At 44.1% G+C, this 72,089-nt stretch overlaps 1 protein-coding gene across 1 annotated transcript; it reads right to left on the reverse strand.

Moving 5' to 3' along the window:
* Positions 1–47,522: 47,522 nt before the first annotated feature.
* LOC139280001 (achaete-scute homolog 1-like) lies at positions 47,523–49,087 on the reverse strand. Its single transcript, XM_070899409.1, has 2 exons — positions 48,289–49,087; positions 47,523–48,058 (listed from the first exon to the last, which is right to left on the reverse strand). Exon 1 carries the CDS (start codon positions 48,899–48,901, stop codon positions 48,293–48,295), a length of 609 nt encoding a protein of 202 aa, XP_070755510.1. The 5' UTR covers positions 48,902–49,087; the 3' UTR covers positions 47,523–48,058; positions 48,289–48,292.
* Positions 49,088–72,089: the final 23,002 nt, after the last annotated feature.

A 72,089-nucleotide genomic window follows, 5' to 3' on the forward strand; every position in this document is an offset into this window, starting at 1 on the left:
GATGTTCTGAAAGGCTATATAAATGCCCCTCTTTCTTTTTCTGGGCACAAATGGTGTGCTATGGGAAATGTATTGCGCAAAGCTATGCCGAGATGAGTTTTTGCGTTTAGCTTTAGCTATGAATGTCAGACAAACTCTGCTTATGTAGGTGGCTGCCTCTGGGAGATTTTGAGCAGTGCTGCAGCTACTTACAGGGTTGCAGCAGTCATTTAAAAGGAGAACACAGCCGGTGCCAAAAAGCATATTGTGGAAAAAAACAGTTCCTTTACTATTTCTGAAGTGTCAAAAGAACTGACAGATTTGCTGATGAGACTTGTGAGGTTGTTGCTGCAGGAAGCACTGTCTTGTTTGGCCCTACAGGACACCCATCTCAGAGGTGGGCAGTCGGACTCCAAGTTATCTTTAGTGTCCGCAGGACTTGAGCTTATAAGAAGATGGAAGACTTGAAGAAAACAGCCACAGTGAGCCTATCTAGAAGTTTCTATACCAAGTAGATGCCCGAAGAATGCAAACCACAGAGTTTTTCCTTTCAACCTATTAAAAGTTTACTGCTGCCCGAACGATCTGACAACTTAATGCTTCTTTATCTTTTTAGATGAACCAAAGCAGTGTCAAGGTCATCTCAGTAATTAGTACAGGGAGGTACAGGGCCTTCTCAATCCTAAGGGCTCCCACTGAGGCCCAGCAGCTAGCCAACTCACTTACTCTTTCCATTCGGGAATGAGTTAAATTAAGTAGTCACAGACGAGGATTTAAAAGGCATGCATGATATTCAAACATTAAAGAGAAACTGTGAATTCAAAGTCGGGAAATAAATTGGTGGCATTTTTGGTTGCGACACAGGTTAGCAAGGCCATAAAAAAGCAAACCAAGCACTAGGGTTTATTTCTCGAGGTATAGAATTGAAAAGTAGGGAAGTTATAATAAACCTGTATCAAACCTTGGTTAGACCACATTTGGAGGACTGCGTACAGTTCTGGTTGCCATATTATAAAAAAAGGATATAGGGCTAGAATCTCCACTTTTGTGCTTATCGCCCAAAAATGGGCGTTATATGTGGCGTGGACATTAAAAAAGGGTTTTCAGATCGCCGGCTTCGTGCCCATTCTCAAAACAACTAGTTGCCATTTTTGAAAATGGGCGTTACTGCGAGCGATATCAAATGGGCGGCAGCGTTAAATTTTTTTGACCTTCTGCAGTCCTTAGCAGCGGCATGGCAACGCTCGATTCCCACGATTCGTGAGGTCAAGGGTCATCATGACATGCGCAGAAGGGGAGACAGAGAGAGAGGGAGCTCGGAGGTACCGAAAGTTTGTGTGGCTGTGGTGTGTGCTTGTCTGATGGTTGTGGGAGGCATGAGGGAGATTCACCAGTAGCAAAAAGCCTACGAATCTCCAAGGACATAGTTGGCATTGAGTTTTTGTCCAACAAATAAAATATAATATGGAAGGGACGGAGTAGGTCCTGGAGCTGGTAGCCAGGAACACTGGTGGCACAGGGCTCCCAGTGGTCCCGGAGAATGGCACTGCACCCCAAGGTGATACACCCCCATTGACAACCACACATGAGAGCCAGCAGCAACATCTTGCTTCTGACTCGGGACCGTCCTCTCCCATATCCTTCCAAACAGCGCTTCGGCCGTCACCCCCCACCCCTGCCAATGAAGCATCACCTGAGGATCTCCTTGGCCAGGCAGATTGGAGTCAGGAGGGGAAGGGGTAGAGGTGGGGAGGAGAAGCGGGATGGCGTGGGGGGGGGGGGGGGAGGGTTGGTTTGTACAGAAATACTGATAATGATACATAGAAACATAGAAATATAGAAAATAGGTGCAGGAGTAGGCCACTCAGCCCTTCGAGCCTGCACCACCATTCAATAAGATCATGGCTAATCATTTACCTCAGTACCCCTTTCCTGCTTTTGCCCCATACCCCTTGATCCCGTTAGCCAGAAGGGCCATATCTAACTCCCTCTTGAATATATCCAACGAACTGGCATCAACAACTCTCTGCGGCAGAGAAGTCCACAGGTTAACAACTCTCTGAGTGAAGAAGTTTCTCCTCATCTCGATCCTAAATGGCTTACTCCTTATCGTTAGACTGTGTCCCCTGGTTCGAGACTTTCCCAACATCGGGAACATTCTTCCTGCATCTAACCTGTCCCGTCCTGTCAGAATTTTATATGTTTCTATGAGATCCCCTCTCATCTTTCTAAACTCCAGTGAATACAGACCCAGTCGATCCAGTCTCTCCTCATATATCCGTCCTGCCATCCTGAGAATCAGTCTGGTGAACCTTCGCTGCACAACCTCAATAGCAAGAACGTTCTTCCTCAGATTAGGAGACCAAAACTGCACACAATATTTCAGGTGAGGTCTTACTGTACAACTGCAGTAAGACCTCCCTGCTCCTATACTCAAATCCCCTAGCTATGAAGGCTAACATGCCATTTGCCTTCTTCACCACCTGCTGTACCTGCATGCCAACTTTCAATGACTTATGTACCATGACACCCAGAACTCGTTGCACCTCCCCTTTTCCTGATCTGCCACCATTCAGATACTATTCTGCCTTTGTGTTTTTGCCACCAAAGTGGATAACCTCACATTTATCCACATTATACTGCATCTGCCATGCATTTGCCCACTCACCTAACCTGTCCAAGTCACTCTGCAGCCTCTTTGCATTCTCCTCACAGCTCACACCGCCACCCAGCTTAGTGTCATCTGCAAACTTGGAGATATTACACTCAATTCCTTCATCTAAATCATTGATGTATAGTGTAAAGAGCTGGGGTCCCAGCACTGAGCCCTGCGGCACCCCACTAGTCACTGTCTGCCATTCTGAAAAGGACCCGTTTATCCCAACTCTCTGCTTCCTGTCTGCCAACCAGTTCTCTATCCACGTCAATATATTACCCCCAATAACATGTGCTTTAATTTTGCACACCAATCACTTGTGTGGGACCTTGTCAAAAGCCTTTTGAAAGTCCAAATACACCACATCCACTGGTTCTCCCTTTTCCAGTCTACTAGTTACTTCCTCAAAAAATTCTAGAAGATTTGTCAAGCATGATTTCCCTTTCACATATCCATGCTGACTTGGACCGATCCTGTCACTGCTTTCCAAATGCGCTGCTATTTCATCTTTAAGAATTGATTCCAACATTTTTCCCACGACTGATGTCAGGCTAACCAGTCTATAATTCCCCGTTTTCTCTCTCCCTCCTTTCTTAAAAAGTGGTGTTACATTAGCTACCCTCCAGTCCATAGGAACTGATCCAGAGTCGATAGACTGCTGGAAAATGATCACCAATGCATCCACTATTTCTAGGGCCACTTCCTTAAATACATTGGGATGCAGACTATCAGGCCCTGAGGATTTATCGGCCTTCAATCCCATCAATTTCGTCAACACAATTTCCTGCCTAATAAGGACATCCTTCAGTTCCTCCTCCTCACTGGACCTTCGGTCCCCGAGTATTTCCGGAAGGTTATTTGTGTCTTCCTTCGTGAAGACAGAAACAATTTGTTCAATTGATCTGCCATTCCTTTGTTCCCCATTATAAATTCACCTGATTCTGACTGCAAGGGACCTACGTTTGTTTTCACTAATCTTTTTCTCTTCACATATCTATAGAAGCTTTTACAGTCACTTTTTATGTTCCCTGCATGCTTTCTCTCATACTTTATTTTCCCCCTCCTAATTAAACCCTTTGTCCTCCTCTGCTGAATTCTAAATTTCTCCCAGTCCTCAGGTTTGCTGCTTTTTCTGGCCAATTTATATGCCTCTTCCTTGGATTTAACACTATCCTTAATTTCCCTAGTTAGCCACGGTTGAGCCACCATCCCTGTTTTATTTTTACTCCAGACTGGGATATACAATTGTTGAAGTTCATCCATGTGATCTTTAAATGTCTGCCATTGCCTATCCTTGCCAACAACCCTTTAAGTATCATTCGCCAGTCTATTCTAGCCAATTCGCATCTCATACCATTGTAGTTACTTTTCCCTAAGTTCAGGATGCTTGTCTCTGAATTAATTGTGTCACCCTCCATCTTAATAAAGAATTCTATCATATTATGGTTACTCTTCCCCAAGGGGCTTCGCACAACAAGATTGCTAATTAGTCCTTTTTCATTACACATCACCCAGTCTAGGATGGCCAGCCCTCTCGTTAGTTCCTCGACCATCCTTAATACACTCCAGGAACTCCTCCTCCACCATATTGCTACCAGTTTTATTAGCCCAATCTATATGTAAATTAAAGTCGCCCATGATAATTGCTGTACCTTTATTGCATGCATCCCTAATTTCTTGTTTGATGCTGTCCCCAACCTCACTACCACTGTTTGGTGGTATCAACACAACTCCCACTAGCGTTTTCTGCTCTTTGGTATTCCGCAGCTCTACCCATACAGATTCCACATCATCCAAGCTAATGTCCTTCCTTACTATTGTGTTAATTTTCTCTTTAACTAGCAACGCTACCCCACCTCCTTTTCCTTTCTGTCTATCCTTCCTGAATGTTGAACATCCCTGGATGTCAAGTTACCCTTGGTCACCCTGGAGCCATATCTCCATAATGCCAATTATATCATATTCATTAATAGCTGCCTTTGCAATTAATTCGCCCACCTTATTATGAATACTCCTCGCATTGAGGCACAGAGCCTTCAGGCTTGTCTTTTTAACACACTTTGCCCCTTTAGAATTTTGCTGTAATGTGGCCCTTTTTGATTTTTGTTTGGGTTTCTCTGCCCTCCATTTTACTATTCTTCTTTCTATCTTTTGCTTCTGCCCCCATTCTACTTCCATCTGTATCCCTGCATAGGTTCCTATCCCCCTGCCATATTAGTTTAACCCCTCCCCAACAGCACCAGCAAACAGTCCCCCTAGCACATTGGTTCTAGTCCTGCCCAGGTGCAGACCTTCCGGTTTGTACTGGTCCCACCTCCCCCAGAACCGGTTCCAATGTCCCAGGAAGTTGAATCCCTCCCTCTTGCACCATTCCTCAAGGCACGTATTCATCTTAGCTATCCTGCAATTCCTACTCTGACTAGTACGTGGCAGTGGTAGCAATCCTGAGATTACTATCTTTGAGTTCCTACTTTATAATTTAACTTCTAGCTCCCTAAATTCAGCTTGTCGGACCTCATCCCATTTTTTTACTTATATCGTTGGTACCTATATGCACCACAACAACTGGCTGTTCACCCTCCTCCTCCAAAATGTCCTGCAGCCGCTCCGAGACATCCTTGACCCTTGCACCAGGGAGGCAACATACCATCCTGGAGTCTCGATTGTGGCCTCAGAAACATCTATCTATTCCCCTTACAAGAGAATCCCTGACCACTATAGCTCTCCGACTCTTTTTCCTGCCCTCCTGTGTAGCAGAGCCATCCATGGTGCCATGAACTTGGCTGCTGCTGCCCTCCCCTGGTGAATCATCCCCACCCCCAACAGCACCCAATGCGGTGTATCTGTTTTGGACGGGGATGACCCCTGCACTACCTTCCTTCCACTGCTCTGCCTGATGCCCCATTCCATATCTACCTGAGTGACCTTTACTTGCGGTGTGACCAACTCACTAAATGTGCTACTTACGACATCCTCAGCATCGCAGATGCTCCAGAGTGAATCCATGAGCAGCTCCAGTGCCGCAATGCGGTCTGTCAGGTGCTGCAGCTGGATGCACTTCCTGCACATGTGTCGTCAGGGACACTGGAAGCGTCGCTGGCTTGCCACATAGCACAGGAGGAGCATGACATGGGTCTGGGCTCTCCTGCCCTGACTTAACCCTTAAAGAATTTAATTTGGCAACAATGGCAAAGGTTTCTTACTGATAAAGGAAAAGAAAAGGAAGAAAAACAATCACCAGCCAATCACTTACCCCCTTGGCTGTGACATCACCCTTCAATTTCTTTTTACTTCTTTTTTGCCTTCTCTCCCTGCTGCAGCTGCACCGGCTGGCTCCTCGACGATTTGGGTCTTTAATAGGCCTTGCAGACTCCCACTGCTCGGACTGCCTCTCTTCGACAACGTTGGGCCTTTTGTAGGCCTCCCCCGGACTCCAACTGCTCAGACTGTTGCTCCTCGATGACGTTGGGCCTTTTATAGGCCTCCCCCGGACTCCCGCTGCTCGGATTTTAGACTAATGTTTGGTTTAAATGTTTTTTAGTTAACAAAACCTTGTAGCACATTGGCTCAGATAGCTGCCCCATTACACGCTGGTGATTCCTTTACATCAAAGGATATAATCACACTTAACAATTAACTTAAACTTTAACTGTCACCAAGGTGATGCCCACCATTGATGTATGACCTGCAGACCCAGCAGTGTGTCAGCCTTGCAAATAACACCAACATTCTTTCAGGCAAAGCGATCGTTGATGAGCTCCTGACGTAAGGCTCTTGCAGCTATCATGCCACCATGGTCCCTTTTATGCAGTCTACAGGGTCGCGGGAGCATGGCTTCAGCATCAGCCTGATTGTCTGGGCCGATGTCAGCATCTGCCTCCTTGTCCTCCTCTTCCTCTCTCTAGTGAGGTGGACTGTCAGACTCATCAGGCAATTCTTGTCCCCTCCTGATAGCCAAGTTGTGCAGCATGGAGCACACCACCATGAATTTAGCTACTTGCTCAGGGTGGTATCGGAGCTCGCCTCCTGAGAGGTCCAGTCATCTAAAATGCTGCTTCAGCACTCCAATAGTGTTGTCCACGATATTGCAAGCTGTTCTGTGGCTCTCGTTGCAGCGCCCCTGGGATTCGGTGTGGGTGTCACGCAGGGAAGGCCACATCCTTTGTCACCAAGCATCCAGCATTGACCTTGTGGCTCTTTGTTAAAAAAGTCAGATACAATGCTCTCACGCAGGATGTGAGCATCATGGATGCTACACAGAAATTGAGCATTCGCTGCCAATATAATTTGCTGGTGGTCGACAACTAGCTGGACATTCAGGGAGTGGCATCCCTTGTGGTTCCTGAAAACCTCAGCATCTTGAAAAGGTGCCCGTATCACAATGTGCGTACAGTCTATTGCTCCCTGCACTTTGGGGAAGTTTTCAATTCTGGAGAATCCTAGAGCCCTCTCAGTCTGAGCCTCCCTGGTCATAGGGAAGCTGATCAAGTCCCTCCTGCATGCGTACAAGGCTTCAGTGACCTGTCTAATGCAGTGATGTGTGGCATGCTAGAAAGTCCGCAAATGTCTCCAGCTGTGGCCTGAAAAGAACCCGAGGCGTAGACCGACAGTGCCGCGGTGACTTTGACCTCAACGGACAGTACAGTACTGATGCTGCTGGCAACTGCAGATCTGCCCTTATCAGCTGGAATATCTCAGTGATAACCTCTTTGTGGAAGCGCAGTCTCCGAAGGCAAGTGGTGTCGGGCAAGTCGAGGTAAGAATGTTTCTCCTTGTACTTGCGGTGGGTGTAATGTCTGGTCCTCCTCATCTGTCTGTCACGTCTTACATGGGACACAAAATGCAGTGGAGTGTTCCTTCGGCGATGTTGAGTTTGCTGCATGTAATTGGTCACCAAGAGAGGGTGAGAAAGTGTTGTGTATAGAAGAACTCCACAAGGCTGAGTACTGTGAGCTAAACTTAGTTTGACCTTAGTCTTCTTTATTACAACTCCGAAACAACATGGTAGCCAACCTTTTATACTGGCCCTGTACATGTGTGCAGGTGTCCATTAGGACTCCAACAGTCACGCCCTCTGGTGGCAAGTATTACACTGTTAGATACATAACATCACTCCCCCCGCAAAGTCTTCGGTACAAGTTATTTACAAGTTGAGGCGATCCGGAGCCCTTCGCTCCCTGGTTGATCGTCTAAGTTCTAACCCTGGCGTGTGTGAGTTGGCCGGACCATTGCTGCACTGCAGCGCGGCTGGTCTGACGGGACTGTCAGGAACGCTGGGTTCATCCTCGTGATTGACAGCGAGGTCAATTGCTGGTTGGGTGTGTGTTGGTGGATCGTCGATGGTGATGTCCTCTTCAAGTCGTTCCAGGTTGTCAGTAAATCGCAATTTGGTCTGATCTAAATGTTTTCTGCACGTTTAGCCATTTAACAGTTTGATTATAAACACCCTATTCCCTTCCTTGGCTAAAACAGTGCCAGCAACCCACTTGGGACCATGACCATAATTCAGGACAAACACAGGGTCATTAACATCAATGTCACGTAAAACAGCCGCGTGATCGTGGTACATGTTCTGCCGGTGTCGCCGGGTTTCCACGTGATCATTAAGATCCGGGTGGACTAAGTAGAGCCTAGTTTTGAGGGCTCTCTTCATTAACAATTCTTCCAGGGGAACCACGGTGAGCGAGTGGGGTTGCGTCCGGTAACTGAGCAGAGTGCGAGACAAGCGGGTCTGCAGGGAGCCGTCCGTCACGCATTTCATGCTCTGCTTGATCGTTTGGACTGCCCGCTTTGCTTGACGGTTAGACACGGGCTTAAACGGAGCAGACCTGACATGCTTGATGCCATTGCAGGTCATAAACTCATTGAATTCCGAGCTGGTGAAACACGGTCCATTGTCGCTGACAAGGACGTCGGGCAAGCCATGGGTGGTGAACATGGCCCGGAGGCTTCAATGGTGGCTGTGGACGTGCTGGATGACATGATTACGCATTTAATCCATTTGGAGTAAACGTCCACAACTACTAAAAACATCTTTCCTCGAAAGGGGCCGGCAAAATCTACGTGGATCCTGAACCACGGTTGGAAGGCCATGACCATAGACTCAGTGGAGCTTCCCTTGATGCATTGCTCAGTTGCGAGCAAGTATTGCACTGATGCATGCATGACTCCAAGCCCGAGTCAATGCCGGGCCATCAAACATGTGACCTGGCAATTGCCTTCATCATGACAATGCCTGGGTGGGCACTGTGTGGGTCGCGTATAAACGTTTCCCTGCCTTTTTTTGGCAAAACCACGCGATTACCCCATAAGTGACATTCCGACCGGATGGACATTTCATCTTTGCGTCGGTGAAACAGCTTAATTTCATCTTGCATTTCCCCAGGAATGGCTGACCAGTTCCCATTTATGACGCAACTCTTTACTAATGATAGCACAGGATCCTGGCTGATCCAGGTCCTGATCTGTGACGGGTGATCCCTCGCTCTCAAAAGCATCCATGACCAGTAGCAAGTCTGCGGGCTACGCCATTTCAACCCCAGTAGTGGGCAATAGTAGCCGGCTGAGAGCCTCGGCAGTTTTCAGTGCCTGGTCTGTGGCGGATAACATAGTCATAAGTGGATAATGTTGGTGCCTTTTGGATGCGGGACGAAGCATTGGTATTTATACCTTTGCTCTCTAGAAACAGCGAAATGAGCGGCTTGTGATCAGCTTTAAGCTCAAACCGAAGTCCAAATAGGTATTGGTGCATTTTCTTAACCCCATATACACATGCTAATGCCTCTTTCTCAACCATACTTTAGGCTCTCTCAGCTTTAGACAGACTTCGAGACGCATATGCAACTGGTTGCAGATTGCCCGATACATTGGCTTGCTCTAACACACAGCCGAACCCATACGATGAGGCGTCACAAGCTAGCACTAAGCGTTTACATGGGTCATAGTGTATAAGTAACTTATTTGAACATAGAAGGTTCCTGGCCTTCTCAAAGGCTGTGTCTTGAGATTTGCCCCAAACCCAGTCGTCACCTTTACATAGCAACATGTGCAAAGGCTCTAACAATGTGCTCAACCTGGGTAGAAAGTTATCGAAATAGTTGAGGAGTCCCAGGAATGAATGCAGCTCCGTCACATTCTGTGGTCTGGGTGCATTCTTGATGGCATCTGTCTTTGAGTCCAGGGCCTGATGCTGTCTGCTGCAATCATTCTCCCCAAAAATTCAACTTCTGGCATTTCAGCCTGAGTCCCACCCTGTCTAGGTGACTTAGAACCTCTTCCAGGTTGTGTAGATGTTTGATGGTGTCACGACCAGTAATCAATATGTCGTCTTGAAGCATAACGACGCAATGAACAAATTTCAGCAAACTCTCCATGTTTCTCTGGAAAATGGCTGCAACCGAGCGAATCCCGAAAGGGCACCTGTGGTATATAAACAGCCCTTTGTGTGTGTTGATGCATGTCAGTCTTTTCGAAGATTCAGCCAGCTCCTGTGTCATGTAGGCAGAGGTTAGGTCCAACTTGGTGAACTACTTCCCCCCCGCTAACGTTGCGAACAGGTCATCCGCCTTGGGCAGCGGGTACTGGTCCTGTAGTGAGACTCGGTTAATCGTTACCTTGTAGTCTCTGCAGATTCTGACCGTGCCATCACTTTTCAACACCGGAACAATTGGACTGGCCCATTCGTTGAACTCGACTGGCGATATGATTCCTTCGTGTTAGAGTCTGTCCAGTTCGATCTCGACTTTCTCCCTCATCATATACGGAACTGCCCGAGCCTTGTAATGGATGGGCCATGCATCGGGACCTAGATAGATCTGTACCATGGCACCTGTGAAGTTGCCGATGTCTGGTTCGATTAGTGAGGGAAACTTGCTCAGCACTTGAGCACACGAGATGTCATCCACTGAAGATAGTGCTTTGATGTTGTTCCAATTCCATCTAATCTTTTCTAGCCAGCTTCTGCCGAACAGCATTGTGCCATTGCCTGGAACAATCCACAATGATAGGTCATGCACAGCTCCATCATACGATACCTTCACTACCGCATTTCCAATGATTGATATGAGCTCTTTGGTGTAGGCTCGCAGCTTTGTATTAATCGGGCTCAGTTTGGGCCTTTGTGCTTTATTGCCCCACAGTTTCTCAACAGCCTTCTGGCTCATTATTGAGTGACTCACACCCATATCCAACTCCATGGATACTGGAACTACATTTAATTTGACTTTCAGCATTATAGGAGGGCTCTTGTGGTGAAGGTATGTACCCCATACACTTCTTCCTTGGGTTGAGTTGCCTGTGCTGTGTGATCCACGCCGGATCAATCATCCTCTGCCACGTGGTGTGTCGCAGTACGTTTGCACATTTGCCGGAGGTGCCCCATCGTTGCGCAGCCTTTGCACACGTAGTGCTTGAATAGACATTGATAAGCCCGATGATTACCCCCGCAGCGCCAACACGGTGCTAATGGATTCACATTCACCCCCGATGACGGACTCTGAGTCATCACAGGTCTTGCAGCCACAGACGTATAGGCCCTGTCATATGCAGTTCGGCCTGCTAACAACATCATTTTATGCACAGCACTTACCGGTGAGCTTCGATGTTGAGAAGATATCTGTTTGATGTTATCGTCCATGGCCATGCGTGCCTGGGTGATCGCGATGGCCCTGCTCAGGTCTAGGGTTTCGGCAGCCAGCAGCTTTCGAAGAATGCTCTTGTGGCTGATGCCCAGCATGAAAAAGTCCCGCATTTGCCCCAAACAGCTCCAAACTCACAATGCCCCGCGAGGCGTCTCAGTTCGGCGACATAATCTGCCACATCCTGGCCCCCGGAGCAATGGTGCGTGTAAAAACGATATCTGGCCATGAGGATACTCTCCTTCGGCTTGAGGTGGTCCCAAACCAGTGTGAACAGCTCTGTATATTGCTTCTCCATTGGTTTTGTCGGTGCGAGCATATTCTTGATGAGACCGCATATTTTAGGCCGACAGACGGTGAGGAGATCCGCCCTGCACTTGGCCGCATTAGTGTCTCCTTCCAGCTTGTTGACCACAAAGTGCTGGTCGATCTGTTCGACGAAGGTTTCCCAATCATCACACTCTACGAATCTCTCTAATATTCCATGGCAGCCATGGTTGCGAGAAGGTTCGTATTCTGTTACTCGTCGTGTATACAATTGTTGTGTATAGAAGAACTCCACGAGGTTGAGTACTGTGAGCTAAACTTAGTGTGACCTTGGTCTTCTTTATTACAACTCCAGAGTGCCTAAACAACATGGCAGCCAACCTTTTATACTGGCCATGTACTTGTGTGCAGGTGACCATTAAGACTCCAACAGTCGCACCCTCTCGTGGCAAATATTACATAGTTACATTCATAACAGAAAGGACAGGTCCCATTGCAGTAGCTCTCTGTTTTCCACCGATTGGTCACAAACATTGAATGCCCCGCTGAAGACACCACTTCAATTCCAGTAGCTCACAGTATGGTCAAGATGTTTTTACAGATGTTCACATCAACTCCAATGACCTGCAGAGTACATCCAAACTCCGCCGAGGTTGAAGCACAGCAGCCTTTTAAAGGATGCGACATGTGATGTAGAACATGCTGTCCATAACACTGTGATTCGTTAGTTCCACTTTTCCTGGGCGTTTTTTTGGGCGAGCGATATTGTGGGTGATATGTGTGCGAGGTGGTGAAATTGACGCAGGGCGAACTCATGGCCACTAGCTTCGGTAAATATGCTCTTTATGACAAAAAAAAGTGGGCGGGCAGCATTAAATCAGTGCGGAACTTAATGCTGGGCGATATTATGGCCGTTGAATTCGCCCATTCTGCTGATTCCGCCCCAAAAAAGTGAGTGGGCGGTAATATTTTTCCTGGCGTTAAGCACATGGGGAAAGTAACGCTCGGCGATAAGTTTCCGAAAAATGTCTGTCAGTTTCTATTTTGTGCCAAAATGGGCTATATACGGGCATTATATGTCATTTCAGTGGTAAAATGGGAATTAAGTGGGCGTTAAGATGCAAAAAAAGTAGAGGTTCTAGCCCTCAGAGACACTGGAGAGGGTGCAGAGACGATTTACAAGGATGATACCAGAAATGCGAGGGTATACATATCCAGAAAGGAAGAACAGGCTAGGTCTCTTTTCTCTTGAAAAAAAGAAGGCTGAGGGGTGACCTAATAGATGTCTTTAAAATTATGAAAGGTTTTGATAGAGTGGATACAGAGAATGTTTCACTTGTGGGGAAGAGCATAACTAGAGGCCATCAATATAAGATAGTCACCAAGAAACCCAATAGGGAATTCAGAATTCAGAAAAAACTTCTTTACCCAAAGAGTGGGGAGAATGTGGAACTTGCTACCACAGGGAATGGCTGAAGCAAATGATATTAATGGGAGACTAGACAAGCATATGAGGGAGAAGGGAATAGAGGGGATGCGGATAGATTTAAATGAGGAAAGCCAGAGGCTCAAGTGCAGCATAAATGCCGGCATGGACTGGTTGGGCCGAATGGCCTGTTTCTGCGCCGTATATCCCATGTAAACTTTATTTTACCTTTGTCCAGAGAATTTTGTACTGATGCAGAGTAAGGTAGAAGCTCACTAAAGGAGGGGCTATAATGATAATTGAGGTAGTCTAGAGGACCATGTTCATTACCCTGTTTTGGGCCGCTTAATTATGTAAATATTTACAGGAGGGTTCCTCTTCAATAAGTACATGACAAAGTGAGCTTCCTGACTACACAAGTATTTTTTTTTAAACTATCTTTTTGGTCAGTGCATGTTTCCTGCTCTGGCTTTTGTTTAAGGATAGCCTCCACTTCTAACATTTTTGTATTGCAGAGATGTACATTATGCAGCAACAATGATGATCTTGGTCCCTGAGAGGTCTATATTGTAAACTACTGGCTGATCCATTGATGCATCAGAGGACTGCTTCAAGATAGCAATGGTATGCTCTAGAATGAGTTTGGTACTTGAATGGGCCCTGTTATTGCTTCTGCCCACTGTTAGCATAAGGACATTACCCAGGGCCTATCAGGAGCCATCCTTGTAATATACCTTTGCCTAAAATAAGTCTGGCACAGAACAATATATCTGCTGCCTGTGTAGTAGGCATTGATCTGATACGATATTTCAGGTCACTGACCCTACTGATGATGCAAAAGAACCCTTTTCTTTTCATTTAGATTCTTGAATTAAATTGAGGAGCCTGGATGATTATGAAGGTGCCATACATGACCTCCTGTGCTTTGGGAAATATTGCATTGTGGCCAAATTTGTAACTCTGTCATGCTGCAGTTACTTTCAATATGAAGAAATAACAGTATTGGCTTTGCCAAACAATTCGCCCTTATTGTGTTTGATATAAGTGTAGATGTCAAGTTAGGAGACATTGCAAATGACTCCTGTGGTAGCCTAGTCCGGTTACATAAATGGGGAGGAGCCTGGTCAACTCGATTGCCAGTGGCAGTTCATATGGTGGAAGTTGGCTACAAGTCTGTTTGCAGTAGATGGTGCAGTTCTGCATCTGTGCTCTTCCCCTGCATACCAGCAGGTACAAATGCAGCAGATCTTCTTGTATGCCTCTTTTCATCTCCTCCTTCCTCTGATATGAATGCTGTGATGGGAATCTTTGAAAGCAATTTCCATATCTTGTCCTGAAATTACCATTGAAAAAAAATGACAACTTAACTGTCTTGCCAAGAAGTAATGTTGATAGCCTTTAACAGCCAATTGAGATTGCTGTCATCAGTACTGGGACACGGAAGATTCAGAGTTTCATCACAAAGCCCTCATTAACACAAAATATGAATGTTTTTTTCTTCTGCACTAAACAGACTAGCTCTCTCTCTCTCTCCGAGTATTTGTCATCATTTTACAATACAACTGTTTCATAGAATCATAGAAATTTACAGCACGAAAGGAGGCCATTTCAGCCCATCGTGCCCGTGCTGGTCAACAAGCCTAATCCCACTTTCCAGCTCTAGGTCCATAGCCCTGCAGGCTCCAGCACTTCAAGTGCACATCCAAGTACTTTTAAAAAGTGAGTTCCAGACTCCCACAACCCTCTGGGTGAAGAAATTTCCCCACAAATCCTCTCTAAACCTTCTACTAATTACTTTAAATTTATGCTCCCTGGTTGTTGACCCCTCTGCTAAGGGAAATAGGCCCTTTCTATCCACTCTATCTAGGCCCCTCAATTTTATACACCTCAATGAGGTCTCCCCTCAGCCTCCTCTGTTCCAAGGAAAACAAACCCAGCCTATACAATCTGTCCTCATAGCTAAGATTCTCTAATCCTGGCAACATCCTCATAAATCTCCTCTGTACCCTCTCCAGTGCAATCACGTCCTTCCTGCAATGCAGTGACCAGTGCTTTATACAGTTCAAGCATAACCCCCCCTGCTCTTGTATTCTGTGCCTCGGCTAAGCATTCCGTATGCCTTCTTAACCACCTTATCTATCTGGCCTGCTACCTTCAGGGATCTGTAGACATGCACTCCAAGGCCCCTTTGTTCCTCTACATTTCTCAGTTTCCTACCATTTAATGTTTATTCCCTTTCCTTGTTAGCCCTCCCCAAATGCATTACTTCACATTTCTCCAGATTAAATTCCATTTGCCACTGTTCTGCCCACCTGACCAGTTGATTGATATCTTCCTACAGTCTATAGCTTTTTTCTTCATTATCAACCACACAGATGATTTTAGTATCATCTGCAAACTTCTTAATCATACCCCCTATAATTACGTCTCACCATCATAGGCAGTCCCTCGGAATCGAGGAGAACTTGTTTCCACTCTTAACATTATTTCTCAGGTGGCTGAACAGTCCAATACGAGAACCACAGACTCTGTCACAAGTGGGGCAGATAGTCGTTGAGGGAAGGGGTGGATGGAACTGGTTTGCCACACGCTCTTTCCATTGCCTTTACTTGTTTTCTGCATGCTCTCGGCGATGAGACTCGAGGCGCTTAGCGCCCTCCCGGATGCACTTCTTCCATTTAGGGCGGTCCTAGCCAGGTGTCAGTGGGGATGTTGCACTTGGGAGGCTTTGAGGGTGTCCTTGTTATGTTTCCTCTGGCCACCTTTGGCTCATTTGCTGTGAAGGAGTTCCAAGTTCCAAGGGCACTTGCTTTGGGAGTCTTGAGTCAGGCATGCGAACAATGTGGCCTGCCCAGCGGAGCTGATCAAGTGTAGTCAGTGCTTGAATGCTGGGGATATTGGCCTGGCCAAGAATGCTGATGTTGGTGCGTCTGTCCTCCCAGGGGATTTGTAGGGTCTTCCAGAGATATCGTTGGTGGTATTTCTCCAGCAACTTGAGGTGCCTGCTCTACATAGTCCATGTCTCTGAGCCATACAGGAGGGTGGGTATTACTACAGCCCTGTAGACCATGAGCTTGGTCATTGATGTATACCACAAAAAGCAAGGGACCTAGTACTGAGCCCTGCGGAACCCCACTGGAAACAGCCTTCCAGTCACAAAAACACCCATCAACCATTACCCTCTGCTTCCTGCCTTTGAGCCAATTTTGGATCCAACTTGCCTTGTTATTACCTCAAAAAATTAGTCAGTCAGACACAGCCTTCCCTTAACATCATCATCATAGGCAGTTCCTCAAAACGAGGATGACTTGCTTCCACGCCAAAAAAGGATGAGTTCACAGGTGTTTCAATGAAGGACCTAATATCCCAGGTCCTGAACTACATCGTGAAGGGTGGAAGATGCCTGTGCATGGATTTTTTTAACATGTGGTGGCCGTTGCACACCAGCCACCACATGGGCTTGACAGAGCTAGGTCTTGGTCCAGTTATCCAAGGGTTATCCAAGATGACTGGAGACCTGTGCTGCTGCACAGACCTAGTGCACACACATATCACAGTGTGGGCTGGCCCGTGCTGCCCCTAGGCCCTTGCCTCTTCTGGCCCCGGACTCACGCCTCTCCTTGGCTCCAATCATGTCCCTCCACATTCTCTCGCCACACCTTTGCCCCGGCCTTGCTACTCCTCCTGTATCTGCCCAATCACTGACCTGGACCTTGATGACGTCACTCTTCGCTGCTGTTACCCTCCTGTATCAGCTCGCACCTGCGTAAGAACACTAACGGCAGGTTGGGGCCATAAAAGGAGCGGCGAGCGGCCTCGGGAGCAGCGTGGAGGCATACTACTTCCCTTAACCAATCTGTGCTGACTATCCTTGATTAATCCGCGTCTTTCTAAATTAAGATTTATCCTGTCCTTCAGAATTTTTGCCGATAATTTTCCCACCACCAAGGTTAAGCTGACTGGCCTGTAATTACTCAGTCTATCCCTTTCTCCCTTCTTAAACAAAGGTATCACATTAGCAATCCTCCAGTCCTCTGGCACTATACCTGGATTGGAAAATGATGGGCAAAGTCTCTGCTATTTCCTCTTTTGCTTCACTTAACAGCCTGGGATACATTTCATCCGGGCCTGGGGACTTATCCACTTTCAAAGATGCTAAGCCCCTTAATACCTCCTCTCTACTATGTTAATTTCATCTAAGACTTCACACTCCTCTTCTGCGATAGCAGTGTCAGCATCGCCCCTCTCCTTTGTGAAAGTTTGCTACTGTCCAGTTTTCATTCAATTCAAAATATTTAGATATACCTTGAGTGTTATTTAATAATCCAAACAGCCACCCACAGTTACATTTGTGGGATATTATGCTGGAAATTCTACCCAGATTCATCTTCACTGAGCACTCCCATCATTGAACCTCATCCCCTATCATCGGGAGTGTGTGTTTACCAGCCCAATATTTAGGTATTAACAATAGCAAGAGCCAAGAATTGAGCAGAGAACCCTTGCCACTCACTACATCTTACAGCCATGTTTCATGTGATTCTCCTCATCTTTAGTAGGTGAGTTGAATATATATTCATTGAGACAAAGGCTCAGGCTACAAATCAAACAATTTATTTAATATAGAACAAATGAACAGTAGAACAAGTAAAAGTATTCATTGTAAAACAGCATATGTTACAGTAATTACAAACTATACTATTCTCAGTAAAATGCACTTTGGATGTTCATTTCATGTGGAGTCATTCATTTTGTGCAGTCTCTGCTAGTCTCCGACTGATTGAATTTAACTTAAAAAACAACTACATAAATATAGCTCCAAATGTTTTGACTATACTGAAACAAAGCTTCATTTAAAAAAATGCGTTTTCCTTAACTACATGAAATGGTCAGTCCTTCTTTGCCAATTATATAGCATGTTTAGAATTGAATGGGATAGCTTGATTCATTGATCTAATCCTAGTACTTAGAGTACCTGCAATGGCTTTTAATTAACGTGTTGTCATCCAACTATCAAAGCTGCTGTGCACCAGAATGACATGAATGAGTCTGCATTCAGTTGATATTAGCATATTAAACTCTGCTTTGTTTAACAGAAATCGAAACTCAAAAAAGCATATTAATTCACTTCAGCCCACCTGTGTTTTTCAGAAACAGCCAACAGAAACTAAGATTAACCCTATGTCTACTGTGACAAATAATAAAAAAACAAAAACTAGCAGATAAAAGAGTTCATTTTAATTATAACACCTATTACAGGTAGGAAGATCAGGAAAACAGGATATTTTTTAAACAGTGAGAAACATGGTGGTGGTCAGCAGGATTTAGGTGTCTTTGTACATGAGTCACAGAAAGTTAGTATGCAGGTACAGCAAGCCATTAGGAAGGCAAATGGTATGTTGACCTTCAGAATCATGGGGCCAAAATTGACCCCTTTCTAAAAGGCATGTGGCCACCTGAAAGCAGCAGCCACGGGTCAGTGTGGACTGGCTGCCGAGTCTCCGTGGAGGGCCGCCATTTTTTTAAATTGCCCTTCCTCAGGTTTGGAGCAGTATACGGGACCGCTCCGCCCGTTTCCTGCCGCGGTGTACACACCGACCCCTTACCAACCGGTGGGTACCTCTTCCCAAAATTGCCCCTCGGGAAATGGCCTCTTTCCCAGAATTGCCCCGCGGGATCAGCAGCGCCATTGGTTGGTGCCACTGACAGCTTTTGCTGTCGGTACACTCTCTGTGGCTTGGCAGCATGGCCACCCTTAAAGGCTAGATGGCTCTGCCAGCGACGCCATATTATTTTCTTTTGTCGGCCGACTGCCAGGTTGGGCCGACAATTATGGCCGCGGGTTCGGATGGGCTACCAACAGGCAGCCTGGCACCCCCTCTTAGCCCGGCTGAAACCCCCCCCCCCCTGGTGGCCCAGTGTTTGCCACTGAAGTGGTTGCAGAGTTCATAATGGCCCTCCCCTTTAACTGAAGGGGAGAGATGTTGTGACGCACCAACGCGATGACATGGTGGTTACTCTGATCCAACCTCACTTCCGCCCCAATGTTGAGACCAATTCTGCCATGCTCGGAAAAATCCGCCAACACCTGAATTTCTCCAGATTGTCCGCCCCATGCATTGGGGCAGACGGGACCATTCGAAAAGGGTAGATGCGACTCGTTTGGAATGGTGGGCAATTTCAGCCCCATAGAATCATAGAATGGTTACAGCACGGAAGAAGGCTATTCGGTCCGTTGAGCCCGTGCCAACTCTCAGCTAGTCCCACTCCCCTGCCCCTTCCCCTAAGTTGAGTTATTGCAAGAGTGTTGGAGTACAAGAGTAAGGAAGCCGTGCTGAAATTGTATAGGGCTTTAATGAGTCCACACTTGGAGTACTATGTACATTTTTGGTCTCCATACCAAAGGAAAGATACAAAGGTTCACTAGATTGATTACTGGGGATGAGAGGCTTGTCCTATGAGGAGAGATTGAGTAGAATGGGCCTATACATTCTGGAGTTTAAAATAATGAGAGGTGATTTCATTGAAACATAAGATTCTGAGGGAGATTGACAGAGTAAATGCTGTGAGGTTGTTTCCCCTGACTGGAGAATCTAGAACGAAGGGGCATAGTCTCAGGATAAGGGGTCGGCCATTTAAGAGTAAGATAAGCAGATATATCTTCACTCCGAGGGTTGTGAATCTTTGGAATTCTCTGCCCCAGAGGGCTGTGGATGCTCAGTCGTTGAGTACATTCAAGGCTGAGATCAATAGATTTTTGGACTCGAGGAAAATCAAGGGATGGGGTGGGAAAGTGGAGTTGAGGTCACAGATCGCCTATGATCTTATTGAATGGTGGAACAGGCTCACGATGAAAAAGGATAGGGAGCAATCTAGAGTAAAAATAGTTAATTCGAGGAAGAAGAATTTCAGTGGGATGAGAACGGATCTGGCCTGGTTAAATTAGAATCAAAGATTGGCAGGCAAAACTGTAATGGAACAATGGGCTGCCTTTAAAGAGGAGATAGTTCGGGCACAGTCAACGTACATTCGGGGAAAAGGTAAGGCAACCCAGAGCTCTCGGGATGACAAAACACATAGAGAATGAGATGAAGCAGAAAAAGACAGTTGTCTGGTCGAGAATACATCTGAGAGTCAGGCTAAATATAGAAAGTTCAGAAGAGAAGTGAAAAAGAAAATAAGAGGGGAAAAGAGAGGGTATGAGAATACAATGGCGGCCAACATAAGAGGTAATCCAAAAGTCTTCTGTAGGCATATAAATAGTAAACGGGTAGTAAGAGGAGGGGTGGGGCTGATTAGGAACCAACAAGGAGACCTACGCATGGAGGCAGAGGTAATGGCTGAGGTACTTTGCGTCAGTCTTCACCAAGGAAGAAGATGCTGCCATAGACATAGTGAAGGAGGAGGTAGAGGAGCTACTGGAAGGGATAAAAATTGATAAAGATGAGATACTAGAAAGGCTGGTTGTACTTAAAGTAGATAAGGTACTGGCTATAATCTTTCAATCCTCCTTAGATATGGGGGGGTGGTGCCAGAGGACTTGCAAATAGCAAATATTACACCTTTGTTCAAAAAAGGCTGTAAAGATAAACCTGGCAACCACAGGCCAGTCAGTTTAACCTCGGTAGTGGGGAAGCTTTTAGAAACAATAATCAGGGACAAAATTAACAGTCACCTGAACAAGTGTGGATTAATTAAGGAAAGCCAGCATGGATTTGTTGAAGGCAAATCGTGTTTAACCAATTGATCAAATGTTTCGATGAGGTAACAGAGAGCATTGATGAGGGCAATGCGGTTGACGTGGTGTACATGGATTTTGAAGCCTATGAAATAAAAGGGACAATGGCAGCATGGATACAAAATTGGCTAAGTGACAGGAAAGAGAGAGTAGTGGTGAACGGTTGTTTCTCGGACTGTATACAGTGGTGTTTCTGAGGGACCGGTGCTTGGAACACTGCTTTTCTTGATATATATTAATGATTTGGATGTGACTGTACAGGGCACAATTTCAAAATTTTCAGATCAAACAAAACGTGGAAATATAGTGAACAGTGAGAAGGATAGTGATGGACTTCAAGAGGACATAGACAAGCTGATAGTATGGGCAGACACGTGGCAGATGAAATTTAACACAGAAAAATGCAAAGTGATACATTTTGGAACTAAGAATGAGGAGAGGAAATATAAACTAAAGGGTACAATCCTAAAGGGGGGGTGTATGAACAGAGAAACCTGGGGATATATGTGCATAAATCGTTGCAGGTGGCAGGGCTGGTTGAGAAAGCTGTTGAAAAGGCTCATTGGGTCCTGGGCTTCATGAATAGAAGTATAAGGGCCGATTTTCATCAAGGCCTCTGCCCACTCAAGTGCCGCCCAAAGTGCCGCTGATGGCCGCCGAGATACCGGATGTTACTTTCGGCGGGATATTCATCCCCGAGATCCCCTTGAGGGTCAGCGGGCAGCAAATGGAGGATGAACGCCGCCAATCTGGGCGGCAGCGGGCGGGAGTTCTCATTCTCGGTGGCAAAGGCGCTTGCCGCCCAAGTGCCACTAAGGATGGAGTTGGGCCCACGGAGGGTCGAAGAGCTGGAAAAAAAACAACAGCAAAAAATAAAAAAACTATCGGGAGACCTCCAGGGGACCCCATGCAGGTAAGTCGCTGTGGAAAAATGTTTTAAAAATGTTCACTTACTTTTTTTTCCGGTTCTTCATACTTACCGTCTGGGACAGACCAGCCTCCACGCAGCAGTCCACCCCTGTTCTGTCGCCAAGTCCCACCGACCCCCGCCCGCAGGAATCTGGGAGCTTGGCGGGCGGGAGGTCAGTTGCGCCACTCGGCCATCCGCTGACGTCAGTAGCCGGTGGCTCTCCCCTCCCACCCACTCCAAACCACCCCGAAAGTGGCACTGGGCAGATCAAGAAGAACAATGTTGGCGGCAGTCGGTGGCAGTCGGTGGCAGTGGGTGGCAGTCAGCGGCCCCATAGAGTACAAAAGCATGGAAAATTATGATGAACCTGTATAAAACACTAGTTCGGCCTCACATGGAATATTGTGTCCAATTCTGGGCGCCTCGGACTTCAGAAAGGATTTAGAAAAGATTTACAAGAATGATTCCAGGGATGAGGGACTTCAGTTACATGGATAGACTGGAGAAGCTGGGGTTGTTCTCCTTTAGAGCAGAGAAGGTTGAGAGGAGGTTTGATAGAGGTGTTCAAAATCATGAGGTGTCTGAACAGAGTAGATAGAGAGAAACTGTTCCCATTGGCAGAAGGATCAAGAACCAGAGGACACAGATTTAAGATGATTGGCAAAAAGAACCAAAGGCGGCAGAAGAAAAAACATTTTTATGCAGCGAGTGGCTAGGATCTGGAATGCACTGCCTGAAAGGATGGTGGAGGCAGACTCAATTACGGCTTTCAAGAGGGAGATAGATAAGTACCTGAAAGAAAAACATTTACAAGGCTACAGGGAAAGGGCGGGGAGCGGGATGAGCTGAGGTGCTCTGAGCGGGTTCAACGGGCCGAATGGCTGTCTTCTGTGTTGGAACCATTCTATGATTCTATGAAGGGTCATATGACCTACTTTTTCTCTTATTTCCGATGTTCTTATGTTACAAAACAGCATATTCTGCAATTCAATATTTTTATTCGTTTATGGGACATGGGCATCGCTGGCAAGGCCAGCATTTATTGACCATCCTTAATTGCCCTTGAGAAGGTGGTGATCAGTGAACATCCCACTTCTGAATTTACGATTGAGGGAAGGTCATTGATGAAGTAGTTGAAGATAGTTGGGCCAAGGACACTGCCCTGAGGAACTCCAGCAGTGATGTCCTGGGGCTGTGATGATTGACCTTCAACCACCACAACCAACTTCCTTTGTGCTAGGTATGGCTCCAGCCAGTGGAGAGTTTTCCCCTGATACCCATTGACTACAGTTTTACTAGGGCTCCTTGACGCCACGCTCGGTCAAATGCTTCCTTGATGTCGAGGGCAGTCTCTCTCACCTCATCTCTGCAATTCAGCTCTTTTGTCCATGTTTGGACCAAGGCTACAATGAGATCTGGAGCTGAGTGGTCCTTGTGGAGCCTAAACTGAGTATCGGTGAGCAGGTTATTGGTAAGTGCCAATTGATAGCTGTTTTGACGACACCTTCCATTACTTTGCTGATGATTGCGAGTAGACTGATGGGGCAGTAATTGGACAGATTGGATTTGTCCTGATTTTTGTGGACAGGGCTTACCCAGGCAGTTTTCCACAGTGTCAATAGATGCCAGTGTTGTAGCTGTACTAGAACAGCTTGGCTAGAGGCACGGCTAGATCTGGAGCACGTCTTCAGCACGACAGCTGGGATGGTGTCGCAGCCCATAGCCTTTGCTGTATCCGGTGCACTCAGCTGTTTCTTGATATCGCGTTGAATGATTCGAATTGGCTGAAGACTGGCTTCTATAATGGTGGGGACCTCAGGAGGAGGCCAATAGGATCATCCTCTCGGCACTTCTGGCTGAAGATGGTTGCAAATGCTTCAGCCTTGTCTTTTGCACTCATGTGCTGGGTTCCACCATCATTGAGGATGGGGATATTCATGGAGCCTCATCCTTCCGTTAGTTGTTTAATGGTCCACCACCATTCATGACTGGATATGGTAGGACTGCAGAGCTTTAATCTGATCCATTGGTTGTGGGATCGTCTAGCGTAAGCTGTGGCTCAGTGGGTAGCACACTCACCTCTGAGTCAAGAAGGTTGTGGGATTGCTTAGCTCAGCCTGTAGCATGCTACTTCCGCTGTTTAATATGTATGTAGACCTGTGTTGCAGCTTTCCCAGGTTGGCACCTCATTTTTTGGGACGTCTGGTGCCGCTCCTGTCATGATCTTCTACATTCCTCATTGAACCAGGATTGGTCCCCTGGCTTGAAGGTAATGGTAGAGTGAGGGATATTCCAAGCCATGAGGTTCTTCGGGCCTTCTACCAAGTGGTGTTCAAGATGGAGGAGTACTGATTCATCAGCTGAGAGAGGGCAGTAGATAATAAGGTTTCCTTGCCCATGGTTGAATTGAAACCATGAGACTTCATGGGGTCCGGAGACAATGTTGTGGACTCCCAAGGCCACTCCCTCCCGACTGTATCACTGTGCCGCCATCTCTCGTGGGTCTGTCCTGCCGGTGGGACAGGACATACCCAGGGATGGTGATCGAGGAGTTTGGGACATTGGATGAAAGGTAAGATTCTATGAGTATGATTATGTCAGGCTGTTGCTTGGCAAGTCTATGAGAGTGCTCTCCCAATTTTGGCCCAATTCCCAAGATGTTCGTGAGGAAGACTTTGCAAGGTCAACTGGGCTGAAAGTGCCATTGTCATATCCATAGCCAGTGCTAAGGTCAAGGCTGGATGGTCCGTCCGATTTTAATCTTATTATTGTTTTTCGTAGCGGTTGTGTACAACTGAGTGGCTTGCTGGGCCATTTCAGAGGGCAGTTAACAGTCAACCTCATTGTTGTGGGTCTGTAGTCACGGACCACCCAGCATTGACCTCAGCACTGGCTACGGATACGACAATGGCACATCCAGCCCAGTTGACTCTGCAAAATCCTCCTCATGAACATTTGTAGTCTGTAGGCCAGACCTGGTAAGGACGGCAGATTTCCTTCCCTAAAGGACATTAATGAACCAGATGGGTTTTTACAACAGGCTGATAGTTTCATGGTCACCATTACTGATATAGCTTTTTTATTCTAGATTTATTTAATTCAGTGAGTTTAAATTCCACAGTTGCCGTGGTGGGATTTGAACTTGAGCAAGGCCACAGGAAATATAACCATTGTATATTCTTCCAAAAGCAAAATACTGCAGAGGCTAGAATCTAAAATAAAAATAGAAAATGCTGGAAATTTCAGTGGGTCAGGCAGCATCTGTGGAGAGCAACAAAGTTAACGTTTCAGGTCGATGGCCCTTCATCAGAATTCAACAATTCTAATAAAAATAAATATTCCCATGTCAAAGTTGATTAAAAGTCCCTTTGATTAAGCATTTAAATAAATTTTATTTTTTTGAAAAATAACATTTTATTCCTGCCCAAAATTTACATGAACTAATTTTAGATGTTTTTGTGTGTTTTAATCATGTTTAAAATTTTACTTTAGCATTTATTTTAACCCTTACACTGGTAAAATCAGGCTTTACACCTGCTTTTACCAGGCGTAAAGGTTTCGTGGGCATTCGCTGGGCAGTATTTGGGCAAATAGCTCAAATCTGCACCAGCTAAGTGTTTTGGGGGCATATGCAGATGATCTGTTAAGGAGAAACTTGACAGATCACAAGTTCCAGGTTTTCAAGCGTGTGCAGCGCATTTGGGAACCCGGAACTTGCGGGGCCATTCTGAGAGCTTACGACGCTGTATGCCATCGTCAGCCCAGCAAAATCTGAGCCATAAGCTTTTTTAAAGCTTTAGAATTACATAATGCACAACGTGAATAAACATATCTATAAAATTGTTCTCGTGTCTTGAGTACTTCCATTAAGGTTGTTACATGAAGACCTTGGCCTCGCTGAAAAGCCTGGGCTTGCGGTTGATATTTTCTTCAGAGCTATCACTCTGTGCCTGCAATCCCCTAGATGTCTCAGTCTGCAGCATGTGCAGTTTTTCCCAGTATGCATCAGTATGATTCTTTCACTGCAACTAGCAACATCTCCTCATACTAATACAGAATTTGTGAGTAATCTACCAAGTAATTAAGCCTGAATTTGGCATCCCGCACAGCAGTGTACCAATGACCTAAACATAAACAAACTCATCCAAACTTGCATGTTTTTTAGCCAACATATATACTAAATTGAACAATTAACAAAAGCACTTTTTTGTTGGAAAAACCAGTGATAGCCAGTATGACTGGAACCTACACAATTGGATACAATGGCCTGGAAATTGCAGTGAGAGGCTTACTGCCCGTGTACACCTCCGAATCCTAAGAAAACTCCGAGGCTACAAGAGATGGCAAGGTAGACGGAGTAGCCATGAATATGGGTTGGGGAGTTTTCATGGAGGGAGAGATTAAGGGAGGATAGGAGGCGAGTGAACTCAGAGGAGATAATTTATTTTTAGACCCTTTAAAGTATGTAAATTTATTTTTCAAAAATTTACAAATGAGCCGATGAAGCATTTCACTGTGATTTATGTCAACATGACAATACAGTTTTAAAAACTTGCCAAACATTATTTTTTCAGATGATGCTTTTTAATTCTATTAAACATTTAATAAATTGATTAAGGGGGAGTACCATATGTAAATAATACTCCTACCAAAACAAGGGTTATTTTGATGACATTATTTACTTGGAAGCCTCACCATTAATTGTACCAGTGAAAGGATAAAGAACCAATTGTAAGTTTAGGATCTTAAGAATTTAACTTGAAAGTGATCTGTATCATTTGAATTAGGAAAATGAATTGATTTTTTTCATAAGAGATTACCTGAAATAACATAGCAACAGGTGGTTATTATGATCTATATGGTTTGTGTACTTGAAATCACAACACGTTTCTACCTATCATTCCTTGTGTGGGTAATGACCTTGCGTCTTTGCAACTGCTGAGCTTACCAGAAGTAAGTCTTTGATGTTATTTTGATCCTCTTCCAGCTTGCTTTAGGTCATTAGCAACAAATGTCATTACACTGAAATACATCTGTTCCAACAGGTCAAAGGGTAGGGTGTGACATGATTTTTTTCTTCAGCCAAAGCATTAAAGAGAGCTGAAGTTAAACTAATGCAAATTATAAGTCATAAAATTGAACTTTGGCAATTGGTTACCATATATTTCTTCAACTTTAAATTTATTATGATTGGAGCCTGCCAACACCTGTCTCATGGAATGGCATAAGCCACAATGCCTTAGTGTGATTTCATTTCAATAGCTGAACATTCGTTCACGAGGAAGGCTCACCACCTTTTAAAGAGTAACTGGGGATGGGCAATAACTGCTGGCCATACTGGCTACGCCCACATCCGAAGAATGATTTTTTTTTAAGTCTCATTTTCTGTTTTAGACCAGAAAATGTAAATCAATTGCCAATAAGGTATAAACAACGTAAAATTTTCCTAGCAGCGCGCACTGATTCATTCTCAATAAACCTCATGCAACAATGCCCAAAAAATTAAGGCCTCGATCTGCTGCTTGGCCATGAAGTATAGCATTATGTGACTTCTGTCTGCCACAAAGATACATCGCAGGTCCTGACCTTTTAATCACTCTGATATTCATTTATAATATAATTATTTGATTCATTACATATTTTAATCAGTTACAAACTAAATCTGTTTGATTTATTAGGTAGAGGTGAGATACAGCACTGAAAACATTGGCCCGGATTTTACAGGGCCTTTGACGGGCCATGAGCGTACGTTGTCGGAAGTGAGTTGGGCAAATAGCCCAACTCTCCGCCCGCGGAGGCCCTTTACTTTCGCATACATGCTATCAGTCAACAGCATTCTTGACAGATCGCAAGTTCCGGGTTTAGGCGCATGCGTTTCGCAGAACTTCCGCGCCCATAGTGGCCACGTATTCAGGGCCATTGTTTGCTTACATAAAATGAATGTCAAAAAACATGTCAAAATGGCTGCAGTCCATGCACAGCTTTTCAAGTGAAATCACACTAAGGCATTGTGGTTTGTGCCATTCCATGAGACCGTGTTGGCAGTTTCTCCTTATGAGTTCAGTCAACATCGGCGGTAAAGCACTTTGGGAAATCTTGAAGCTACAAGAAGATGCTTTACAATTGCTTCATTTTTACCTAGAAAAACAGTGCTGTCCACTGTCAAATTTCTCAAATCAATAAGGATTTTTAGGGTTTGGGGTTACACCCAGGCATCCTATGGTGAAAAATGCCTATTTAATATGATTTGAGCTTTCTCTCAACACTTGTGTTCACAACAAAATACAGACCAATTCTACTATAAACTGAAATGTGTATCTTTATTTGTGATATCAATTAAATGGCATGCTACTAACAAAATGTTTTCTGCCATAGTATTATGCACCTGAGACCATGTGGGCTGCCAACCATACACTCCTATCTATTCTGAAATGAGGTAAAGACCAGGTTAAAACTAAAAGTAATGTTTATTTACATACAATATAATTACAGAGAAGCAAAGGAATACAAGAGAAAAGTAAGACAATATCTGACTTACACAATATACAAACTATTTCCAAAATAATGAAAATCCAAAATCTTAATCTGTTCCATTTGGTCGCTTTCATTGAGTCTGCTGCAAAATATGGCATGATTGATGAAGCCACAGACATTTCCTTGGCTGTCTCACAAGCAATAGACAGTATAAAGTGGAGAACTGATGCTCATTAGATGTCTTGGTAGTGAAATTGGGCTCTGTAGCACCCTTTTGTAGCACTACGAGGTCTCTTGAACTACAAACATGGCATCCACGACACAAGCGCACACTTCCGACACGAAGTGTACCGGAATCCATCTTCGTAAAGGGGTGAATGCGCATGCAGCATGCAGGTCAGGCAGATCATGATATCAATCAGCATGTAATGCTGATTTGACACCAGTGCTGCCATTTTGGAGCAGCCTACACCCTCTCTTAACCTCACACAACACAACGTTAAATGGCATGAAGGACCTCCCACTAATGCTATGTAAAGGTATCAACTACTTAAAGGGATCATCAACTATTTACAGGCTAGTTGCTGGATTATTTCTTCTGGCTGTTGCTGTAATTCTACATGTTTTGGGGGTTTTTACATATTTGTTTAAAATTTCAATAGTCTTCAGGGAGTGGTCTAGCTGGTGCTGAAGTACTTTTTTGGTGAGTTAAAGGCTTGTGCACAGATCAGTTGCTTCAAGACATGGGTGGCCTAGTAGGTCTTCCTCTTGGCATTGAGAATAACTGGGAGAATGAGCAGAGGCCACACAGAGCAGGATAAGCTGCTAGAAGGAGGATGAGGAAGGGTGCATGAGGAGGAGGAAGAGGTAGGGAAGCTGCAACCTTGACAGCCCCTTTCTGCCTGGGCTCTACATGAACAAATAATTCATGAGCAATACCAGTAACCTCAACCCCAATTCCCCATTCAAAAACAGTCCTACATTCCTTGCCATTCCTCTATTACAGACCATCACATTTTCACAATCAAAAAATAAAAGCCAACTCAAAATACACATTGTAATCCATCGTGCATACAAAAATAAACTTCCCCCCCCCCCCCACCATAGTAAATTCCCCTAGTGTCTCTTCTGTGTGGCTTTGTCTGTCCTCATGCCCCTTCAAGGTTCTTCCCCAATGGCTACAGCACGGCTGGTGGAAGGCTGCTGACATTCAGTGGAGGAGACTGCAGATGGTCTTGGAGGGCAACCTTGAGCAGCTCTGGACCTTGAAGGCATGGCTGCAGCAGTCTGGGTTGGTAGGCTGACAGGCAACAACAAGGGCACTGGCGGAGTGGCAGGGTTGGGGCCACGAATGCTGTCATCCTGAGAGAGGAAGCAGGTTTGTACTCCATGGAGCCACTGCCACTCTCCTGAGGTAACGCCTCTGCAATCTGAGTATTCTGTTAGAGAACTGCTGAGATGCCCTGGAAGCCCTTTTGCACACTGGTATCCAGAGCTATGATGGCAGCAGTCTCAGTTTTCATGCCAGCAAGCTGAGATTGCATGACAGCAGTCCGAACTTCCACTGCAGCACTCAGAAGCTGGGTGAATGCTGCTTGTGTTGCAATGGAAGCCGAGACTGACCATCAGACGCGACTTCATGGTTGGCTCCACAGGTATTGATGGAGATGTTGGAAAGGATGGGCTCCAAGCTCTGCACAAAGCCCTGTGCCAAGTTAGTGCCAGGCTCCTGCATGAGCCTTGACATTGAACATAGGCTTTCCAGCAGGCTTCCCAGTACACCAACTGTTTGGCTGTGTACACCTATCTGCCTTCTTCTGTAGCCTAGCCCATCAAAATCCTCATCTGAAAACTATGCAGCAGCATTAATGTGCAACCACGCCCTCTGACGAGCTGGCACTAACCTTTCCCCCAGCTCTGGATTGTCGTGAGGGCAGAGGAGAAAGTAAGAAGTGCATGCTTACACCCTCTGCAACTTGTAAGTCAGAAGAGATTGAGGGATGAGGGAGAAGTGGGATGAGGAGGAGGATTAGGTATGCGATACCCTCAATCTCTTCAGTCTCGCCGGTGGCAATGGCCTCAGCATTGGCCCTTCTTATAATGGCCAGCACTGTCTCCTCCATGGGGGTTGAAACATGCAGGCATGCCTCTCCCGCTCCTATTAATTCCTGTTGCCTTCTGTTGTGCGCCACCTTCTCCTGCAAGAAACAGGGAAGTGTATCAGTGAGAGTTGTGCAATGTGTTTCGGTGGTGTGGCTGTCATGTTTGAATAGCTGTCAGTGTGTGCAAGATGCAGTGTGGGTGTGAGGCTTGCAACTATACTAAGTGTGTGAGTGTGAGATAAAGGTTATGAATGTTATGTGTGAGTCCTGATTGATAGAGATTGTTGGTAGGCGAGTGATAGGGGATGTAGTGAATTGAGCAGTGGCTGAGGTTAGTGTGCAGTTGGTAGGAGATGATAATTGAAATGCTCTCACTGACCTTGATAACTCATGTGAAATCATTAATCCTCTTACTGCACTGCATCCAGGTCCTTGTGACTACACTCCTGGCATTGACTTCCACTGCTATCTCTTGCCACTGCCTTCTGAGCATGTGTCTGGAGGACCTCATGCCCCCCTGAGGTTACAGGATATCTCTCCTGCTTTCCGCCACAACCTTCAGCGCAGCATCGGAAAACCTTGGTGCACACTCTCTCCCAGTGTCAGCCATTGTTGATTCTTCCACAGCATGATATTCAGAATGACCTCAGCACCACCAGCAGCCACAATGCACCTCCCCTTTTAGAGGTGCAGGGCAGATTTATATAGCAGTAGGCACTCACGATATTGGGTCCCCTGCTGATGTGTGCAGCCAATGAGCAGCACAAGAAGTGCTGCCTGCATGCAGCAATCATGGAAATGAGCAGGCAGCACGAAGTTGGTGTCCTGCCTGCATTGCAATCAACAGGTGCAGATTAATCGCATAACGTGATCCCTGCACCTGTTTTTGGGGGTTATCAAATTTAACCCCCTTTGTCTTCTGTTGATGTTGAAGACTCAAATGAAGATCAAATAGATATTTCTCAGTGGTCAACCAATTAAGTTATTAACCATTTCTAAAACATAAGTAGATAAAGTTTGAACAGAAGTCCCTTACCATCATTTGATTTATTTGTTTTGACACCGGACAGTAACAAAAATCATTCTTATTGTCCGATTCGAGTTTACAAGTAAATACCCTTTATCTTTCAAGAAGACTCGTAGTTTTGACTATCGCCCAGATACAAAGTCTCTGCATATCAGATAGCCTGTCTGTATCTTGCAGACCCTGTGAGGGGACTTTGCCTGCTAGCGACCCATATTAGTTTTCTACATTACAACAGTGACTACACTTCAAAAGTAAATCATTGGCTGGGAAGCACTTTGAGAAGTCCTGAGGTTGTGAAAAGTGTTGTATGAATCCAAGTTCTTTCTTCTTTCTTAGTAATTCCATGCATACTTGCCATGATTTTCCATTCAAATGGATAGTTAATGTTAATCGATTGAAAATCATGGGGAGCACACATTGGAATTGGCAATATGCACTACTCCATCAGGAGCAACATTTCATCAAATTACCACACGGATTGTTCATTGGCTGGGATTTTGCTTGAAGCTGTTCCCCTCCAGCACCATAACTCTGGCAGCAGCTGCCAGGTGATTTCTTCAACTTCGGAAGTCACTCTCAGTACATTGGAAGTCACTCTCACTACACCGGAGGATTGTGCCTCTGAATTCTACTTAGCTGGCATCATGGGTGTGCTTATGCTGGTTCACCTCAGACCTCAGATTTGGACCAAGGTGAGCCCCAGCAACAAAACACCAGCAACGCCAGCTGCTCCACAGGAGAGAGGGGATGAGCACATGGGTGCACCTCGCAGGAGGCAATACCTCCCCAACATATGTTATATAGGCAGAGGATCAACTTCCTCAGCATGGATTTGTAAAGGGACGGTTGTGTCTGACTAACTTGATTCAATTTTTCAAAGAGGTAACCAGGAGGGTCGATGAGGGCAGTGCATATCATGTAGTGTATATGGATTTTCGCAAAGCTTTTGATAAGGTCCCACATGGTAGACTGGTCACGAAATTAAAAGCCCATGGGACCCAGGGCAAAGTGGCAAGTTGGATCCAAAATTGGCTCAGAGGCAGGAAGCAAAGGGTAATGGTTGATGGGTGTTTTTGTGACTGGAAGGCTGTATCCAGTGGGGTTCCGCAGGGCTCAGTGCTGGGTCCCTTGCTTTTTGTGGTATATATCAATGACTTGGACTGGAATGTTGGGGAATGATTAAGAAGTTTGCAGATGACACTAAAATAGGCTGTTTTGTTGATAATGAAGAAGAAAGCTGCAGATTGCAGGAAGATATCAATGTACTGGTCAGGTAGATGGAACAGTGACACATGGAATTCAATCCGGATAAGTGTGAGGTAATGCATTTGGGGAGGTCAAACAAGGCAAAGAAATAAACATTGAATGGTACGACACTGAAAAGTGTAGAGGAACAAAAGGACCTTGGAGAGCAGGTCCACAGATCCCTGAAGGCAGCAAGCCAGGTAGAAAAGGTTGTTAAAAAAGCATATGGAATTCTTGCCTTTATTAGTCGACACATGGAATACAAGAGCAAGGACCTTATGCTTGAACTGTATAAAGCATTGGTTAGGCTGCAGCTGGAGTACTGTGTGCAGTTCTGGTCACCACATTACAAGAAAGATGTGATTGCACTGAAAAGGGTGCAGAGGAGATTTATAAGAATGTTGCCTGGACTGGAGAACTTTGGCTATGAGGAAAGATTGAAAATGCTGGGTTTGGTTTCTTTGGAACAAAGGAGGCTGAGGGAAGGCCTGATTGAAGTGTATAAAATTGATGGGTCTGGATAGAGTGGATGGGAAGGTCTTGTTTCCCTTGGTAGAGAGGTCAACAACTAGGGGACATCGATTTAAAATAATTGGGGGATGTTTAGGGGAGATATGAGGGGACATTTCTTCACCCAGAGGGTATTGGGGGTCTGAAACTCACTGCCTGAAAGGGTGGTAGAGGCAGAAACCCTCACCACATTTAAAAAATACTTGGATGTGCACTTAAAGTGCCATAACCTACAGGACTATGGGCCAAGAGCTGGAAAGTGGGATTAGGCTGGATAGTTCTTGGTCGGCTGGCGCAGGCACGATGGGCCGAAATGGCTTCCATCCGTGCTGTAAATTTCTATGGTTCTATGACATGACTAAACCAGTGCTTCAGGAGGCTCAGCCTGTCACATCAGATCGTGGCAGACATTTGTACCCTGCTGGAAGAAGACTCGCTCCCAAGTGGACCTGGTGGACACACATTACCAGTGACTGTCAAAAGTCACCATCGCCCTCAACCTCTTCACCTCTAGCTCCTTCCAAAGTCTGCAGGAGACATTTGCAGGATCTCACCCATGCACAAATGCATCACCCAGGTGATAGATGCCATGTTTGACAAGACAGGCACTTATGGACACTTTGCCACTGATGAAGTCACGGTTACTAAGCGAGCGTTTGGCTTTGTGGCTCTGGCTGGTTTCCCACAGATGTAGGGCAGCATCGACTGTGCACATGTGGCCATCAAGCCACCCCCAGATCACCCAGGAGTGTTTGTGAACCGTAAGGGCTTCCACTCCATTAATGTGCAGCTTGTCTGTAAAAGATCATTATGCAGGTGTGTGCCAGATTCCCAGGGAGCTGTCACGATTGTTTTATTAATTCCTGGGATGTGGGCATCACTGGCAAGGCTAGCATTTATTGCCCATCCCTAATTGCCCTTGAGAAGGTGGTGGTGAGCCGCCTTTTTGAACCGCTGCTGTCCTTCTGGTGAAGGTACTCCCACAGTGCAGTTAGGGAGAGAGTTCTAGAATTTTGACCCAACGGTGATGAAGGAATGGTGAGATATTTCCAAGTCAGGATGGTGTGTACCTTAGTGGGGAACTTGTATGTGATGGTGTTCCCATGCACCTGCTGCCCTTGTCCCTCTAGGTGGTAGAGGTTGCAAGTTTGGGAGGTGCTGCTGAAGAAGCCTTGGCGAGTTGCTGCAGTGCATCTTGTAGATGGTACACACTGTAGCCAGTGCATCGGTAGTGGAGGGAGTGAATGTTAAAGGTGGTGGATGGGTGCCAATCAAGCGGGCTGCTTTGTCCTGGATGTTGTCGAGCTTCTTGATTCATTCATCTTACACCAATCCACCTCCCTCAACTATTTGTGCCTCTGACGAGACTTGCTGGCTGCTTGAAGACGAGGGGTATCCACTGAAAACATAGCTGATACACTCTTGAGGAGGCCAAGCAATGAAGCTGAAGAGCACTACATTCAAAGCCAGATGACATGATATGTAATAAAGCAAGCAATTGGGATGCTGAAGATTCACTTCAGATGCCTGGACAGATCCAGCCAGGGTTTTAAGAATGATCGTGGTATGCTGTACTCTGCACAACATAACACAGCAGTGATGATTGGTGCTGCAGGAGGAGTAAGGTGTAGAGCCTCTTCGAAGCAGGGTGAGGAAGAGGAACCTGAAGGGGACATGACAGTGACAGCAGCGCACATTGCTGCCCGTTGGACCAGGATGGCCTCATAATGGCACAATTTAGTTCATTTGCACCAGTGCACCCATATGGAACACAGACGATGAATTAACTTCCCACCCACTGCCCCACCACCACCACCAAACAGTCCTAAAATGACCCAACCATTCCTGTCACACATACCAATTGCTCGAGGTTACTCCAACTGACAAGGCCACTTGCCAGGCAGAAGGCAAAAATGGACAAGGTGGGAAAGTTGTGCAAAGAAATAATGTTATGTGGCTCATAAATTCAACAGAAACTTAACTATCTAATATATTATACACACCTTTGTGCATCTACAATTGTATCATCTTTCTCTTTCTACAACTCCAACGCTGTGCAATCCCTGTGGCTTCAGCAGAAGTAGAAGCAGGCTGCTCACTTCCCTGCTCTGACTGTGGAGGCACTTTTAGTAGCCATCCTCTGGGCTTTGGAGGCTGTGAGGGCCCCATCAAAAGATTGCTCCTCCTACACCTGTGCAGAGGCAGACTCAGCCATCAGGATATGAGGCAGCATGAGGGTTTCTGACTGTGTGGTGGGGGGACTGTGGAGAAGAGGGAATGTTTTGAGCAGAGTCGCCACTTCCATATCCCCTGTCACCATCATCCTTCTCATGGCCCACCCACATTTTCCTGGTAGCAAGAACTGGAAAACACTTTGCTGCACAACAGTGGGATGATGAACGTCCAAGTTGAACGGCCAACTCTAGGTTTCTATCCATCCTAAATATGGCTGCAATCAAAGTCTGCAAGTTGTTGTTCATAGCAAGCATGCAATCGTTTGACTAGCGCATTTCCATGGACGAACACATCATAGCCATGGCCCGTTACATCATGCTGTTCATGCTGGAGATGGACTCCTCCATTCTCCCTACAATCGAGCACATCGCAGCTGGAAAAGCTACCAGAGCCTCCCACGTCATTTGTTGCACCTCAAAAATCATCCGCTTTGTCGACAGCCCCTGAGGTTCGGCATCTTCGTCCAGCTGAGCACTGCTTGGATTGTCCTGCAACCTCTGATAAGGACTCCCCACTGCTGTCCCTGTCTCCACCATCTGCTCTTGCTCACGTGATCTGAGAGACACCAGGTGACCACACTTCCCTCTCTCTTACAGGACTCACCAATATGTGTGTATCTGTCCTGGTGCTGGGTGTGCAACAGTTGTGTGACGGTACACTCTCAGAGTTCGCGACCTCCTCTGAGGAGTCATCTTCCTCCTCTGACTGCACAGTGGGGGGCGGGGAGGAGGGTAAATTAGAACTGTGATAAGAATGTTTTGTTACCATTATGCACATGATGATATTTCACCGGCTGCTGACTTCAAGTCACCGTGAGTGACTGTTGTGTGCCATGTGGCTGTATGAAACTTAGGGGGCAAATTGCCCTTTATCAGAGACCTTCCAGGAGGTGCTAATGGGGTGCAACAAAAAATTTTTGCCCGGGGGGTGGGGGGCGCAACCGGCCTACGTAATTGTGGGTAGCACCCCGGGCCACTGCACAACCGGCAATGATATCATCGCTGTGCGCGGCAGTCCTTCAGCATCGCATGCCGACCACTTTCTGCCCCTCACGAAGCTAGCCGACATCCACTTGCGGGATGGATGTTAAAGGGCAGATCACCATCACCCCGCGCTGCCACCTTTAATGTTCTGCCGACTCTCGGGTTGGCTTCAGGTCGACCCCCCAGCGTGATTGGAGTCACCATCGTGCAGCCTGGCACTCCATTTTGGGTGCCTGGCTGCAGCCCAGGCACCACTCTGCCCTGGTGATCCAGTGGCTGCCTTGCAGAGTATGCAGCAGCCCTCCCCTTTAAGCGAAGGGGAGGACTGTTGAAGCACGTAGCACGTTGCGCTGAACAACTCTCCCTGTTAGCACCACTGGAACCTCCGCGAAAAGAAGTGAAGCACACAAGATTGCGCTCCACTTCCTTTGAGGGGCGGTAAGCCCAATTTAGCAGCTGGGGCAGGACTTCTGCACCAGGTGCAGGAAGTCTCGGCCCCAGCAGGTTACCGCGCCCAATTGGGGCGCAGGGCAATTTTACCCCTTTAATTTTGTCACCAGATAGCTGTGAGGTCTCCCTCTCTCACCGCCAGCAGCTCCTCAATGTGGCTCCGCTCCAGGGCCTCCTCCTCTGCTAAGTTAGCAGTGTCATGAATGGAGGGCCACCACTGGCTTATTGCCTCTTCTGGATGTTCTGCTCTCTCCTCTCCTGCAAGGAGGGAAACAAGAGACTTTTGAGTGAGAGTCATGGAATGAGTGGAAAGTATGGATTGGTAACATCTGTTGAGAGTGACTATGAGGGAGAGGCATAACATTGCATTAAGACGAGGGTGAGTGTCAGTGATGGATGGTCAGATGATGATATGAGTAGGTGCAGAGACAGTTTGGGGTGGCTACACCTGCAAGGTGTGAGGAGTGATGTGTAGGAGTAGGATTAGAAAGGCAGAGTGAGGACTTTGGGAGACCCGCACATCAGGCTGTAGGACGATGCGCCACTGTATTCACCTTTCCTGACCTCATGAGGTTGTTAAAACATTTCTGACACTAGATCCATGTCCTACCAACAACACTCCTGCTGCTAACTTCTTCTGCAATCTCTAGTCATGCATTTCTCATCAGAGCAACTGGCCTCTTCCTCCCATCAACAACAACTTGCATTTATATAGCGCCTTTAAAGTATTGAAATGTTCCAAGGCGCTTCACAGGAGCACTATGCGATAAGAATGTGACACCAAGCCGCATAAGTAGAAATTAGCGCAGGTGACCAAAAGCTTGGTCAAAGAGGCATGTCTTAAAGAGCATTTTGAAGGAGGAAGGAGAGGTAGAGAGGCAGAAAGGTTTAGGCAGGGAGTTCCAGAGTTGGGGGCCTAAGGAACAGAGGGCACGGCCACCATTAGTTGAGAGATTATAATCAGGGATACTCAGGAAGACAAATTAGAGGAGCGCAGACATCTCTGGTGGTTGTAGGGCTGGAGGAGATTACAGAGATAGGGAGGGGTGAGGCCATGGAGGGATTTGAAAATAAGGATGAGTATTTTGAAATCGAGGCGTTGCTTAACTGGAAGCCAATGTAGGTCAGTGAGCACAGGGGTGATGGGTGAGCGGGACTTGGTGCGAGTTAGGACACAGGCAGCCAAGTTTTGGATCGCCTCTAGTTTACATAGGGTAGAATGTAAGAGGTCAGCCAGGAGTTAAGTCTAGAGGTAACAAAGGCATGGATGAGGGCTTCAACAGCGGATGAGCTGAAGTAAGGGCGGAACCGGGTGATGTTACGGAGGTGGAAAAAGGCGGCCTTAGTTATGCTGCAGATATGTGGTCGGAAGCTCATTTCAGGGTCAAATATGACACCAAGGTTGCGAACAGTCTGGTTCAACCTAAGGCAGGAGTTGGAGAGAAGGATGGCGTCAGTGTCTAGCGAATGGAGTTTGTGGCATGGACCGAAAACAATGGCTTTGCTCTTCTCAATATTCAATTGGAGACATTTTCTGCTCATCCAGAACTGGATGAGGGACAAGCAGTCTGACAATTTAGTGATCGTGGAGGGGTCAAGACAAGTGGTAGTGAGGTAGAGCTGGGTGTCATCAGCGTACATGTGGAAACTAATGCTGTTTTCCAGATGGTGTCGCCAAGGGGCATGTAGATGAGTAATAGGAAGGGGCCAAGGATAGAAGGGGACACCAGAGGTAATGACACGGGATGAGAAGCCATTGCAGGTGATTCTCTAGCTATGATTAGATAGAGAAGAATGGAACCAAGCGAGTGCATTCCCACCCAACTCAACGGCAGTGGAAAGGTGATGGAGGATAGCGTGGTCAACCGTGTCAAAGGCTGCAGACAACTCAGCAGGGTAAAGGATGTCCCTGTGGGTCCTGACTGCTTGGAGTAATATTACCAAGGAGGCATCCCTAAATCTGGGGTTTGCTTTCTGTCTTTTACACTGCATAATTAAGAATTGAGTATTATCAAAGTTTTATAGCGCAAACAATTCACCTCTCTCACAATCAAGCTTCCACCTCCACCAGCCTTCAGGTGACAAATGTTCATTGTTCCTTTAAATAGCTCAGCTGAAATAGAGTAATCCGTGATGTCATCCTACCTGCTCCAGTTAGTTGGTCGGGAAACCTGAAAGTCTGATTCAATTGAAGTGCTTAGTTAAAAAGCCATTGCACAACGCACCGCTCCAATTTCCAGGTTCCCGACGCAATCCAGCGCCCCAGCCCCCACCCCACCGCCCCCCCGCCAACTGCCATTCACAGGCATATAAAAAATTCAGCCCAGTGTAGTTATTCTCAGGACAGTTTCATGTTTCGGATATTTCCCCAACAGAAAGACAAAGGGCTAGAAATTGCGTAGCACCCCGTTTGGGGCAATAACTTTTCTGGGAGCGCGAAAGTATCGAAGGGCGCTACCCAATTCTACAGATGCAAACTTCCAGTTTAATGCTTCAGGAGGGAAATGGAACACTAAATCAAGCGCTACCACTTCCCTTGGAGCGCTAAATCAGGCAAGATGGGCAGTAGCGGCAGAACACTGCATAATCTCCAGTGCAGCACTGCAGAGATGAGAGGCTCCTTCCCTCCCATAAAGTGAAGGGCCATTGTTGCAGGCTCTGCAAGAAATTGAATTCCCTGCTCACCGATGGCACCTGTAATCCACAATGATCAGCCCCAAGCACACTAACAGAGTGCAGGGCTGATCAAGCAAGGAGCTAGAACAGGTGAACATGACACTGGATGATGAGATTAGTAATGAGATAAGTACATTTAAAATAAAAAGAGCTGATATATTAAATAAACAAATCAAACTCAAAGTGGATAAAACCCCTGGGCAGGATGGATTGCATCCATGCATTTTAAAAGAATCTATGGAAGATATAGCACAGGCATTACCACACATATTTAATAATTAGTTAGAAAAAGGTGTAGTGCCAGGGGACTGACAGATAGCTAATGGAATACCTATATTTAAGAAGAGGGATAGAACATGTCCAGGGAATTGGTGGTAGGAAAAATAATGGAATCCCTACTAAAGGAGAACATAGAACATCTAGAAACCAAAAATATAATAGTGAATAGTCAGCATGGATTTCAAATGGGAAACTCTTGCTTGACCAACCTCATTGAATTTTTTGAAGATGTAACAGAGAGAGTAGACAATGGTAATGCAGCAGATGTAATATATTTAAATTTTCAAAAGGTCTTCAATGAGGTACCCCATAATAGTCTGATGAATAAGGTCAGAGAATGCAGAGTCAGGGGACAAGTAACAGAATGGAGAGACAGAAAGCAGAGAGTGGGTTAGTGCCAAGATGAGGGAAGATAGTTGGCAAGGCGGAGAAAGTTACCCATATCTTTGAACTATTTTGTACATATAGTTAAAATGAATACAAGACATATTATTTGACGTCCTTCGATATCTTCTTTTTGTATTATTTCACTTCAAAGAAAATATATTTTCCTTCATGATTTTTATCATCTTTCCCAACCACTTTCCCCACCCACCACATCTCCTGCACCTACTTCTCCTGAAGGTGCTGACCTGTGCTGGGATAGAGCTTTCACAGGGCCACCTGGTCTCCAGTACCTCACCCAAGTGCCCAGTCTCCATTTCTGACTGTTAACAGGGAGTATCAGCAGATTATTTGACTACAATCGACATCACACTCAAACCTATTGTGGTACTTCTTAGATGTCAATACATTAGCACTTTCCAGTTGGAGCAATTAGACCATGGTCAAAAGCATGAACCCTGACATTTACTTCCTCTCCTTACCTCAAGTGCACTGAGCTCTTATCACGCTGAGATCAGCTAATTCAGTATATATCAGATCTCAAAACAGGGGCCTTCCAAGTCTGGGTGGGGGGTAAATTATTTATTCCATTATAAAACCAAAAGGCCAATTACCAATGACTGACTGTTGTTACATGAAACGTACCTCCCAAAATCACAGTAGCAACATCTTGATGAACTGATTGCTCCATTAAAAGAAAAATAGCTAAATGTGTACTTAATTGGCATACATGCAAATTACAAATACTAGTATTATTAGTCAACATGAAGTCAAATATGTTTCATGATGGATACTGAAATATTTCAAGATGGTCTTGTGTGATTAAGATTAACACATGTAGCATGTGTACATTGTCCAGTGTATCACCTGACCTGTTGAATGATAGGAGTGATATGCTGATAAACTGCTACTAAAAAAGTTGAACCCAGACTACGAAGACATATACACGATGCATTAAAGCACTATGTCCACATTTTATGTTAAGATTGTTTTTTTTTTACACTTTTTACTCAAGATTTTTTTTCTTCTCTGTTTCAGACTACTCTTTCATTTGAGTCCTCATTACATTCTAGAGATTATTTCCACTTGATCTAATGTCAGGATATGAAGCACAGAGTTGTTGCTTTCACAGGATCCACCTTATCTTTGAAGAGTGATAGAGTAACACTATGACTGAATCTTATTTTAGGCTTTAAGTATATATATATTATATATTTAAATTTAACTAGCTCTTTGTGGGGTAGAAAATAATAAATAATTCATAACTCTAGCATTAAATCTATGACCATAATTACTATTTAATCCAGTTGTTTTATTCATCCTTTTCTTGCCAACTCCAGAAGTTGTGTGGCTTACCTTATTCTCATTGGAGGTTGCAGTCCATATCTTCTGGTTGAAGACTTCAGATAAATTCAGTGATTTGAAAAAAAGCAGACCCTGAAATAGTAACTGGAGTTCCATAAATGTAATTACTGTCTATTCGTTCAAAAAGCTGCCAATCCGACACGTACTTGAACAATTCATACGACATGTTTGTATTTGAATTGAGTAATTTAGTTCCTCCCTTTAATGAACTACTCTGAGACTAAACAATATTTAAGTAAAGCTCATTTTTATGTTTTCATATTGCCATGGAGCTAAAAAGTTTAAAAAACTAGATTTTAATCTAAATTGCTTATTTGCCATGTTTTCTTCAAAATGTTATCTCAGTATTCCCACTTACATTTTTTTCAAATAAGTGTACATTTGGAAAGCTGAGGTCGAAATATTTTGGTTTCATTTGAGCGTTAATAGTTAATTTGAGGCCCACCAAATTAATGTAACAGGTTAATTGTTATTTTTAAAACGTAGCTGCCGAATTTTTAATTAGGTGCCCAATTCAATAGAATTATTCTTTAAAGATGTTGCCAGAGTATCTGTAAAAAGTCAGTCTCGTCGTTGACTGCTCAGCCTATTTTGAAAACATTTCTTCTTATTCTGGCCTATGCTTGAATCACGGAGACTGAAGTACGTTATTGAAGTGTTGATTGATAATAAATTTAATTTACAATGATTTACTGTCGCTCATCTTAAAGTGTTCCCAGTCATTATGATGTCACGCCATTTACTCTTGTGAAAACTACTGTTTTCCATATTTTATCCTTTGCGAAGAGAATTTGAGCAACCTACTTATTCTGAAGGATCGCGTGAGCATCCTATCCAATCGGAAAAACACGCGAGGAACCTTCCCATTTTGGAGAACCCATCAACACCAAAGAGAAGTTGAATATCCAACTCAGTCTAAAGAGGCACAAATAACCATCACATCCATTTTCAAAAAGATTATGCAAAACGCCATCCATTTCTGAACAGTACATGGCCTATCTCCATTCCAAAAGGATGGAGAATCCTTTCTGGTTCTGAAGAGCATGCGAGCACCTTACCTATACTGAATGGGTCAACAATCTACTCTTTTACCCATTCTAGTGGAGAGCAGTTGAGTCCCCTACACTTTCGGGAGGTATCTAATTATGGTCAAAAAGTTAATTAAAATAGGATTCATTGAGAAAAAATTCAGAGTAAACTTGACTAAATGTAATTAAAAATTACATGATCTATGCTAAATCTTCAAATTAATACATTACCTGTTAGTTTCATAGATTAACCTGACACCAAATTGCTGATGATCTCTAGCATCCTTTCATTGCAAAAAGCAAACTACGTGAGTTTTGCTGTTTTCATAAACACTTCGTAACGGAGATAAGGGCTTTCTCCCCTTGCCCGCGTGGAATGCCCGTACTCCATGATCCTTGTTTTAGAATCGGGCTACTTTCCTTGCAGTGGAGGCTGTTCTGACTCGCAATTTAAGTAGGACCTTTGGTGAAATTGATTTTCACCCACTTAAAACGCCCTTGCTTCTCCATGACCAAACTATACACAATAATAATCTTATTACCGCGGGGGCTGTTGTAGAAATTCCCGCTTTTGTGGAACTATTTAGTGAAGGCCCATAGATTGATGCCCAGAAATCGGTATTCCAGCTTTGTTTCTTGTTGGTGAAATAAATGGTTAAGTCTCAATTTGAGAAGCAGCGTCCTATGAAGGACAAGAACGGTCTATATCATGGCCATTGATTCATTGTGGGGAGCGGGTCCAAGTGAGGTGGTCAAGCGCCGTATAATGTAAAATATAAGTGTGTTCCTCACAATACTTTGGGAACCGCAGCAATTTGCTCCGGGTCTGGGCAATAGATCAACCATGGCGCGTATTTATCTGAGGTGGAAAACGGCATTTCGAGATTGATTACAGTAGGGATGTGCAACCTTTACAAAAATAAGTCTCGACAGCGTGAGGTTCTAAACTGAACCACCTTTTTTTTTCTAAAATTAACAGTTTAAGCAGCAAGCTGATGAAGTATATTGTTTGAACAGTAAGACCCTACTTTTACTGAAAGCAATTTAGTAAGACGACTGTGTTCCAAATAGTCACTCCGCTGCATTATGGAGTCCCTGCTGATAGTGATCTTTGGTCACAATATGTAATCTGGAGTGTTCCGACACCTCTTGTCCCATGAATACCCAATACTAACACGAATGAACAAATGAGCACCTGGTTTTAAATCCCGACCGTAACCCCTTTTCAAAATAAACCAAGAAAACGCACTGCTGGGCCCAATGACCATCTCTGTGGCGATCACACAAAGCGAGCTGGACCTGCACTTTGAGACGCGCCGAATCGAACACACAGGAATGGTCTGAATCCTTGTCAACGTGGCCGGGACTTTTATGCATTTACGTTAGCATCACTCTGCTTATTGTATCTTCAGAGTTTAATATACACTTCTCACAATAGTTATCTGGTGTTCTTAGCGAGCGCAACAATCAGCGGATTAGGGCTGACGGCCCATGATTGTTTAAAACATGCTAACCAGTGTGTTGGAAACGGCCCTTTCCCCATTGGCTGGCATCAACGTTTACTCACTGCTGGGGTTGAAAAGAAAGTTTCAGGACTAGTGAAATGTTCTGCCTTGAAGTCGCGGATATTCGGAATTCCATTCAGAGCTGTGTTGGGCAGGTGCATGCAAGCTATAATCTTATTGGAGCTAACACAGCCCCATTAAGTTGGTGCCTGAAAAATATACACTCCCTGAGGTCAGTGTTGCTCAGGGTGGTGGCGGCGGTTGCTCGACCTGTTCTCTTATTTTTTCGAATTGTCTATTTGGGAGAGCACGTTTTGTTCCATTTCCCTCCCACCCCACGATTCCCCCCTTACAAAAAAGAAACCTTTGTACACTATTGTACAAAATTAGAATTGCTATAATCATAGTATGCACAATGCGTTTGGGAGGCTTTATTATTTGGAAATGATTGATCGCCGTACAGCGGTTGTGTGTGTGTGTGTGTGTGTGAGCAACAATCGTATCTAAAGGTGATGTGGAATACACTGGCTCTTTGCAACGGGACACGCGAAGAGCCCGTCGGAGATTAAGGCCGGGGGGGATCGGCCCCGAGTAGATAGGAAGGTTCACAGCATATGACCCCAGGAAATTACACCGTGTAAACATCAAACCTAAGAAACGCTTCCACTTCCCAGCAAGACCGCCGGCTCACAATGCGCGAATATTATTGTGTGTGCATGGTAGCAAAATAGCAAACGAGTTCTATTCTTTGGAGCGCACCGTGGGACGTCGATGGGGCGAAATCACAGGCCCGTTTGTCCGCGGCCGGCCGATGAGTAATTGCCCTCATTAATCACCGCTTTAAACTCATTCTTCCGAGGGAAGGAGGGCGAGCGGGCGGACGTGCGCCGCCGACCAATGCGCTCGCCGGGAGCCCGGTGATTGACAGCAGACACGTGGCCGGCCTCCAGCTGCCCCATTGACTCCAGCCAGGGCTCACAGGGAGCCTTTCTGCGCCGGCTCTTTCTCCTCGCATAGATTTTCCGACAGGTGAAATTGAAATCACCATTTTCGTGTGTGTTCCTGTCCCGAGCCTCAATGTTTATTTACAACAATAATAATGCTGATGCCACACAATATGTATAATGGGATGAAAGTGTCTTGCAATGGGCCCAGACAATAGCCATCTCTAAACTCTTTTTTTTGAGGGGCAAGGGACTTCTTGATCAGGCCTCATCTAATAAAAGTGTGCGGGAGGTACAATTTATCAGGTCACTAAAATAATTTGCAAACAATGTTGAAATTTCCACTTCGTCCCGAAAGAGCATTTTACGTCGCGTATATCAGCCATTTGCCACTCCAAATGCAGCCACGTTATATAATGCAGATGTATGTTTGCAAGCACGTTAATACCGTAGATAACCAAATAAACATCATTCTGCCTCTGACTGACTTATTTAATAGTGAAATAGACAAATTGACAATAGTTTGTGGCGCTTCGTGGAATGAGAAGAGTTTTAAACACAACTGAGTGAAATGGAAGAGCGACTAACCCGTCTAATTGACTTAACTATTACAAACCGAACTGTGGATGGAGAAATGATCTATTGGTTTGAGCTTTCTTTGAAATAATGTTGAGTTCGTTTCCGTTTTCTACACGGCTTGTGAGTTCAAAGTAAAACAAGTGCAACTTCATTGGGCTAGCTGCAATTGATTCAGTATTCCCGTTATTCAACTTTTTTTTTGTCCGGTAACGTTCCAGTGAAGTGTTCCTACATTAAAGGCGCTAAATAATTGCAAGTTGTTGTTGAACTATTGCGGCTCATAGTGCCAGTAATAGTGTACTCGGTGCGATAACAAAGCCTTTAGTGGTCCAATGAACAACTGCATCCCAGAATTCTAACTTAAGGTAACCTGGATAGGCGCTTAATCTTAAATTATCTGGGTATTAATCTGTCCAATACGTTTTATCATAGCGTAAATAGTGGAGGCATAGAACAAGTTAATTATCAATGTACCATGCAAATCCTCCAGTGCACAGGGATTTATCTATTCCTCTCACCAACCTAATCACTCCCTTGGACTGAAATGTGTATGATTGACTTAAGCTATTACTTGTTGGCAACTGCTCTCACTGCGGATGCTGGCTAACGCCCGATGTGGAAATTATCTTGAGTGATACTAGAAGACGAAAAATACTGTCCGCTGATGTCTTACAGCATAAACAGAAGTTCGCACTGGGCGGCAAAGTTTTCAATATTTATAAACTCCAACACAAAATGTGCAACCCTACAGTTTGGTTTCCATAAACCATACCCCTTGATTTAAATAAACGAACGGATGCGCACAGATTTAACTGGACATTCTAACATACTCCTTGCATATACAGTTGTTTTAAATATGCTCTCACACTGCAGTACTGACAGAGATAGACGGTCCAATAAATGTATAGATTAGGATAATAGATGTCAGTTTTGTGTCACACACCATACCAAACGAGCAAAGCTTGAGCAGTCCATTTGAACATTTTAATGTTCAAAATTATACCTGCATTATTTTTAATCTTTATTGTATGTACGAATCAAAATACAACAAGAATGTGGAAGCACAGCATATTAAAACTTGAGTGTTACCTAAACTGAGTATCCCATAGCAGTTGTTTTTGACCAATTCGAAATGCATACTTTTGTTTCAATAGGATGGAGAATATGCATATGATCTAATTTACATATAACAGAATTGATTATGCTTCAATGAATACATAAGAAGCAAACTTGAAGTTAGATAATTTGCATATGTCAAGGCCATTGCCATGGATGTACTTATCCTGGGATTGCAAATGCGTGAGCTGAACTGCATTTACAGAAATTGCAATGATGATTATATTGATCATTCAGTCTATATGCAAACCTTATGTTATACATTAAAAGGTTTATTTTCGTATAATTTGACATGACAATCATTCTATGATACCACGACCCTCTGTGGATATGTAATTTTACTTAAACCTATTTTCCAAGTTTATGCCAAAATCACCATCCTGTGACTTTGTTCTTTGTTTTTTCAATCCCAAACCAGTTCTCTTTGGCATTATTCCCACGTATCAAATGCACTGTATAAATTGTTTCCTTTCTTCTATGTAATCCTCCGATGAGTAAATTACACGAGGTGCAGTGACTGTCAGTTTTATTTCACTCATTAGTGTAATTTAAAAATTAAGCGAGAAGTGGAGTTTAGATCAAAGGAAATACACCAAATAATGTATAAATAGAAAATCTTTATTTATAGACTATTTCACATAAAATATACTTTTTTAAAAAATTGCTTATGTACAAGTTTAGTAAAAACAAACAAGGTAACCAAAGCAAGTGCACATACATGGGGTCCCCCATGCATCAAAACAACCTTCAATCAGACCGGAAAGGGTTCAGGGGGTTAATTTCGCAGAATTAGATTACAACAAATGAAATTCAAGGCACACCATAGATAAGCATAATTAACAATATGGAACTTCTTTTTAAAGGAGAAAAGGATTGTTTCGTTCTTGCACTCTTTGACACTGTGCTCGTGGCAGTGATACAATAAAGTCTTGTTAAGATCTTTTTTGTATCGTTCATTTTTATTCTGCTTTCATTTATATACAAAAATAAGTCTTCATATAATCCTTGTTGTAAGAATAGATACAAAATAGAATGTTTACATCAATTTGAATCAAAATTTCTTTCAAAGTACGGAAGCATCAAGTTTTTTTTCTCCACTTTGAAACCCAGTATAAAGTTAGTTTTCTATTAACTGACCCCAAAAGGCGACAGGGTATATACGTATGTGACAAATGGATGGCATTGATGCCACTGAGACATTCCCTTTAACACCACACCCTTAACAGCTATATAGAAATGTTGGACAACCCTTTCAGACAAGCATCACAAGGACTGTACCCTGTCAGTCCGCTCTCCATGGTCCCCTCCATTAACTGCGAGGGTTATTTACATAATTGCACTTTAGTTATAATTGTTCGTGGCTTTCTCTTGGAAGCATCTTCAAGTGTGTCCTGAGTAGTTTGTGGTCCCCGATGTTCAGCACTCAGGAAGCTGGCAGTGAATCGAAGCTCCAGTAAACAGAAACGCGCCATCCTTCTCTCCCCTTTGCCCCTTGTAACGCAGAAATGATGACGCAGAGGTATTGGTATGCTTCCCTTCAACATCTGGAACACAAGGCAAGAAGACGGCTGTCAGTAACGCACACAAAGTTCAACACAGCACATTTCTGAGCAGATTGCACGCAAACTGTTTTTTTTTAATTAAAAATCCTCCCGGACATTTAAGACCGAAACGCTCCCATCCCTTATGAAATGATATATGAGACCACACTTGAGCATTTCGAGCAACAAACAAAAAAAAATGACATTCTGGAAGAAGCAGACAGCCGCCTTACCCGCTCAGTATCTGTCAAACCAGCTGGTGAAGTCAAGGAGTTCCTGCTCCTCTGGGCTCAGAGCCTCGTAACTTCCTTCATCCGAAGAGTAGGTGGAGAGCGGGGAGGGCGGGATGGAGTGGAGGTCGGTGGAGTAGGCGGGGGAGAGGGTCGGCGAGGGGACGCCGCACTGGAAGGCGGCCGACACGGCGTCGTGCTCGTCCAGGAGCTGCTGCAGGGCGCGGATGTACTCGACGGCCGACCGCAGGGTCTCCACCTTGCTCATCTTCTTGTTGGACGCCCCGTTGGGCACGTGCTGGCGCAGGGTCTGGAAGCCCATGTTGACCAGCTTGACCCGGTTCCTCTCGCGCTCGTTGCGCCTGGCAACGGCAGCCGGCTGCTGCTGAGGCAGCGAGTAGCCCAGGCCGGTGAAGCTCAGGCGTCGCTTGCAGCGCAGCAGCTCGGGCGAACTGGACCGTTGCCGCTTGACCGGCTTGCAGCCCTTGCCGCCGCCGTCGCCGCTGCTGTCCGGGGAGGAGGCAGGGGAGCCGCCGTCGCTGTACGGGACCGGCCGGCTCTCCAGCAGGAACTGACAGGAGGATTGCATTAGTTGCGCGGCCGCTGTCCGCTCCATGAGTCTGTCAAGACGGGTGAGGGAAAAAAAGGAAAGCAAGAGAGTGAGCGGAAAAAAAAAGTTGGCAGTGTGCAGCGCTCGTGGCGTTCGCGTGGGGCGCGCGCTTTACCGCAAGGAGCAGGTCCTGACCCGCACCTCTCCGGGAGACGATCTGCTGCAAACTTTGCAAGCACTCGCCTTTTTCAACACGCGCCTCCCTCGCTCCCTCCCCAGATGCACGCTCCAGATAAGGCCCGGCCCACTTTTCCTCCCTCCCCCCCCCATCATTCGCTCCCTCTCCTGTCTGCCTCCCATTGACATTCCACGCGCGTCGCCCCCCTTCATTCGTGCGCCCGGCGCGTGCCATTCCGCTCTAAATAAACAAATGGAGCTTTTCAGCTGCGACCGGCCGTCCCGGGAGCACGCGCTGCCCTCATTTGCATGCCAATGCAACCTCCGCCTGCTCCCCATTGGCCGGCTTTCTCGGCTCAAAATGCAACCCCTTGTTGCTTTGAGCTGGATTTATATTGACACAGCACCGCTTTTTAAAATATATATATAATATATATATATTATTAGATAATTTTTTAAATGACACTTTCAGAAGATGCCATTAAACGATTGTCCAAGACACAGACTCAAACTTAGGGTTATTATCTCCTTTTCCAACTACCCCCCGCCCCACCTCGACATAACTTCAGAAACTCCGTCGGTTTGTTCTATTTTTCAGAATATTGCTGCCTACTCGAATTATTGTGTTTGTAAAGCCATACTTGCAACTCTAAGGTACCTTGTCAGCATACACCTGTTACAGACAACTTTTAATGCTTTTAAACCTCACTTTAGGTCTTATTTATCATAATTATTTTTGCAGTATTAAGAACAATCATATGTATATCAAGTCTGCATTGAAAAAAGAAAGGAAACTAGATGGGGGGGGGGGGGGGCGGGGTGTAGGCATCCGTAACGTCTTAACAGTGCGATGCAAAACCAGCGCCTGCAAGGAGACAGCAGCTGTACGAGCGATCTTTGCGCGCACAGATCTGCACTTCGCCGCCCAGTGAAGGAGCAGGACCAGAATGAAATGTTTTATAAAGTTCTACTTTTTTCTTGTGAAAGATCCATTTGTGTAAACACACCGATTCTGGTCTTTTTTGTGCGTGCTTGTGTTCTTGAATTCAAGTAGGAACGCCCCTTGTATTGCTTTCATTGCCCAACACAAATAGCAACCTCTGCAAGTGCCGACTAACCCATGCGAAAGAGAACAGCCTACTCTAACACTTTAGATTGGTGATTCGGACAACGCGTTGTGCAGCTGAAGAATGGGGACGCGGGGGTTTTAAGACCCGCAGCAGGTCTTGAAGTTGCAGTGAAATTATCCTGGAAACTGAAAGTTTATTTCAAAGTTAGCAAAAACGTATTTAAAAAATTCATTATAACAAAAACATTATTAAATAAAGTCAATAAATATCAACGAAATGGTTTTGGAGCGTGCTGTAGACTGTCATTTGCACAAACAGCGATATCGACTGCATGTAGAGGTAGAAAGGAAATCGATATGGATGCGTGCAGTTTGTCCTTTCAACGAGACGGTTGTGAAGACAGCAGTATGCAAGGCGATCGATCACTTTCTGACACAAAATGGCAAAATAACATTCAACGCTAGCCTAATTTCTGAAGCTTAACCATTTCCTCAATATATACTCCCATGTTTGTAATGCATGTTTTGGACCGTACAAAATGGCATTATTTCTGTTCCGAGTTTGTCGCTACAGATTTTCAGCACAAAAGCCTTTAGAATATAAAACTTGTCCCACTGCCGAAAATATCGTTTCGAGTCAGACGGCGGAGACCCAGACAACTTTCAGTGTAGTGTCTACAAGTGGCAGTGAGAGAGAATAGGCAGCCAGTACCATTCATGCGACAGTCAGTCAGCCTAAATGGAAAGCTTAAGACTGAAAGATCTGGTGGAACAGAGTGACGCCTGGTTAAGTAAAACCATTTCCCAATTTGATCTCTCTCTCTTACACACACGCAGTTCTTAGATTAAACTAAATCTATCAACATTTTTCGACAATTCCCATCACTAAATAGTTCCCATCACCCAAAAATCGCATTCCCCTCAAGCCACAATTCATCATTATTGAAAACACAGCAGACAATATTTTTATTGCAAGCTTCATACACGTTTACGTGGTGACAGGAGCGGTTGGATGTTGGGAGTTTTGGTTGGATTTATTTTATTGCACACTGGTGCTGCTCCCTGACCTGAACTGGGAACTGTTCTAGCTCATTTATTGTTTTATGCTGGTGATGCCGCCTAAAGCAACAAGTAACAAATTTATAGCCTTGCTATCATTATTTAAACGGCGGGGTTTGAAAGGAAAAAAAAACATTGAGTGAAATGAAACAAAGTCCAGGAAGAACATCAAACGGTTTAAGATATTGTGCAGTCCCATTAAAATTCAACCCGAACAAAAATGTCTGTCAGGTATAAAACAAAAGTGCATTTGTTTATATTTAACAGAACATAAATGATTCCACCAAAACCAGTCATTTATATTTCTGTTTAATTAAAGACACGATGCTTAAATGGATTAGTCCAAAAGTGCAATCTAGAGGTTTCCTTGAGTGCATGAACGCGCTATTAAATATCTTTCAAAACCATAGCCCAGGAATTAAAGGAGGGACAAGGATTAACAAGAACAACTTTAAAAATAAACTTCTCTGCTACAGATGGGGACAATGACACCTAGTGAAGCTAAGGTGAAACACAAGTTTAAGTGTGTTTTCCTCTTCTGCTCAAAATAATTGACTGTTCAGTTGCATTATTTATTGCCAGTGACGTGGATTCCTATATTATTGGTGATGATTCCTCTATTATTGGTGATTATGACCCATCAATTATTGGTCATATGATTCGTTAATTATTATTGGTGGTGATCACACCTCTATTATTGATGATTTCACTATTATTGGTATGATTCCACTATTATTGGTGATTCCTCAATTATTATTGGTGACGATTCCTAATTATTATTGGTGATGATTCTTCCATTATTGGTGATGATTCCTCAATTATTCATGATTCCTTAATTATTATTGGTGATGATTCTTCCATTAATATTGGTGATGATTCCTAAATTATTGATGATTCCTCAAATATTATTGGTGATAATTCCTCAATTATTCATGATTCCTCAATTATTATTGGTGATGATTCCTCTATTATTGGTGATCATAGAATCATAGAAATTTACAGCACGTAAGGAGGTCATTTCAGCCCATCGTGTCTACACCGGCCGACCAAGAGCTATCCAGCCTAATCCCACTTTTCAGCACTTGGTCCATAGCCCTGTAGGTTACGGCACTTTAAATGCACATGCATTTTTAAAAGTGATGAGGCTTGTTGCCTCTACCGCTCTTTCAGGCAGTGAGTTCCAGACCCCCATCACCTTCTGGGTGAAAACATTTCCCCTCATATCACCTCTAAACCTCCCCCCAATTACTTTAAATCCATGCCCCCTGGTTGTTGGCTGCTCTGCCAAAGGAAACAGGTCCTTCCTATCCACTCTATCCAGGCCCCTCATAATTTTATACACCTCAATCAGGTCTCTCCTCAGCCTCCTCTGTTCCAAAGAAAACATACCCAGCATCTCCAATCTTTCCTCATAGCCAACATTCTCCAGTCCAGACAACATTCTTGTAAATCTCCTCTGCACTCTTTCTAGTGCAATCACATCTTTCCTGTAATGTGGTGACAAGAACTGCACACAGTACTCCAGCTGCGGCCTAACCAGTGTTTTATACAGTTCAAGCATAACGTCCTTGCTCTTGTATTCCATGCCTCGACTAATAAAGGCAAATATTCCATATGCCTTCTTAACCACTTATCTACCTGGCCTGCTACCTTCACGGATCTGTGGACCTACACTGTAAGATCCCTTTGTTACTCTACACTTTTCAGTGTCGTACCATTTAATGTGTATTGCCTTGCCTTGTTAGACCTCCCCAAATGCATTACCTCACACTTATCCAGATTGAATTCCATTTGCCACTGTTCTGCCCACCTGACTATCTTTCTACAGTCCACAGCTTTCTTCTTCATTATCAACCACACAGCCTATTTTAGTGTCATCTGCAAACTTCTTAATCATCCCCCAACATTCCAGTCCAAGTCATTGATATATACCACAAAAAGCAAGGGACCCAGCAGTGAGCCCTGCAGAACCCCACTGGATGTAGCCTTTGAGTCACAAAAACACCCATCAACCATTACCCTTTGCTTCTTGCTTCTGAAAAATTTTGGATCCAACTTGCCATTTTGCCCGGGATCCCATGGGCTTTTACTTTCATGACCAGTCTGCTATGTGGGACCTTATCAAAATCTTTGCTAAAATCCATATACACTATATCATATGCACTGCCCTCATTGACCTTCCTGGTTACCTCCTTGAAAAATTCAATCTAGTTAGTCAGACATGATCTTCCCTTAACAAATCCGTGCTGACTGTCCTTAATTAATCCATGTCTTTCCAAATAAACATTTTTCCTGTCCCTCAGAAATGTTTCCAATAATTCCCCCATCATTGAGGTTAGGCTGACTGGCCTGTAATTACTCAGTCTGTCCGTTTCTTCCTTTTTAAACAAAGGTACAACATTAGCAGTCCTCCAGTCTTTTGGCACCACACCTGTAGCCAGAGATGATTGGAAAATTATGGTCAGAGCCTCTACTATTTCCTCTTTTGCTTTTCTTAACAGTCTGGGATACATTTCATCTGGGCCTGGGCATTGATCTACTTTCAAAGCTGCTAAGCCCCACTATGTTTATCTCATCTAATATTTCACACTCCTCCTCCCTCATTGCCAAGTCTGCATTGTCCCTCTCTTTTGTAAAAACAGATGCAAAGTATTCATTAAGAATCATACCCACGTGCCTCCACACACACATTTCCTTTCAGCCCCACTCTTTCTCTAGTTATCCTCTTGCTCTTAATGTATTTATAAAACATCTTTGGATTTTCTCTGGTTTTACTTGCCAACATTCTTTCATGCTCGTTCTTTGCTTTCTTGATATCTTTTATAATTGCACCCCTGCACTTCTTATACCCCTCTAGAGTTTCTGCAGTATTGAGATCTCGGTATCTGTCATAAGCTTCCCTTTTATTCTTTATCTTACCCTGTATGTCCCTTGACATCCAGGAGGCTCTACATTTATTCACCCCTCCCTTTTTTTTTTAGAGAGAACATAATTGCTCTGTACCCTCAGGATCTCCTCCTTGAATAACTCCCACTGCTCTGACACTGATTTACCATTAAGTAGCAATTTCCAATCCACTTTGGATAAATCCCATCTCAGCTCAGCAAAATTGGCTTTACCCCAATTGAGAACTTTTTTTCCTGGTCCACACTTGTCCTTTTCCATAACTACCCTAAATCTTACTGAATTGTGATCATTAGCACCAAAATGCTCTCCCACTGATACCCGTTCCACCTGCCCCTCTTCATTCCCCAAAACCAAGTCAAGAACCGCCCACTCCCTTGTTGGGCTTGTTACATATTGACTAAAGAAGTTTTCTCTGTATCATTTCAACTACTTTTTCGGCAGTTAATATTAGGGTAGTTGAAATCCCCCACTATTACAGCTCTATAGTTTTTGCACTTCACAGCAATTTTCCCACAAACTTGTTCTTCTATCTCCCTGTGACTGTTTGGGGGTCTTTAGTACACTCCCAATTGTGTGGATGCCCCTTTTTTGTTCTTCAATTCAACCCATCTTGCCTCGGCTGATGATCCCACTAACATATCAGGCTAGATTTTCCACTTTTGTGCTTATTGCCCAAAAATGGGATTTATTTCCGACGTGGCTGGTAAAAAAAGAGTTTTCAGATCGTCGGCTTCTCGCCCATTCTCAAAGCACTTAGTCTCCATTTTTAAAAAATGGCCGTCACCGTGAGCGATATGAAATGGGCGGTAGCATTACATCTCGCTGACCTTCTGCCGTAAAGTGTCGCCGTCCTTAGCAACGGCATGGCAATACTCGATTCCCGCAATTCAGGAGATCAAGGGTCATCATGCCATGCGCAGAGGAGGAGAGGGAGCTCAAAGGGATGAAGGCGTGTCCTGGGTGTGGTATGGCTGCTTTGGGAGGAAGGAGGTAGGTTCACAGCAAGTAGGGAAACAAAAATTAGCTGTTACCAGCCACATATTTGTCTGAATTTGGCCTGTAATTCAGGTAGAGAAGGAGGCATCACAGCACGCTGTGGAGACTGACGGTGGAGAGAACAGTGAGGTGGGAGAGGAGCATATTGGAGGATGCAAAAGAGCCAGGAGGTTCTCGGACGAGGCAAATGCCTCCTTCCTGTAGGTGGTCGAGTTATGCTGGGGTGATTTGACACAGGGAGGGCATGGGAAGCCCACCCCAAAGGCCTACCAGAAGATAGGGACCGAGATAACAGAGGTGGTCTTGTAGGTGACCAACAAAGTGCGTGAGGGCAACCAATGCCGCAAACGATGGAACGACCTTGTGGGATCTGCAAGAGTAAGTAATACATTGATTTACATGTACTTATGCATTTATATAACTTGCTTTGTAACAGTTATGAGTGACCATCAGCAGATGTGAGGTCTTTCACTTTTACCGGGAATGTTTTACTCAAAACCTGCAGTCACGGTGCACGTCATTAGGTAAAGAATGATAATTTTCATAATAATCTTGATTACATCTATTGGTTATGTCGGTTATGTGTTGTATCAGTCTCTGTGACAGTACCTAGCAATGATATCATGCAATGATCTTATGCCATGTCGTCCTGTCACCTTTTACAGAAGAAGCTATCAACGATGAGGTCTGTGCAGAGGTGAACGGATGTGGGGGGCCACCAGTCCCCAATGAGGCACTGCCTGAGGAGCTCCTCGGCCAGGTGCCGTGGAGCGAGGAGGGGAAGGAGTAGAGAGGGGGAAGGAAAGTGAGGTGCATGTCCGCAGGTAATGGCTGTGTTTTATCTCCATCGAAGTGTATGCAATTTGTTGTAATATATGGGGGCTGGGGACCAGCCTCCTGCTTTGCCTTTGTATTCTGTGTTGCTGGACATGTTGAACATTTGATTGATGTCAATGCTGGAAAAAGTGGGGTGTGGGCGGGGGTTGGGTGTTATTGCCTGTGACACTTATGATTTCAGACCGATGTTGGTATAAACTTTTTTATTGAACATAACCTTGTTGCGCATTGTCTCAGATAGCTGGACCGTTACACACTGGTGATTCCTTAACATGAAATGGTTAAATATACTCACAACAACGTTCTTTCAGGCAAATCATTCAGATATCGGCTCCTCACAAACACGTCTTGCAGCTATGTAGCCACCATGGGCCCTTTCCTGCGCTCTGGAGGGAACATGGGCCTGGTTGCATAGCCAGCCTGATTGTCTGGCCCTAAGTCAGCATCCAGCCCCTCGTCGTCCTCATCGTCTCTCTCCTGAGGCGGAGCATCAGCCCCTTCTGGCAATTCTTGGCCCCTCCTGATAGCCAGGTTGTGCAGCATCGAGCACACGACCATGAATTTATCTACTTGCTCAGGGTTGTATTGTAGCTCCCCTCCTGAGTGGTCCAGACATTTGAAGCGCTGCTTAAGCACAGCTATTGTTTTCTGGACCACATTGCGTGTGTCTCTGTGGCTCCCGTTGTATCACTTCTCAGCCTCGGTGTGGGTGTCATGCAGGGGGGTCATCAGCCAGGTGGCTAGGCTATATCGCTTGTCACCAAGCATCCAGCATTGTCCTTGTGGCTGACCCTTAAAGATGTCAGAGACAGTGCTCTCACGCAGGATGTGAGCCTCATTGAAGGTGCACGGACATTTAGCATTCACTGCCAGTATGATCTGGCTGTGGTCGACAACTAGTTGGACCTTCAGGAAGTGAAATCCTTTCGTGTTATGAAAATGCTCTGGATCCTGAGAAGGTGGAACATGGTGATGTGAGTGCACTGTATAGCTCCCTGCACCCTGGGGAATTGAGTAATGCGGTAGAATGTTCAAGCCCTGTCAGTCTGAGCCTCCGTGGTCATGGGGAAGCTGATAAAATCCATCCTTCTCGCGTGCAGGACCTCTGTGACCTGTCTAATACAGCGATGGGTGGCATGGTGAGACAGAGGGCAAATCTCGACTGCGGCGCCCGAAAGGAACTAGACACATAGAAAGACAGTGCCGCGGTGACCTTGACCTCGACTGACACTGAGGTCCTGATGGCAGGCTGCATATGTGGCCTGATGAGCTCACATATTTAATTGATCACCACCTTGTGGAAGCGCAGTCTCCGAAGGCAGGTGTAGTCGGAGACATCGAGGTAAGACCTCTTTTCCTTGTACGTGCGGGGTGTGTATGGTCTGGCCCTCCTCCTCATTCTTGCACGTCTTAAATTGGGGACGTAATGATGTGTATCACACATTGAGTCATCTGCACTCTGCAGCATCTGTGTGTTAATCGATGCAGGCTGAGAAATGGCTGGTCCCATTGCAATTAAGGTACAATAGCGATTGATCAGAAGCAATGATTTCCTCACTAAAATACACCTAGAGTAAATCCCCAATAGTCCAGAGTCTGAAAATATGTCTGTTGAGATGGTCACTTCACCTAAGAACTCCAAAGTCAATGCCAACTCCCCCGAAGTTGAAGCAGACTTTTGAATGAAGCAATCTGTGATTTTAAAAATGGCAGACACACCGCTGGCATTAGTTCAGAACAGTTCCACTTTTTATGGCTGGATGTTTGGGCGAGCGATATTGTGGGCGATATGTGTGCGAGGTGGTGAAAGTGACGGTGGGCGATCTCCTGGGCGTTAGTTTCGCCAAATGTGCTCTTTACGACAAAAAAAAGTGGGCAGGCAATATTATTGAATCTCGGCATTAATTCCGTGCGGAAAGTAACACTGGGCGATATTATTGGCATTGATTGCACCCATTCTGATGATTCTGCACAAAAAAATGGGCGGGCGGTATTTTTTCCCGGCGTTAAACACATGGAGAAAGTAACGCTTGGCGATAAGTTCCTGAAAAATGGCCGTCAGTTTCCATTTTGTGGCTAAATGGGTGATATATAGGCGTTATACGTCATTTCAGCGGTAAAATGAGCATTAACTGGGTGTTAAGCATGCAAAAAAAGTGGAAAATCTAGCCCAGCATCCCTTCTCACAGCTGTAATTGTTTCTTACTGCGACCCCACCCCCTCCTTTATTACCCCCCTCTCTACCATCTGAAAACCCTGTAACCACAAATTTTGAGCTGCCATACCTGCCCTTGTTTCAGCCATGTCTCAGTAAAAGCAATAATGTCATACTCCCAAGTGTCTATCTGTGCGCGCAGTTCATCTGCCTTATTCCCTATAATCCTTGCATTGAAGTATACACCATTTAGTGGTGCCAAACTCTATTGTTGTCTCTTTTCCAGCCCTTGTTTCTGTCTTCCAAATTCACTTTCTGCTTTTCTGCTGCCCAATTCCAGCTTTGCTTCTCTCCCCACTGAATCTATTCTCTGGTTCCCATCCCTCTGCCAAGCTAGTTTAAACACTCACCAACAGTGCTTGCAAACCCTCCCATGGGGATACTGCTCCCGGCTCTGTTGAGGTGCAAACCATCTGACTTGCACAGGTCCCACCTCCCCCAGAAACAGTCCCAATGAATCAGGAATCTAAAACCCTCCCCCCTTGCACCATCTCTCCAGCCATGCATTTAGCTTCTCTATCCTCCTATTTCTGTACTCACTAGCACGTGGCACCAGCAGTAACCCGGAGATGACCACATTTAAGGTGATGATTCCTCTCTTATTATTGGTGATGAAATATCATTTATTGGTGATTCCTCAATTGTTATTGCTGATGATTCCTCTATTATTATTGGTGAAGATTCCTCAATTATTGGTGATAATTCCTGTATTGTTATTGGTCATGATTCCTCAATTATTGGTGATGATTCCTCTTTTGTTATTGGTGACAATTCCATAATTATTGGTGATGATTTCTCTGTTATTATTGGTAATAATTCCTGTATTATTATTGGTGACAATTCCTGAATTATTATTGGTGATTGATTATTCCTTAATTGTCATTGGTGATGCTTCCTCTATTATTGGTGAAAATTCTGCTTTTATTATTGGTAAATATTTCTGTAGTATTATTGGTGATGATTCCTCAATTATTATTGGTGATGATTCCTCAATTATTAGTGATAATTGCTGTATTATTATTGGTCATGATTCCTCAATTCCTGGTGATGTTTCCTCTATTATTGCCGATGATTCCTCAATTGTTATTGGTGATGATTCCTCTTTTGTTATTGGTGACAATTCCATAATTATTGGTGATGATTTCTGTATTATTATTGGTAATGATTCCTCTATTGTTATTTGTGAGGTTCCTCAATTATTGGTGACGATTCCTCAATTATTATTGGTGATTGATTATTTCTTAATTATTATTGGTGATGATACCTTTATTATTATTGGTGAAAATTCCACTTTTATTATTGGTAAATATTCCTGATGTATTATTGGTGATGATTCCTCAATTATTGGTGATAAATCCTGAATTGTAATCGGTGATGATTCCTCAATTGGTATTGGTGATAATTGCTGTATTATTATTGCTGATGATTCCTTAATTATTATTGGTGATGAAACATCATTTATTCGTGATGATTCTGCAATTATTATTGGTGATCAATCATAATTTATTGGTGAAGATTCATCAATTATTATTGGTGAGGAAATAATCATTTATTGGTGATGATTATTCAATTATTATTAGCAATGATTCCTGTATTATTACTGTAATGATTCCTCAATTATTATTGGTGATGAAATGTAATTTATTCGTGATGATTAATCAATTATAATTGGTGATGATTCCTTAATTCGTGCTGATGAATCATCGCATTATTGTTGATGATTCCTGTATTATTATTGGTCATTATTCCTCAATTATTATTCATGATGATTCCAGAATTATTATTGTTGATGATTCCTCAATTATTATCTGTGATGATTTCGCATTTATTATTGGTGATGATTCCTCAATTATTGGTGATGTTTCCACAAATATTATTGGTGATCATTCCTCAATTCCTGGTGATGATACCTCAATTATTTATGATGATTCCTGTATTGTTATCGGACATGATTCCTCAATTATTAGCGATGATTCCTCAATTGTTCTTGGTGAGGATTCCTCTTTTGTTATTGGTGACAATTCCATAATTATTGGTGATGATTCCTGTATTATTATTGTTAATGATTCCTCTATTATTATTGGTGAAAATTTTGCTTTTATGATTGGTAAATATTCCTGTAGTATTATTGGTGATGATTCCTCAATTATTATTGGTGATGATTCCTCAATTATTGGTTATAATTCCTGAATTATAATCGGTGATGATTCCTCAATTATTATCGGTGATGGTTTCTCATTTATTATTGCTGATGATTCCACAATTAGTGTTGGTGCTGAATCATTTCCTGGTGATGTTTCTTCAATTATTATTGGTGATGAAACATCATTATTGGTGCTGATTCTTCTATTATTATTGGGGATGTTTTCTGTATTATTCTTGGTAATGATTCCTCAATTATTATTCGTGATGATTCCTCAATTATTATTGTTGATGATTTTTCAATCATTATTGGTGGCAATTCCTCAATTATTATTGGTGATAATTTGGCAATTATTATTGGTGATAATTCCTCAATTCCTGGTAATGATTCCCCAATTATTAGTGATGATTCATCTCTTATTATTGGTGATGATTCCTGAATTATTATTGATGGTGATTCCTCAATTATTATTGTTGCTGATTCCTCAATTATTGCTGATGATTTCTGTATTATTCTTTGTAATGATTCCTCAATTATTATTCGTGATGATTCCTCAATTATTATTGTTGATGATTTGTCAATTATTATTGGTGATGATACCACAATTATTATTGGTAAAAATTCCTCAATTATTATTGGTGATGATTTTTCAATCATTGTTGATGATGCTTCCTCAATTATTGGTGATGAACCCTGTATTATTATTGGTAATGATTCTGCAGTTATTATTGGTGGTGATTCCTCAATTATTATTGGCGATGATTCCTCAATTGTTATTGATGATAATTCCGCAATTATTGGTGATGATTCCTCAATTATTAGTGTTGAAGATTTCTCAATTATTATTGGGGATGATTCCGCAATTATTATTGGTGATGATTCTGCAATTATTATTGATGATTTTTCAATCGTTATTGATGATGATTCCTCAATTATTGGTGATGATTCCTCAATTATTATTGTTGATGATTCCTCAGTTATTATTGGTGATGATTCCTCAATTATTATTGGCGATGATTCCTCCATTATTATTGGTGAAAAGCAGGAAACTATACACCAATTAGCCTAACATCTGTGGTTATGAAAATGTTGGAGTCCATTATTAAAGAAGCAGAAGCAGGACATTTGGAAAAGCAAAATTCGGTCAGGCAGAGTCAGCATGGATTTATGAAGGGGAAGTCATGTTTGACAAATTGGCTGGAGTTCTTTGAGCATGTAACAAACAGGGTGGATAAAGGGGAACTAGTGGATGTGGTGTATTTGGACTTCCAGAAGGCATTTGAGATGGTGCCACATAAAAGGTTACTGCACAAGATAAAAGTTCACGGGGTTGGGGGTAATATATTAGCATGGATAGAGGATTGGCTAACTAACAGAGAACAAAGAGTCGGGATAAATTGTTCATTCTCTGGTTGGCAACCAGTAACTAGTGGGGTACCACAGGGATCAGTACAAGGATTCCAACTATTAAAAATCTATATTAACGACTTGGAAGAAGAGACTGAGTGTAATGTAGCCAAGTTTGCTGATGATACAAAGATGGGAGGAAAAGCAATGTGTGAGGAGGACACAAAAAATCTGCAAAAGGACATGGACAGGCAAAGTGAGTGGGTAAAAATTTGGCAGATGGAGTATAATGTCGGAAAGTGTGAAAGAGCAAGTTATTATTTAAATGAAGAAAGATTGCAAAGTGCTGCAGTATAGAGGGACCTGGGGGTACTTATGCATGAAACACAACAGGATACTATGCAGATACAGCAAGTGATCAGGAAGGTTTATTGTATTGGGTTAATCACATAGGGTTAATTATGATATTCCGACATTTACAGTGTGTTTTCTGCTTCATGCCTCGTGGAATGTTGCTGATGCAGATAGAGAGAGAGAGAGAGACCTTGATGCACACACCATCTTGTTTATGGAACGATCGGCGCCTCGAGGTCTCATGCTTTGTGGAAGAACAGCTGGGGCCTTACAGATTAGAAGTTGGCCATAAGCCACATGCACCCATGTTTGTTCAATAGTATAAAGGAATGGAACTGTCCAGTAGCTCTTTGAACATCACCTTGGACCGTGATTCGCGAGTGGTGCCGGGACCCCCAAGGCTCCTGACCAGCTGTCGTTGCGGAGTTTCCGACGGGCCGAAGACTGTGAGCTTTGTTGCATCTTATCATATTTCACTTTTCTTTGTCAACTGTATTATCTTGCTTTTCTCTCAGTAAACGGTGTTTTATCTTTACTTCATTTGTCTTGTCTCTTATTTAACATTCATCCAGATCCCGAACCTGGGTCTATTATTATCGATCCAAAACATTTTGGCATAGTCGGCAGGATCTGGTAAAATGTTTAAGAGAAAAGACAAGAAGCAGTCTCCTCCTGCGAGAGAGAAGTATAGAATACCAGGGTGGAGCATGAGGGATGAAGGTTTTGGCTCTCTTGCCAATGTGCTAGGCCAGTTTGGACCCCCGCAACATTGGGATACGCAGTTATTGGAACAGCGCAAAGATAGAACCGTACCCCACGCGGTACTGTCTCTCCTGGAGGAAGCGGGCTTCACACAGGAGAAAAGTAGTCCCCCACAATTGGGATGGATTTTGTTGACAGCATTAAGAGCGATGTGTAAACAACTTAAGGAAAGTGAGGCAGAAAACCTACAGTTAAAAACAGCTGTTAAGGTTTGGGAAAGTCAAAACTCGACTCTGACTGAAACGGTCCGCACTGCACAAGAACGGGTGGATAAAGTCAATGAACAATCAGAAACTTTAATATGCCGTCTGGCGACAGTACAAAATAAAAAGAAAGCCAGGTGGCGGAAATTACAGATAGATCGGTCAAAAGTACGTGCATTGGTAACTGGACCCACTTGGGATCCGGCTCGTTGGGACGGAGACATATGGTACTCCGCTGACTCAGAGTATGAGTGGACAGATGGAGAGGGGGGCTAATGGGAGGAAACTAAAGACCCTCCCCCATAAGCTCCAAGCACGGAAGCTAGACCCCTTATGACAAATAAGATGAAACAGCAAGATGGGGAACAGCCGGTAACCACTAGAGGGGTGCGTGACTTCACCAGTAGTGAATTACAAGAAATAGGGTCACAATTTCACCAAAAACCCAGGGAATCATTGTCAGAATGGCTAACCCGGATTTGGGACCAGGGAGCATCAGGCTTAATACTTAACCCCGAAGAGTTAACAAAAATGGAGACTATGACTACGGACCATCATATAACCGCAGTGCTACGGAATGTCCAGGGCACAGATTTGCTATGGGACATGGTTACTATAGGGGTCCGGCAAAAATATTCCTCTGCCGTTGATTGGGAAGGGGAGGTAAAACCTTGGAATACTATGGCGGAGGGTGCGATACAGTTGCTCAACATGGCAACACAGGGAGGATTATAGCACCAACCATATGGGGAGCCAGATCAGGAGCTCTTTATGGCAGGAATGCAGAGCAGGCTGATGAAGAGTGTCCCTCCTATGACAAGGGGTGCGCTACTCGCATTATTGAGACCAGCCCAAGGGCAGTGGGTGGGGCACGTTTGCCTATTGTTAGGACAGTTAGAGGATGTAGAAGATAGTGTGCGAGAGTCTAGAATGGCTAATGTAGAGGTGGATCGGGACCAGCGACAAGGTTCAACCTCTGGGAAAGGTACAGGGTCAGGAAAGACAAAAAAAAGAATTACACGGAGGGACATGTTCGTGGCTTTACTGAAGGCAGGGGACCCAAGGAAAAAGTTGATAGAATACATCGCTCCTGTTGGGATTCCATGTGGAAGCAACACTGCGTCCCGGGAACAGGGAAGGGTGGAAGGAGGGAGGTAAGGGAGACTAAGTCGGATAGCGATAAGTCTGCAGATGCAGAGAAACCACCTCCCGCTAGCCTATACCCCAACGTAGAAGAGCTGTGGAAGTCTAGTAATCCCCTCGACTAGGGGTGTGACCGGGATCCAGGAGCACTCCCCATTAGAACCACATCAACCCAAGCTCTCGGGGACCTGAGGCCACACATTCCGATTACGATACATTGGCGGGGGGTGGGGGGGAACATACAAAGAGATGTTGCTTTACTAGACACGGGCAGAAGTTACTATTGTCCATGGAAATCCGAGGAAACACACAGGGACCTGTATGATGATTAATGGGTTCGGAGGGGCAGAAACGCCTCTGTCTGAACAACTATCAGAATGGCGTTGGGAAATGGGCCTCCACACTGGGTAACGGTCTTGATATCGGCAGTAAAGGAACATATTATTGGGATGGACCTTTTAAAGGGAACCACACACAACACCTCATTCGGGCGATTCTCATTCGGGATACAGGCGATCACTGTGATTGCAGGGAAAGCAAAGTGGGAACCAGTGGTAATACCATGGCCATCGTGTATAGTGACTATGAAACAGTACCGAATACCTGGGGGACACAAAGAAATAAGGGAAACCATACAAGGGCTCTTGGAGGCGGGTATCATTAGACATGCGGTGTCCCCCTACAATAGCCCTGTTTGGCCTGTGCAGAAACCCAACAAAAGTTGGAGGATGACTGTGGACTACCGACAACTGAACAATTTGCCCCTCCCCTGGCAACCATTGTCCCAGATATAGTAACTATAACAGAGCGGCTGTCTGAAGAAGGTGCAGAGTGGTATGCGGTAATCGACCTGGCCAATGCCTTTTTCTCCATTCTAATAGCGGAAGAATCCCAGGACCAGTTTGCATTCACTTGGGAAGGGAAGCAATACACGTTTAAATGCCTACCTCAAGGTTACCTTCACAGCCCTACACTATGCCGTGGATTGGTGGCCCAGGACCTGGATATGTGCATGTTGGCTCCTAATGTGTCACTGGCACACTACATCAATGATTTACTAATAAGGGGTCCCACCGAGGCAGTGGTGTCAGAAGCCCTAGCTACTTTAGTCCAACATATGCGAGACAGGGGCTGGGAGATAAATCTGAAGGAAGTGCAGGGCCTTAGCCAGACTGTCCAGTTTCTGGGGATCCAATGGTCTCGGGGTGAGCACATCATACCCGAGCCTGTGAAGAATAACATTCAAGAAATGGCCACCCCCACGAATAAAACTGAGACACAACGGGTTGTGGGACTACTGGGTTACTGGAGGAGACACATACCTCACCTCACGATGTTATTAAAACCACTGTATACCGTAACACGAAAAAAGGCCCACTTCGAGTGGGGAAAGGAGCAGCAGGTGGCTTTTGATGCAGCCAAAGAAGCCGTAGCTCAAGATTTACCCCTAGCCCCACGAGTGCCTGGGCAGTCTCTTGAGCTACAGGTATCCATTACCAATGATACTGCAGTATGGAGTTTGTGGCAGGTACAACATGGCACTCGTATACCGTTAGGGTTCTGGTCTAGAAAATTGACAGATGCTGCTACTCGTTACACTCCATTTGAGAAACAATTATTAGCATGTTATTGGCCCCTAACAGAAACAGAAGGACAGACGGGGAACGGCAAAGTCAGTTTAAGACCAGACCTACCCATATTATCCTGGGTTCTCTCAGAAAATGAGATACACAAGGTCGGGCGAGCGCAGCAAAGCTCCATAGTGCGCTGGCAATGGTATATCGCAGACAGAGCAAGTAAAGGAAAAGAAGGAATCACCCGACTACATGAGCATATGGCTGAATACCCACAAACAGCTGAGAGTGAACTTACGCAGTCGTCTGTCAGTTTAACCAAAGAGTCACCGATCTCCTGGGGCTGTCTTTTGAACAGTTAACACCTGAAGAACGTAGCCATACCTGGTTCACAGATGACTCAGCGGTCTGGCGAAACTGCCTTCGGCGATGGCGAGCCACTGCCTTCAGTCCAAAAACCCAGACAATTGTGCATGATGAGGGTGTGGGAGGCTCCAGCCAGCTAGCAGAGCTAGCAGCTGCAGTTCTTCCATTAGAAGAGGAACAGCAACAAGTACACATATATACTGACCCATGGGCAGTAGCCAATGGCATGGCGAGCTGGATGCGAAACTGGCATGAACATAACTGGCAAATAACTGGGAAAGACTTGTGGGGAAAGCACCTATGGGAACAAATATGGTCCAAAGCCCAGAAGATGAAAATAACTGTATATCATGTGGACGCTCACATGAAAAACACTTCAAAGACCTCTGAACATAATAACACCATTGATAATATAGTCCAGGTACGGGGTGTCAAAGAGGCGGAAGAGGAAGAATATGGCATAGGCAAGTGGGCGCACCACAAATCTGGACATTTGGGCATTCAGGGTATGATACAATGGGCACGAAATAGGGGGTTACATTTGACTACGAACGGTGTTAAAACAGATCATAACCACCTGTGAAATTTGTCAAAAGGTGAAGCATTTTCCCCTACAACGGCAACCCGGTGCCCATATTAAGAGAGGGACTCAACCAGCACAAATATGGCAAGTTGGTTATGTAGGACCTTTACCATTGCAAAAATGGTTCCAATATTTGCTCACTGCTGTTGATATCTATTCTGGACTTTTGATAGCTTATCCAGTGACTAAAGCGAATCTACAAAGTACGATTAAAGGACTGGAGAATTTAATCACATACTACGGTGAGCCAGGAGAAGTACAGTCCAATAATGGGTTGCACTTCACAGGTCAAACAGTGCAACAGTGGGTGGTAGATAATGGGATCTATTGGATGTTTCACATACCTTACTATCCACAAGCTGCAGAGTTAATAGAACGCATGAATGGATGACTTAAGCAACAGATTAAAATATTAACTCCCACTACCACAAGCAGTGCGCAATCTGAATCACCGACCATTGCGGGGGGGAACTCCCATAAGCCACATGTTAGGCAAAGTCCCTACTATTCAAAAAGAAAATCAGACTCAGGACACAGTTTGTGAAGGAGGAAAAATGTGAGTGCAATACCCCCAGAAACCCTTACAAGCAGGGGAAATCTTAGCAAAAGGGGAAGGAAACACTTATTGGTCAAGATATTCCTCTCTGTGTTGCCAAGGGTAAATTGACTAAACAGGGCTGAATTAATGTACTTATGCTTCCTCCCACAGGAATTCTGCCCAAAATGGCGACTTACCAACTCATGCTGGCAAGTCTCTGTGTCTCATTATCTGTGACTGTGCTACTTCCATCCTCAAACACAGCATGGGATGGCCATATAGGGTGGCGCTTAGCTAACACTGATCGTACGCAAGACAATTTTACCTGCCCTTCCGGGCAAGCCTGCACTATAGGACACTGGAGCATCACTTGTGACGCATGCGGGTACTGGGGAGGCCCAGGACAGGTGCTATTAACAGTAAGCAGGGGGGCCAACATCACGTTATCAATCAAGTGGCAAAAAGATATGACAATTGGGACGATGGAAAAATGTTGTGCGCCATCGCACCATCCTAGGCATTACTAACCTTCCTCCCACTGTAGACCTAACTCGTTTAGCTCAATTTCTGAAAGATAACCAAAAGGTCACTGATGAATTGAGCAAACGAGGGCGTACTCTTCATACTCCGCAAGTTGCTATGAGTTACAGTGAAGGCGCCTTGGTCAGAGTTGCGACAACGGTCACTGACCTTACGGTACACCATTGGTGGGACATCTTTTACGGATGGTCCCCAAAAACATCCGCCACTTTGAAGCTGTTAATACATCCTATCGTTATTTTACTCGTTGCGTTATTACTGATATTACTGCTCGTATGTATTCTTTGGTGTAGATTGCGGGCGTTGCTTGCGCATACTCAACGTGTAACTGATGCATTACGCCTTCAACTCGATTATATTACTTAGAATGTCTAAATATCAAGGGCGGATTGTATTGTATAGGGTTTATCACATAGGGTTAATTATGATATTCCGACATTTACAGTGTGTTTTCTGCTTCATGCCTCGTGGAATGTTGTTGATGCAGAGAGAGAGAGAGAGAGAGAGAGACCTTGATGCGCACACCATCTTGTTTATGGGACGATCGGCGCCTCGAGGTCTCATGCTTTGTGGAAGAAGAGCTGGAGCCTTACAGATTAGGAACTGGCCATAAGCCACATTCACCCATGTTTGTTCAATAGTATAAAGGAATGGAACTGTCCAGTAGCTCTTTGAACTTCACCTTGGACCGTGATTCGCGAGTGGTGCCGGGACCCCCAAGATTCCTGACCAGCCATCGTTGCAGAGTTCCCGACGGGCTGAAGGCTGTGAGCTTTGTTGCATCTTATCATACTTCTCTTTTCTTTGTAAACTGTATTATGTTTCTTTTCTCTCAGTAAACGGTGTTTTATCTTTACTTCATTTGTCTTGTCTTTTATTTAACATTCATCCAGATCCCGAACCTGGGTCTATTATTATCGATCCAAAACAGAAGGCCAATGGTATCTTGGCCTTTATGGCAAAGGGGATGGAGTATAAAAGCAGGGAAGTCTTGCTACAGTTATATTGGTGAGGCCACACTGGAATACTGCGTGCAATTTTGCTTTCCATATTTACAAAAGGATAAACTTGCTTTGGAGGCAGCTCAGAGAAGGTTCACTAGGTTGATTGTGGGGATGAGGAGGTTGACTTATGAGGAAAGTTTGAGTAGGTTGGGCCTCTACTCATTGGAATTCAGAAGAATGAAAGGTGATCTTATCAAAACATATAAGTTTCTCATGATGTGTTGATTAACTTTGTTTTCCAGGGTGGTGCCTCCTTATCATCTCCCAAGAACTCTAGTCAAAACTACCAGTTCCCCTGCTGCTATAATCTATGTTCCCAAACATTTGTGTCCTTGTTCTGACCTGAGTAAATACACTTCCATGAATCTGTTCTAAGGTTAATAACGGATGGTTCATTATCCATCAAGCGTCGCTATTCCCTTTTTACTAGCCCAATATAAGCGAGTGTAAAAGCGTGCTTTACATACATAAACGTGTGATTCATAACCGGTCAATATTACAACCCATAGTGTAAGGCAGAAGAACTCCTGATTCCTCAGAATCTCCTAATACTGATAAGCCCTCTTAATCTGGCCCATTTTACATGTCAGATCAATTCACTATCTTCAGTATCTCCATTTATGACCTTCAGTCTGTCTCCATTCTAGTGACCATTTTTTTATCGCCTTACAGTGCCTCAATTATTATTGGTGATGATTCCACAATTCCTGTTGACGATTTCTCAATTTCTTGTGATGATTCCTCAATTATTATTGGTGATGATTCCTCAATTATTGGTAATGATTTATGTATTATTCTTGGTCATGATTCCTCAATTATCATTGGTGATGATTCCTCAATTATTATTGGTGATGATTCCTCAATTATTGTTGCTGATGATACCTCAATTATTGATTATGTTCCCTCAATTATTATTGGTGATGATTCCTCAATTATTATTGGTGATGATTTTTCAATTCCTGTTGATTCCTCAATTATTGATGATGATTGATCTCTTATTGGTGATGATTTCTCAATTATTGATTATGTTTCCTCAATTATTATTAATGATTATTCCTTAATTAATATTGGTGACTGCAATTATTATTGCTGATGATTCCTTAATCATTATTGGTGATGATTCCTTAATTATTTGTGAATTTCCTCAATTTTTATTGGTGATGATTCCTCTTTCATTATTGGTGATGAAATATTATTTATTGGTGACAATTCCTCAATTATTATTGGTGACGATGCCTCAATTATTATTGGTGAAGATTCCTCAATTCCACATGATGATTCCTCAATTATTATTGGTGATGATGCCTCAATTATTGTTGGTGATGAAACTTCATTTATTGGCGATAGTTCTGCAATTATTTGTGATGATTACTCTATTATTATTGGTGATGATCCCTCAATTATTGAGTAGACTGGGTCTTTACTCGTTGGAGTTCAGAAAGATGAAGGGTGATCTTATAGAAACATTTAAAATAATGAAAGGAATAGACAAGATAGAGGCAGTGAGCTTGTTTCCACTGGTCAGGGAGACTAGAACTAGGGGACACAGCCTCAAAATACGGGGAAGCCAATTTAATACTGAGTTGAGAAGGAATTTCTTCTCCCAGAGGGTTGTGAATCTGTGGAATTCTCTGCCCAAGGAAGCAGTTGAGGCTAGCTCATTGAATGTATTCAAATCACATATAGATAGATTTTTAACCAATAAGGGAATTAAGGGTTATGGGGAGCAGGCGGGTAAGTGGAACTGAGTCCACGGCCAGATCAGCCATGATCTTGTTGAATGGCGGGGCAGGCTCAAGGGGCTAGATGGCCTACACCTGTTCCTAATTCTTATGTTCTTATGTTCTTATGCTCTTATGATTCCTCAATTGTTATTGGTGATGATTCATCTATTATTATTGATGATGATTCATCAATTCCTGATGATGATTTCTCAATTATTATTGTTGATGATTCCTCAATTATTGGCGACCATTCCTCAATTATTATTGGCGATGATTCCTGAATTATTATTGCTGATGATTCCTCAATTATTACTGTTGATGATTCCTGAATTATTATTGCCGATGATTCCTCAATCATTATTGGTTATGATTCCTCTTTTACTATTGGTAATGACTCCTCTATTATTATTGGTGATGATTCCTCAATTCCTGGTGATGATTCCTCAATTATTATTTTTGATGCTTCCTTAATTATTGGCGACGATTCCTCAATTATTATTGGTGATGATTCCCCAATCATTGATAATGGTTCTGCAATTATTATTGGTGATGATTCCTCAATTATTATTGGTGATGATTCCCCAATTATTGGTGATGATTCCTCAATTATTATTGGTGATGATTTCCCAATTATTGATAATGGTTCTGCAATTGTTATTGGCGATGATTCCTCAATTATTATTGGTGATGATTCCTCTATTACTATTGGTGACGACTCCTCAATTATTATTGGTGGTGATTCCTCAATTATTATTCGTGACGATTCCTCAACTATTATTCATGCCGATTCCTCAATTATTATTGGTGACGATTCCTCAATTATTATTGGTGCCGATTCCTCAATTATTATTGGTGCCGATTTCTCAATTATTATTGGTGACGATTCCTCAATTATTATTGATGCCGATTCCTCAATTATTATTTGTGCCGATTTCTCAATTATTATCGGTGACGATTCCTCAATTATTATTGGTGATGATTACTCAATTATTATTGGTGATGATTCCTCAATTATTATTGGTGCTGATTCCTCAATTATTATTTGTGACCATTCCTCAATTATTATTGGTGATGATTCCTCAATTATTATTGGTGCCGATTCCTCAATTATTATTGATGATGATTCCTCAATTCCTGGTGATGATTCCTCAATTATTGGCGATGATTCATGAATGATTATTGGTGATGATTCCACAATTATTGATAACGGTTCCTCAATTAATATTGGTGATGATTCATCAATTATTGGTGATCATTGTTCAATTGTTATTGCTGATGATTCCTGTATTATTATTGGTGAAGATTCTGCAATTATTGTTGGTCATGATTCCTCAATTGTTAATGGTGATAATTCTGCAATTGTTGGTGATGATTCCTCAATTCCTGATGATGGTTTCTCAATTATTGGTGATGATTCAGCTCTTATTATTAGTGATGATTCCCCAATTATTGATAATCGTTTCTCAATTAATATTGGTGATGATTCATAAATTATTGGTGATCATTGCTCAATTGTTATTGCTGATGATTCCTGTATTATTATTTGTGACAATTCCTCAATTATTATTGGTGATGATTCCTCAATTATTCTTGTTGATGATCCCTCGAAACATAGAAACATCGAAAATAGGTGCAGGAGTAGGCCATTCGGCCCTTCGAGCCTGCAGCACCATTCAATATGATCAAGGCTGGTGATGATTCATCTCTTATTAT

This window comes from Pristiophorus japonicus, chromosome 14, assembly GCF_044704955.1.
Source record: "Pristiophorus japonicus isolate sPriJap1 chromosome 14, sPriJap1.hap1, whole genome shotgun sequence".
In the NCBI taxonomy this organism is placed as follows: domain Eukaryota; kingdom Metazoa; phylum Chordata; class Chondrichthyes; family Pristiophoridae; genus Pristiophorus; species Pristiophorus japonicus.

What these genes read in the sequence shown, in the direction of transcription:
- LOC139280001 (XM_070899409.1), bottom strand. Translation starts at nt 48,901, where the DNA reads ATGGAGCGGACAGCGGCCGCGCAACTAATGCAATCCTCCTGTCAGTTC.